The sequence below is a fragment of the Hippoglossus hippoglossus genome, chromosome 13, assembly GCF_009819705.1.
Source record: "Hippoglossus hippoglossus isolate fHipHip1 chromosome 13, fHipHip1.pri, whole genome shotgun sequence".
Taxonomy (NCBI): Eukaryota; Metazoa; Chordata; class Actinopteri; order Pleuronectiformes; family Pleuronectidae; genus Hippoglossus; species Hippoglossus hippoglossus.
This window is the reverse complement of record NC_047163.1, coordinates 312,974-375,281: the sequence shown is the minus strand read 5'-3', so window position 1 is coordinate 375,281 and position 62,308 is coordinate 312,974. Positions and strand designations below refer to the sequence as shown.

General features: G+C 48.8%; 9 protein-coding genes and 2 pseudogenes across 9 annotated transcripts; 7 read left to right on the top strand and 4 right to left on the bottom strand.

Annotated features, from left to right (window-relative positions):
- Positions 1-1,863: 1,863 nt before the first annotated feature.
- Positions 1,864-2,793, top strand: LOC117773051 (olfactory receptor 2A14-like). The gene has a single exon (XM_034604744.1). It carries the CDS (start codon positions 1,864-1,866, stop codon positions 2,791-2,793), a length of 930 nt encoding a protein of 309 aa, XP_034460635.1.
- Positions 2,794-7,671: 4,878 nt separating this feature from the next.
- Positions 7,672-8,601, top strand: LOC117773049 (annotated as a pseudogene).
- Positions 8,602-11,143: 2,542 nt separating this feature from the next.
- LOC117773048 lies at positions 11,144-12,070 on the top strand (annotated as a pseudogene).
- Positions 12,071-14,436: 2,366 nt separating this feature from the next.
- LOC117773047 (olfactory receptor 1509-like) lies at positions 14,437-15,367 on the top strand. Its single transcript, XM_034604743.1, is given in 2 exon segments — positions 14,437-15,117; positions 15,119-15,367. Coding segments are annotated over 2 exon segments (930 nt in total).
- Positions 15,368-17,908: 2,541 nt separating this feature from the next.
- LOC117773046 (olfactory receptor 4D1-like) lies at positions 17,909-18,838 on the top strand. The gene has a single exon (XM_034604742.1). The coding sequence runs from the start codon at positions 17,909-17,911 to the stop codon at positions 18,836-18,838; it is 930 nt and encodes a 309-aa protein (XP_034460633.1).
- Positions 18,839-21,788: 2,950 nt separating this feature from the next.
- On the top strand, positions 21,789-24,554 carry LOC117773045 (olfactory receptor 1509-like). Its single transcript, XM_034604741.1, has 3 exons — positions 21,789-22,689; positions 24,334-24,406; positions 24,548-24,554. The coding sequence occupies exons 1-3, from the start codon at positions 21,789-21,791 to the stop codon at positions 24,552-24,554; spliced, it is 981 nt and encodes a 326-aa protein (XP_034460632.1).
- A 2,886-nt stretch (positions 24,555-27,440) lies between these two features.
- LOC117773044 (olfactory receptor 10A6-like) lies at positions 27,441-28,403 on the bottom strand. Its single transcript, XM_034604740.1, has one exon. It carries the CDS (start codon positions 28,386-28,388, stop codon positions 27,441-27,443), a length of 948 nt encoding a protein of 315 aa, XP_034460631.1. The 5' UTR covers positions 28,389-28,403.
- Positions 28,404-29,488: 1,085 nt separating this feature from the next.
- On the bottom strand, positions 29,489-30,442 carry LOC117773042 (olfactory receptor 142-like). Its single transcript, XM_034604737.1, has one exon. The coding sequence runs from the start codon at positions 30,425-30,427 to the stop codon at positions 29,489-29,491; it is 939 nt and encodes a 312-aa protein (XP_034460628.1). The 5' UTR covers positions 30,428-30,442.
- Positions 30,443-32,358: 1,916 nt separating this feature from the next.
- Positions 32,359-33,288, bottom strand: LOC117772478 (olfactory receptor 11A1-like). The gene has a single exon (XM_034603647.1). The coding sequence runs from the start codon at positions 33,286-33,288 to the stop codon at positions 32,359-32,361; it is 930 nt and encodes a 309-aa protein (XP_034459538.1).
- Positions 33,289-47,139: 13,851 nt separating this feature from the next.
- On the bottom strand, positions 47,140-50,128 carry LOC117772481 (olfactory receptor 10A6-like). The gene is made up of 2 exons (XM_034603649.1): positions 50,118-50,128; positions 47,140-48,076 (listed from the first exon to the last, which is right to left on the bottom strand). Exons 1-2 carry the CDS (start codon positions 50,126-50,128, stop codon positions 47,140-47,142), a joined length of 948 nt encoding a protein of 315 aa, XP_034459540.1.
- A 9,787-nt stretch (positions 50,129-59,915) lies between these two features.
- LOC117773041 (olfactory receptor 1509-like) lies at positions 59,916-60,845 on the top strand. Its single transcript, XM_034604736.1, has one exon. The coding sequence runs from the start codon at positions 59,916-59,918 to the stop codon at positions 60,843-60,845; it is 930 nt and encodes a 309-aa protein (XP_034460627.1).
- Positions 60,846-62,308: the final 1,463 nt, after the last annotated feature.

Here is a 62,308-nt window from a genome sequence, read left to right as displayed (position 1 = left end):
CGACTTCAGTGGCCCCATCAATAACAGAGGGCCCAGACTTCAGTGGCCCCGTCACTAACAGAGGTTCCAGACTTCAGTGGCCCCATCAATAACAGAGGGCCCAGACTTCAGTGGCCCCGTCACTAACAGAGGGGCCCGACTTCAGTGGCCCCGTCACTAACAGAGGGGCCCGACTTCAGTGGCCCCATCACTAACAGAGGGGCCCGACTTCAGGGGCCCCGTCACTAACGGAGGTGCCCGACTTCAGTGGCCCCATCACTAACAGAGGGGCCCAGACTTCAGTGGCCCTGTCACTAACAGAGGGGCCCGACTTAAGTGGCCCCATCACTAACAGAGGAGCCCGACTTCAGTGGCCCCGTCACTAACAGAGGTGCCCGACTTCAGTGGCCCCGTCACTAACAGAGGAGCCCGACTTCAGTGGCCCCGTCACTAACAGAGGGGCCCAGACTTCAGTGGCCCCGTCACTAACAGAGGGGCCCAGACTTCAGTGACCCGTCACTAACAGAGGTTCCAGACTTCAGTGGCCCCGTCACTAACAGAGGTGCCCGACTTCAGTGGCCCCGTCACTAACAGAGGAGCCCGACTTCAGTGGCCCCGTCACTAACAGAGGAGCCCGACTTCAGTGGCCCCGTCACTAACAGAGGGCCCGACTTCAGGGGCCCCGTCACTAACAGAGGGCCCAGACTTCAGTGGCCCCGTCACTAACAGAGGTTCCAGACTTCAGTGGCCCCGTCACTAACAGAGGGCCCAGACTTCAGTGACCCTGTCACTAACAGAGGGGCCCAGATTTCAGTGGCCCCGTCACTAACAGAGGGGCCTGACTTCAGTGGCCCCGTCACTAACAGAGGTTCCAGACTTCAGTGGCCCCGTCACTAACAGAGGGCCCAGACTTCAGTGACCCTGTCACTAACAGAGGGGCCCAGACTTCAGTGGCCCCGTCACTAACAGAGGGGCCCGACTTCAGGGGCCCCATCACTAACGGAGGTGCCCGACTTCAGTGGCCCCGTCACTAACAGAGGGGCCCGACTTCAGGGGCCTCGTCACTAACAGAGGGCCCAGACTTCAGGGGCCTCGTCACTAACAGAGGGCCCAGACTTCAGTGGCCCCGTCACTAACAGAGGGCCCAGACTTCAGGGGCCTCGTCACTAACGGAGGTGCCCGACTTCAGTGGCCCCGTCACTAACAGAGGGGCCCGACTTCAGTGGCCCCATCAATAACAGAGGGGCCCAGACTTCAGGGGCCCCGTCACTAACAGAGGTTCCCGACTTCAGTGGCCCCGTCACTAACAGAGGGGCCCAGACTTCAGTGACCCCGTCACTAACAGAGGTTCCAGACTTCAGGGGCCCCGTCACTTCATTTCCTCGACAGTGTTCATTCATGAAAGGCATCAAAGAGCAAAGAGAAGAATCCATCAGCTCGGACACTGAACCTGAAAGTTCACAGGTTTGAACAGGATCAGATTTAAGAACTGAAGCTGTCACTCAACAGTAAAACGGTTTGATCCGAAAGTCGCTCTTTGAAAAAAAGTCTCGCCACAGGGAGGTGCTGGAGGAGGAGGCGGAGTCTGAGTTCATGTATGTGCCAATCAGCGGTCAATAGTCATGTGGTAATAAAATGGACATAAGTGTTGGACATCTTCAGAGAAGAGACACAGACACACAAGTACTGCAGGCTACTCATGTGATGTCTTCTGCTGCGGGACGAATAAAGGACTTGTTATCTTATATCTTAGGACGACATGTTTCTATCTGAATATTTACAAAAATACAAAAAGTAACTTTATAATGTTTCTGAACAAGTTTTTGTTTTGGACAAAACGATGAGAATGAAAAGTTTCATCATTTCCTCCTGTTTGAATTTTAAATGATGCTGAATTCAACGTCATCAACTTCATCTTACTTTGTTCTTGAGGCTTATTTACATGTGGGAACTTTGAGATACTTGTTGTTCATGTTGACTGCAGTGATTTACATGTTCATCCTGATTTCCAACACGTCTCTGATTGTCGTTATCTGTATGAACAGAAGTCTACATGAACCTATGTACGTGTTTCTGTGCAGCCTGTTTGTAAATGAACTGTATGGTAGCACAGGGTTGTTTCCTTTGCTCCTGCTTCAGATTCTCTCAGACGTTCACACTGTTTCTCGTCCTCTTTGTTTCCTGCAGATCTTCTGTTTGTACACGTATGCGAATGTGGAGTTTTGTAATTTAGCCGTCATGTCGTACGACAGATATCTGGCCATCTGTTGTCCTCTGCAGTACAACACACGTATGACGGTGAACAAAGCAGTTACCTTCATTATTGTGCTCTGGGTGTATTCCTCTGTGAAGTGCTTAGTTACTTTATCGTTAACCATCCGTTTGCCTCTTTGTGGAAACGTCTTAAATAATTTGTATTGTCATAACTTCCTTGTGGTAAAGTTAGCGTGTGCCGACACCACAGTGAACAACATCTACGGACTGTTCGTTGTTTTAATAACCGTCTTAGTTCCTCTGCTTCCGATCCTGTTCTCCTACACGAAGATTCTTCAAGTTTGTTTCTCTGGATCCAAACAGACGAGACAGAAAGCCGTCAGTACCTGCACCCCCCACCTGGTGTCGCTGCTCAACTTCTCCTTCGGCTGTTTGTTTGAAATAATGCAGAGCAGGTTTAACATGACCAATCTTCCCAAAGTGCTCAGACTCATCTTGTCCTTGTATTTCTTGGTGCTGCAGTTTCTGTTGAATCCCGTCATGTTTAGAATGCAAATGTCAAAACTACGGATGTTTAAAGGTCACAGAGTCTCTGTGTAGAAGCTCTCATCCATCACAAGCTACAGCGACAGTTACACTTTGTGTCACCATGTCACACAGTTGTTACCACGGAAACAGCTACACGTTGAAAGGAATTATTTCCAGTGAACCTAAATATCATTTCTGAAGTTTATCTTTTGGAACCTTGTCCTGGGAGTGACCAGCGTCCCTACACGCTGTGGATCAGCTGCCTGTTGTGATCCCACTCAGGGCCTCATGTGTTCTTTTGTTCGCTGACCTCTTAACTTCAGAATAAAGTTCCAAATGTTTCCTTCACTGATGCATTGAATTGATGATTGACACTGACTGAAGAGCCCAGAAATAAAATCAACGCCTTTGTGCCACGGGGGGAATTGAAAGTATCTTCTCATCTGGTCACTGTTTGATCGACCTGTGGTGAAAGATTGTTTGATTTGCTAAAACCACAATACCAATTCTTTAGTCCCTAAATTACAACGTGAAACCAAAACTAACCAGATCAAGTGAAATATGGAACAAACACATGAAGCTTCAGACTCTCAGAGAAAACGTCTCCGATGAAACTAATATTGTGAGTCACACTGAACTTCTCAAAGCAACCAAACATCATTAAAGTGAACTCGGCTGAAGTTGATCCCACAGAGGCTGCGACTGTCCCTCAGGTCAAAGGTCACTGAGGCTCATCAACATGTTTGTCCCTGAGGCGTCTTCACACGAGACACAGAGACCACAGAGACCAATCAGAGTCCTCACAGGACGGATAATGACCTGTGTTCTTCACCAAGCTGTTTACTAACAACTGGAATTATTAGGATCATTCAAATAAAATAAGTTGATTCAACTTCACATCAAAGACAACAAGTGAAACCAACTGTTCAACTTCAAAGACACAAAGTAACGTCAAATGTACGAAAAGTCACTAACAGAGGGGCCAGACTTCAGTGGCCCCGTCACTAACGGAGGGGCCCAGACTTCAGTGGCCCCGTCACTAACAGAGGTTCCAGACTTCAGTGGCCCCGTCACTAACGGAGGGGCCAGACTTCAGTGGCCCCGTCACTAACAGAGGGGCCAGACTTCAGTGGCCCCGTCACTAACGGAGGGGCCCAGACTTCAGTGGCCCCGTCACTAACAGAGGTTCCAGACTTCAGTGGCCCCGTCACTAACGGAGGGGCCCAGACTTCAGTGGCCCCGTCACTAACGGAGGGGCCCGACTTCAGTGGCCCCATCACTAACAGAGGGCCCAGACTTCAGTGGCCCCGTCACTAACAGAGGTTCCAGACTTCAGTGGTCCCGTCACTAACAGAGGGGCCCAGACTTCAGTGGCCCCATCACTAACAGAGGTTCCCGACTTCAGTGGCCCGTCACTAACAGAGGGGCCCAGACTTCAGTGGTCCCGTCACTAACAGAGGTTCCAGACTTCAGTGGCCCCGTCACTAACAGAGGGGCCCAGACTTCAGTGGCCCCGTCACTAACGGAGGGGCCCAGACTTCAGTGGCCCCGTCACTAACAGAGGGGCCCAGACTTCAGTGGCCCCGTCACTAACAGAGGTTCCAGACTTCAGTGGCCCCGTCACTAACAGAGGTTCCAGACTTCAGTGGCCCCGTCACTAACAGAGGTTCCAGACTTCAGTGGCCCCGTCACTAACAGAGGGGCCCAGACTTCAGTGGCCCCGTCACTAACAGAGGTTCCAGACTTCAGTGGCCCCGTCACTAACGGAGGGGCCCGACTTCAGTGGCCCCATCACTAACAGAGGGGCCCAGACTTCAGTGGCCCCGTCACTAACAGAGGTTCCAGACTTCAGTGGTCCCGTCACTAACAGAGGGGCCCAGACTTCAGTGGCCCCATCACTAACAGAGGGGCCCAGACTTCAGTGGCCCCGTCACTAACAGAGGGGCCCAGACTTCAGTGGTCCCGTCACTAACAGAGGGGCCCGACTTCAGTGGCCCCATCACTAACAGAGGGCCCAGACTTCAGTGGCCCCGTCACTAACAGAGGGGCCAGACTTCAGTGGCCCCGTCACTAACAGAGGGGCCCAGACTTCAGTGGCCCCGTCACTAACAGAGGGGCCCAGACTTCAGTGGTCCCGTCACTAACAGAGGGGCCCGACTTCAGTGGCCCCATCACTAACAGAGGGCCCAGACTTCAGTGGCCCCGTCACTAACAGAGGGGCCAGACTTCAGTGGCCCCATCACTAACAGAGGGGCCCAGACTTCAGTGGTCCCGTCACTAACAGAGGGGCCCGACTTCAGTGGCCCCATCACTAACAGAGGGCCCAGACTTCAGTGGCCCCGTCACTAACAGAGGGGCCAGACTTCAGTGGCCCCGTCACTAACAGAGGGGCCCAGACTTCAGTGGCCCCGTCACTAACAGAGGGCCCAGACTTCAGTGGCCCCGTCACTAACAGAGGGGCCCGACTTCAGTGGCCCCGTCACTAACAGAGGGGCCCAGACTTCAGTGGTCCCGTCACTAACAGAGGGCCCGACTTCAGTGGCCCCGTCACTAACAGAGGGCCCGACTTCAGTGGTCCCGTCAGTAACAGAGGGGCCCGACTTCAGTGGCCCCGTCACTAACAGAGGGGCCCGACTTCAGTGGTCCCGTCACTAACAGAGGTTCCAGACTTCAGTGGCCCCGTCACTAACAGAGGGGCCAGACTTCAGTGGCCCCGTCACTAACAGAGGGGCCCAGACTTCAGTGGCCCCGTCACTAACAGAGGTTCCAGACTTCAGTGGCCCCGTCACTAACAGAGGGGCCCAGACTTCAGTGGCCCCGTCACTAACAGAGGGCCCAGACTTCAGTGGCCCCGTCACTAACGGAGGGGCCCAGACTTCAGTGGCCCCGTCACTAACAGAGGGCCCAGACTTCAGTGGCCCCGTCACTAACGGAGGGGCCCAGACTTCAGTGGCCCCGTCACTAACAGAGGGCCCAGACTTCAGTGGCCCCGTCACTAACGGAGGGGCCCAGACTTCAGTGGCCCCGTCACTAACAGAGGTTCCAGACTTCAGTGGCCCCGTCACTAACGGAGGGGCCCAGACTTCAGTGGCCCCGTCACTAACAGAGGGCCCAGACTTCAGTGGCCCCGTCACTAACAGAGGTTCCAGACTTCAGTGGCCCCGTCACTAACAGAGGGCCCAGACTTCAGTGGCCCCGTCACTAACGGAGGGGCCCAGACTTCAGTGGCCCCGTCACTAACAGAGGGCCCAGACTTCAGTGGCCCCGTCACTAACGGAGGGGCCCAGACTTCAGTGGCCCCGTCACTAACAGAGGTTCCAGACTTCAGTGGCCCCGTCACTAACGGAGGGGCCCAGACTTCAGTGGCCCCGTCACTAACAGAGGGCCCAGACTTCAGTGGCCCCGTCACTAACGGAGGGGCCCAGACTTCAGTGGCCCCGTCACTAACAGAGGGCCCAGACTTCAGTGGCCCCGTCACTAACGGAGGGGCCCAGACTTCAGTGGCCCCGTCACTAACAGAGGTTCCAGACTTCAGTGGCCCCGTCACTAACGGAGGGGCCCAGACTTCAGTGGCCCCGTCACTAACAGAGGGCCCAGACTTCAGTGGCCCCGTCACTAACAGAGGGGCCAGACTTCAGTGGCCCCGTCACTAACAGAGGGGCCCAGACTTCAGTGGCCCCGTCACTAACAGAGGTTCCCGACTTCAGTGGCCCCGTCACTAACAGAGGTTCCAGACTTCAGTGGCCCCGTCACTAACAGAGGGCCCAGACTTCAGTGGCCCCGTCACTAACGGAGGGGCCCAGACTTCAGTGGCCCCGTCACTAACAGAGGGGCCCAGACTTCAGTGGCCCCGTCACTAACAGAGGGGCCTGTCTTCAGTGGCCCCGTCACTAACAGAGGGGCCCAGACTTCAGTGGCCCCGTCACTAACAGAGGGGCCCAGACTTCAGTGGCCCTGTCACTAACAGAGGGCCCAGACTTCAGTGGCCCCGTCACTAACAGAGGGGCCTGACTTCAGTGGCCCCGTCACTAACAGAGGGGCCCAGACTTCAGTGGCCCTGTCACTAACAGAGGGCCCAGACTTCAGTGGCCCCGTCACTAACAGAGGGCCCAGACTTCAGTGGCCCTGTCACTAACAGAGGGGCCCGACTTCAGTGGCCCCGTCACTAACGGAGGGGCCAGACTTCAGTGGCCCTGTCACTAACAGAGGGGCCCGACTTCAGTGGCCCCGTCACTAACAGAGGGGCCAGACTTCAGTGGCCCCGTCACTAACAGAGGGGCCCAGACTTCAGTGGCCCTGTCACTAACAGAGGGGCCCGACTTCAGTGGCCCCGTCACTAACGGAGGGGCCAGACTTCAGTGGCCCTGTCACTAACAGAGGGGCCCGACTTCAGTGGCCCCGTCACTAACAGAGGGGCCAGACTTCAGGGGCCCCGTCACTTCATTTCCTCGACAGTGTTCATTCATGAAAGGCATCAAAGAGCAAAGAGAAGAATCCATCAGCTCGGACACTGAACCTGAAAGTTCACAGGTTTGAACAGGATCAGATTTAAGAACTGAAGCTGTCACTCAACAGTAAAACGGTTTGATCCGAAAGTCGCTCTTTGAAAAAAAGTCTCGCCACAGGGAGGTGCTGGAGGAGGAGGCGGAGTCTGAGTTCATGTATGTGCCAATCAGCGGTCAATAGTCATGTGGTAATAAAATGGACATAAGTGTTGGACGTCTTCAGAGAAGAGACACAGACACACAAGTACTGCAGGCTACTCATGTGATGTCTTCTGCTGCGGGACGAATAAAGGACTTGTTATCTTATATCTTAGGACGACATGTTTCTATCTGAATATTTACAAAAATACAAAAAGTAACTTTATAATGTTTCTGAACAAGTTTTTGTTTTGGACAAAACGATGAGAATGAAAAGTTTCATCATTTCCTCCTGTTTGAATTTTAAATGATGCTGAATTCAACGTCATCAACTTCATCTTACTTTGTTCTTGAGGCTTATTTACATGTGGGAACTTTGAGATACTTGTTGTTCATGTTGACTGCAGTGATTTACATGTTCATCCTGATTTCCAACACGTCTCTGATTGTCGTTATCTGTATGAACAGAAGTCTACATGAACCTATGTACGTGTTTCTGTGCAGCCTGTTTGTAAATTAACTGTATGGTAGCACAGGGTTGTTTCCTTTCCTCCTGCTTCAGATTCTCTCAGACGTTCACACTGTTTCTCGTCCTCTTTGTTTCCTGCAGATCTTCTGTGTTTATTCTTACGGAAGTGTAGAATTTACTAATTTAGCCGTCATGTCGTACGACAGATATCTGGCCATCTGTTGTCCTCTGCAGTACAACACACGTATGACGGTGAACAAAGCAGTTACCTTCATTATTGTGCTCTGGGTGTATTCCTCTGTGAAGTTCTTAGTTACTTTATCGTTGAACATCCGTTTGCCTCTTTGTGGAAACGTCTTGGACAGTTTGTATTGTAATAACTACCTGATTGTTAAGTTAGCGTGTTCCGACACCACAGTGAACAACATCTACGGACTGTTCGGTGTTTTTATAACCGTCTTAGTTCCTCTGCTTCCGATCCTGTTCTCCTACACGAAGATTCTTCAAGTTTGTTTCTCTGGTTCCAAACAGATGAGACAGAAAGCCGTCAGTACCTGCACCCCCCACCTGGTGTCGCTGCTCAACTTCTCTTTCGGCTGTTTGTTTGAAATAATGCAGAGCAGGTTTAACATGACCAATCTTCCCAAAGTGCTCAGACTCATCTTGTCCTTGTATTTCTCGGTGCTGCAGTTTCTGTTGAATCCCGTCATGTTTAGAATGCAAATGTCAAAACTACGGATGTTTAAAGGTCACAGAGTCTCTGTGTAGAAGCTCTCATCCATCACAAGCTACAGCGACAGTTACACTTTGTGTCACCATGTCACACAGTTGTTACCACGGAAACAGCTACACGTTGAGAGGAATTATTTCCAGTGAACCTAAATATCATTTCTGAAGTTAATCTTTTGGAACCTTGTCCTGGGAGTGACCAGCGTCCCTACACGCTGTGGATCAGCTGCCTGTTGTGATCCCACTCAGGGCCTCATGTGTCCTTTTGTTCGCTGACCTCTTAACTTCAGAATAAAGTTCCAAATGTTTCCTTCACTGATGCATTGAATTGATAATTGACACTGACTGAAGAGCCCAGAAATAAAATCAACGCCTTTGTGCCACGGGGGGAATTGAAAGTATCTTCTCATCTGGTCACTGTTTGATCGACCTGTGGTGAAAGATTGTTTGATTTGCTAAAACCACAATACCAATTCTTTAGTCCCTAAATTACAACGTGAAACCAAAACTAACCAGATCAAGTGAAATATGGAACAAACACATGAAGCTTCAGACTCTCAGAGAAAACGTCTCCAATGAAACTAATATTGTGAGTCACACTGAACTTCTCAAAGCAACCAAACATCATTAAAGTGAACTCGGCTGAAGTTGATCCCACAGAGGCTGCGACTGTCCCTCAGGTCAAAGGTCACTGAGGCTCATCAACATGTTTGTCCCTGAGGCGTCTTCACACGAGACACAGAGACCACAGAGACCAATCAGAGTCCTCACAGGACGGATAATGACCTGTGTTCTTCACCAAGCTGTTTACTAACAACTGGAATTATTAGGATCATTCAAATAAAATAAGTTGATTCAACTTCACATCAAAGACAACAAGTGAAACCAACTGTTCAACTTCAAAGACACAAAGTAACGTCAAATGTACGAAAAGTCACTAATGGAGGGCCCAGACTTCAGTGGCCCCGTCACTAACAGAGGTTCCCGACTTCAGTGGCCCCGTCACTAACAGAGGGGCCCGACTTCAGTGGCCCCGTCACTAACAGAGGTTCCCGACTTCAGTGGCCCCGTCACTAACAGAGGGGCCCGACTTCAGTGGCCCCATCACTAACAGAGGGCCCAGACTTCAGTGGCCCCATCACTAACAGAGGGCCCAGACTTCAGTGGCCCCATCACTAACAGAGGGGCCAGACTTCAGTGGCCCCGTCACTAACAGAGGGGCCCGATTTCAGGGGCCCCGTCACTAACAGAGGGCCCAGACTTCAGTGGCCCCATCACTAACAGAGGGGCCCAGACTTCAGTGGCCCCGTCACTAACAGAGGGGCCCGACTTCAGTGGCCCCATCACTAACAGAGGGGCCAGACTTCAGGGGCCCCGTCACTAACAGAGGGCCCAGACTTCAGTGGCCCCGTCACTAACAGAGGGGCCCGATTTCAGGGGCCCCGTCACTAACAGAGGGCCCAGACTTCAGTGGCCCCATCACTAACAGAGGGGCCCAGACTTCAGTGGCCCCGTCACTAACAGAGGGCCCAGACTTCAGTGGCCCCGTCACTAACAGAGGGCCCAGACTTCAGTGGCCCCGTCACTAACAGAGGGGCCAGACTTCAGTGGCCCCGTCACTAACAGAGGGCCCGACATCAGTGGCCCTGTCACTAACAGAGGGCCCAGACTTCAGTGGCCCTGTCACTAACAGAGGGGCCCAGACTTCAGGGGCCCCGTCACTAACAGAGGGGCCTGACTTCAGTGGTCCCATCACTAACAGAGGGGCCTGACTTCAGTGGCCCCATCACTAACAGAGGGGCCTGACTTCAGTGGCCCCGTCACTAACAGAGGGGCCCAGACTTCAGTGGCCCTGTCACTAACAGAGGGGCCCAGACTTCAGTGGCCCTGTCACTAACAGAGGGGCCCAGACTTCAGTGGCCCCGCCACTAACAGAGGGGCCTGACTTCAGTGGCCCCGTCACTAACAGAGGGGCCCAGACTTCAGTGGCCCCGTCACTAACAGAGGGGCCCAGACTTCAGGGGCCCCGTCACTAACAGAGGTTCCAGACTTCAGGGGCCCCGTCACTTCATTTCCTCGACAGTGTTCATTCATGAAAGGCATCAAAGAGCAAAGAGAAGAATCCATCAGCTCGGACACTGAACCTGAAAGTTCACAGGTTTGAACAGGATCAGATTTAAGAACTGAAGCTGTCACTCAACAGTAAAACGGTTTGATCCGAAAGTCGCTCTTTGAAAAAAAGTCTCGCCACAGGGAGGTGCTGGAGGAGGAGGCGGAGTCTGAGTTCATGTATGTGCCAATCAGCGGTCAATAGTCATGTGGTAATAAAATGGACATAAGTGTTGGACGTCTTCAGAGAAGAGACACAGACACACAAGTACTGCAGGCTACTCATGTGATGTCTTCTGCTGCGGGACGAATAAAGGACTTGTTATCTTATATCTTAGGACGACATGTTTCTATCTGAATATTTACAAAAATACAAAAAGTAACTTTATAATGTTTCTGAACAAGTTTTTGTTTTGGACAAAACGATGAGAATGAAAAGTTTCATCATTTCCTCCTGTTTGAATTTTAAATGATGCTGAATTCAACGTCATCAACTTCATCTTACTTTGTTCTTGAGGCTTATTTACATGTGGGAACTTTGAGATACTTGTTGTTCATGTTGACTGCAGTGATTTACATGTTCATCCTGATTTCCAACACGTCTCTGATTGTCGTTATCTGTATGAACAGAAGTCTACATGAACCTATGTACGTGTTTCTGTGCAGCCTGTTTGTAAATGAACTGTATGGTAGCACAGGGTTGTTTCCTTTGCTCCTGCTTCAGATTCTCTCAGACGTTCACACTGTTTCTCGTCCTCTTTGTTTCCTGCAGATCTTCTGTGTTTATTCTTACGGAAGTGTAGAATTTACTAATTTAGCCGTCATGTCGTACGACAGATATCTGGCCATCTGTTGTCCTCTGCAGTACAACACACGTATGACGGTGAACAAAGCAGTTACCTTCATTATTGTGCTCTGGGTGTATTCCTCTGTGAAGTTCTTAGTTACTTTATCGTTGAACATCCGTTTGCCTCTTTGTGGAAACGTCTTGGACAGTTTGTATTGTAATAACTACCTGATTGTTAAGTTAGCGTGTTCCGACACCACAGTGAACAACATCTACGGACTGTTCGGTGTTTTATAACCGTCTTAGTTCCTCTGCTTCCGATCCTGTTCTCCTACACGAAGATTCTTCAAGTTTGTTTCTCTGGATTCCAAACAGATGAGACAGAAAGCCGTCAGTACCTGCACCCCCCACCTGGTGTCGCTGCTCAACTTCTCTTTCGGCTGTTTGTTTGAAATAATGCAGAGCAGGTTTAACATGACCAATCTTCCCAAAGTGCTCAGACTCATCTTGTCCTTGTATTTCTCGGTGCTGCAGTTTCTGTTGAATCCCGTCATGTTTAGAATGCAAATGTCAAAACTACGGATGTTTAAAGGTCACAGAGTCTCTGTGTAGAAGCTCTCATCCATCACAAGCTACAGCGACAGTTACACTTTGTGTCACCATGTCACACAGTTGTTACCACGGAAACAGCTACACGTTGAGAGGAATTATTTCCAGTGAACCTAAATATCATTTCTGAAGTTAATCTTTTGGAACCTTGTCCTGGGAGTGACCAGCGTCCCTACACGCTGTGGATCAGCTGCCTGTTGTGATCCCACTCAGGGCCTCATGTGTCCTTTTGTTCGCTGACCTCTTAACTTCAGAATAAAGTTCCAAATGTTTCCTTCACTGATGCATTGAATTGATAATTGACACTGACTGAAGAGCCCAGAAATAAAATCAACGCCTTTGTGCCACGGGGGGAATTGAAAGTATCTTCTCATCTGGTCACTGTTTGATCGACCTGTGGTGAAAGATTGTTTGATTTGCTAAAACCACAATACCAATTCTTTAGTCCCTAAATTACAACGTGAAACCAAAACTAACCAGATCAAGTGAAATATGGAACAAACACATGAAGCTTCAGACTCTCAGAGAAAACGTCTCCGATGAAACTAATATTGTGAGTCACACTGAACTTCTCAAAGCAACCAAACATCATTAAAGTGAACTCGGCTGAAGTTGATCCCACAGAGGCTGCGACTGTCCCTCAGGTCAAAGGTCACTGAGGCTCATCAACATGTTTGTCCCTGAGGCGTCTTCACACGAGACACAGAGACCACAGAGACCAATCAGAGTCCTCACAGGACGGATAATGACCTGTGTTCTTCACCAAGCTGTTTACTAACAACTGGAATTATTAGGATCATTCAAATAAAATAAGTTGATTCAACTTCACATCAAAGACAACAAGTGAAACCAACTGTTCAACTTCAAAGACACAAAGTAACGTCAATGTACGAAAAGTCACTAATGGAGGGCCCAGATTTCAGTGGCCCCGTCACTAACAGAGGTTCCCGACTTCAGTGGCCCCGTCACTAACAGAGGGGCCCGACTTCAGTGGCCCCGTCACTAACAGAGGTTCCCGACTTCAGTGGCCCCGTCACTAACAGAGGGGCCCGACTTCAGTGGCCCCATCACTAACAGAGGGCCCAGACTTCAGTGGCCCCATCACTAACAGAGGGCCCAGACTTCAGTGGCCCCATCACTAACAGAGGGCCCAGACTTCAGTGGCCCCGTCACTAACAGAGGGGCCCGATTTCAGGGGCCCCGTCACTAACAGAGGGCCCAGACTTCAGTGGCCCACTCACTAACAGAGGGGCCCAGACTTCAGGCCGTCACTAACAGAGGGGCCCGACTTCAGTGGCCCATCACTAACAGAGGGGCCCAGACTTCAGTGGCCCGTCACTAACAGAGGGGCCGACTTCAGTGGCCCCGTCACTAACAGAGGGGCCCAGACTTCAGTGGCCCGTCACTAACAGAGGGCCCAGACTTCAGTGGCCCCGTCACTAACAGAGGGGCCAGACTTCAGTGGCCCCGTCACTAACAGAGGTTCCAGACTTCAGTGGCCCCGTCACTAACAGAGGGGCCCAGACTTCAGTGGCCCCGTCACTAACAGAGGGGCCCAGACTTCAGTGGCCCCGTCACTAACAGAGGGGCCAGACTTCAGTGGCCCCGTCATAACAGAGGGGCCCAGACTTCAGTGGCCCCGTCACTAACAGAGGGCCCAGACTTCAGTGGCCCCGTCACTAACAGAGGGGCCAGACTTCAGTGGCCCTCGTCACTAACAGAGGGGCCCAGACTTCAGTGGCCCTGTCACTAACAGAGGGGCCCAGACTTCAGTGGCCCCGTCACTAACAGAGGGGCCCAGACTTCAGTGGCCCTGTCACTAACAGAGGGGCCCAGACTTCAGGGGCCCCGTCACTTAATTTCCTCGACAGTGTTCATTCATGAAAGGCATCAAAGAGCAAAGAGAAGAATCCATCAGCTCGGACACTGAACCTGAAAGTTCACAGGTTTGAACAGGATCAGATTTAAGAACTGAAGCTGTCACTCAACAGTAAAACGGTTTGATCCGAAAGTCGCTCTTTGAAAAAAAGTCTCGCCACAGGGAGGTGCTGGAGGAGGAGGCGGAGTCTGAGTTCATGTATGTGCCAATCAGCGGTCAATAGTCATGTGGTAATAAAATGGACATAAGTGTTGGACGTCTTCAGAGAAGAGACACAGACACACAAGTACTGCAGGCTACTCATGTGATGTCTTCTGCTGCGGGACGAATAAAGGACTTGTTATCTTATATCTTAGGACGACATGTTTCTATCTGAATATTTACAAAAATACAAAAAGTAACTTTATAATGTTTCTGAACAAGTTTTTGTTTTGGACAAAACGATGAGAATGAAAAGTTTCATCATTTCCTCCTGTTTGAATTTTAAATGATGCTGAATTCAACGTCATCAACTTCATCTTACTTTGTTCTTGAGGCTTATTTACATGTGGGAACTTTGAGATACTTGTTGTTCATGTTGACTGCAGTGATTTACATGTTCATCCTGATTTCCAACACGTCTCTGATTGTCGTTATCTGTATGAACAGAAGTCTACATGAACCTATGTACGTGTTTCTGTGCAGCCTGTTTGTAAATGAACTGTATGGTAGCACAGGGTTGTTTCCTTTGCTCCTGCTTCAGATTCTCTCAGACGTTCACACTGTTTCTCGTCCTCTTTGTTTCCTGCAGATCTTCTGTTTGTATCACGTATGCGAATGTGTAGAATTTAGTAATTTAGCCGTCATGTCGTACGACAGATATCTGGCCATCTGTTGTCCTCTGCAGTACAACACACGTATGACGGTGAACAAAGCAGTTACCTTCATTATTGTGCTCTGGGTGTATTCCTCTGTGAAGTTCTTAGTTACTTTATCGTTAACCATCCGTTTGCCTCTTTGTGGAAACGTCTTGGACAGTTTGTATTGTAATAACTACCTGATTGTGAAGTTAGCGTGTTCCGACACCACAGTGAACAACATCTACGGACTGTTCGGTGTTTTTATAACCGTCTTAGTTCCTCTGCTTCCGATCCTGTTCTCCTACACGAAGATTCTTCAAGTTTGTTTCTCTGGATTCCAAACAGATGAGACAGAAAGCCGTCAGTACCTGCACCCCCCACCTGGTGTCGCTGCTCAACTTCTCTTTCGGCTGTTTGTTTGAAATAATGCAGAGCAGGTTTAACATGACCAATCTTCCCAAAGTGCTCAGACTCATCTTGTCCTTGTATTTCTCGGTGCTGCAGTTTCTGTTGAATCCCGTCATGTTTAGAATGCAAATGTCAAAACTACGGATGTTTAAAGGTCACAGAGTCTCTGTGTAGAAGCTCTCATCCATCACAAGCTACAGCGACAGTTACACTTTGTGTCACCATGTCACACAGTTGTTACCACGGAAACAGCTACACGTTGAGAGGAATTATTTCCAGTGAACCTAAATATCATTTCTGAAGTTAATCTTTTGGAACCTTGTCCTGGGAGTGACCAGCGTCCCTACACGCTGTGGATCAGCTGCCTGTTGTGATCCCACTCAGGGCCTCATGTGTCCTTTTGTTCGCTGACCTCTTAACTTCAGAATAAAGTTCCAAATGTTTCCTTCACTGATGCATTGAATTGATGATTGACACTGACTGAAGAGCCCAGAAATAAAATCAACGCCTTTGTGCCACGGGGGGAATTGAAAGTATCTTCTCATCTGGTCACTGTTTGATCGACCTGTGGTGAAAGATTGTTTGATTTGCTAAAACCACAATACCAATTCTTTAGTCCCTAAATTACAACGTGAAACCAAAACTAACCAGATCAAGTGAAATATGGAACAAACACATGAAGCTTCAGACTCTCAGAGAAAACGTCTCCGATGAAACTAATATTGTGAGTCACACTGAACTTCTCAAAGCAACCAAACATCATTAAAGTGAACTCGGCTGAAGTTGATCCCACAGAGGCTGCGACTGTCCCTCAGGTCAAAGGTCACTGAGGCTCATCAACATGTTTGTCCCTGAGGCGTCTTCACACGAGACACAGAGACCACAGAGACCAATCAGAGTCCTCACAGGACGGATAATGACCTGTGTTCTTCACCAAGCTGTTTACTAACAACTGGAATTATTAGGATCATTCAAATAAAATAAGTTGATTCAACTTCACATCAAAGACAACAAGTGAAACCAACTGTTCAACTTCAAAGACACAAAGTAACGTCAAATGTACGAAAAGTCACTAATGGAGGGCCCAGACTTCAGTGGCCCCGTCACTAACAGAGGTTCCCGACTTCAGTGGCCCCGTCACTAACAGAGGGGCCCGACTTCAGTGGCCCCGTCACTAACAGAGGTTCCCGACTTCAGTGGCCCCGTCACTAACAGAGGGGCCCGACTTCAGTGGCCCCATCACTAACAGAGGGCCCAGACTTCAGTGGCCCCATCACTAACAGAGGGCCCAGACTTCAGTGGCCCCATCACTAACAGAGGGCCCAGACTTCAGTGGCCCCGTCACTAACAGAGGGGCCCGATTTCAGGGGCCCCGTCACTAACAGAGGGCCCAGACTTCAGTGGCCCCATCACTAACAGAGGGGCCCAGACTTCAGTGGCCCCGTCACTAACAGAGGGGCCCGACTTCAGTGGCCCCATCACTAACAGAGGGGCCAGACTTCAGGGGCCCCGTCCACTAACAGAGGGCCCAGACTTCAGTGGCCCCGTCACTAACAGAGGGGCCCGATTTCAGGGGCCCCGTCACTAACAGAGGGCCCAGACTTCAGTGGCCCCGTCACTAACAGAGGGGCCCAGACTTCAGTGGCCCCGTCACTAACAGAGGGCCCAGACTTCAGTGGCCCCGTCACTAACAGAGGGCCCAGACTTCAGTGGCCCCGTCACTAACAGAGGGGCCAGACTTCAGTGGCCCCGTCACTAACAGAGGGCCCGACATCAGTGGCCCTGTCACTAACAGAGGGCCCAGACTTCAGTGGCCCTGTCACTAACAGAGGGGCCCAGACTTCAGGGGCCCCGTCACTAACAGAGGGGCCTGACTTCAGTGGTCCCATCACTAACAGAGGGGCCTGACTTCAGTGGCCCCATCACTAACAGAGGGGCCAGACTTCAGTGGCCCCGTCACTAACAGAGGGGCCCAGACTTCAGTGGCCCCTGTCACTAACAGAGGGGCCCAGACTTCAGTGGCCCTGTCACTAACAGAGGGGCCCAGACTTCAGTGGCCCCGCCACTAACAGAGGGGCCTGACTTCAGTGGCCCCGTCACTAACAGAGGGGCCCAGACTTCAGTGGCCCCGTCACTAACAGAGGGGCCCAGACTTCAGGGGCCCCGTCACTAACAGAGGTTCCAGACTTCAGGGGCCCCGTCACTTCATTTCCTCGACAGTGTTCATTCATGAAAGGCATCAAAGAGCAAAGAGAAGAATCCATCAGCTCGGACACTGAACCTGAAAGTTCACAGGTTTGAACAGGATCAGATTTAAGAACTGAAGCTGTCACTCAACAGTAAAACGGTTTGATCCGAAAGTCGCTCTTTGAAAAAAAGTCTCGCCACAGGGAGGTGCTGGAGGAGGAGGCGGAGTCTGAGTTCATGTATGTGCCAATCAGCGGTCAATAGTCATGTGGTAATAAAATGGACATAAGTGTTGGACGTCTTCAGAGAAGAGACACAGACACACAAGTACTGCAGGCTACTCATGTGATGTCTTCTGCTGCGGGACGAATAAAGGACTTGTTATCTTATATCTTAGGACGACATGTTTCTATCTGAATATTTACAAAAATACAAAAAGTAACTTTATAATGTTTCTGAACAAGTTTTTGTTTTGGACAAAACGATGAGAATGAAAAGTTTCATCATTTCCTCCTGTTTGAATTTTAAATGATGCTGAATTCAACGTCATCAACTTCATCTTACTTTGTTCTTGAGGCTTATTTACATGTGGGAACTTTGAGATACTTGTTGTTCATGTTGACTGCAGTGATTTACATGTTCATCCTGATTTCCAACACGTCTCTGATTGTCGTTATCTGTATGAACAGAAGTCTACATGAACCTATGTACGTGTTTCTGTGCAGCCTGTTTGTAAATGAACTGTATGGTAGCACAGGGTTGTTTCCTTTCCTCCTGCTTCAGATTCTCTCAGACGTTCACACTGTTTCTCGTCCTCTTTGTTTCCTGCAGATCTTCTGTGTTTATTCTTACGGAAGTGTAGAATTTACTAATTTAGCCGTCATGTCGTACGACAGATATCTGGCCATCTGTTGTCCTCTGCAGTACAACACACGTATGACGGTGAACAAAGCAGTTACCTTCATTATTGTGCTCTGGGTGTATTCCTCTGTGAAGTTCTTAGTTACTTTATCGTTGAACATCCGTTTGCCTCTTTGTGGAAACGTCTTGGACAGTTTGTATTGTAATAACTACCTGATTGTTAAGTTAGCGTGTTCCGACACCACAGTGAACAACATCTACGGACTGTTCGGTGTTTTTATAACCGTCTTAGTTCCTCTGCTTCCGATCCTGTTCTCCTACACGAAGATTCTTCAAGTTTGTTTCTCTGGTTCCAAACAGATGAGACAGAAAGCCGTCAGTACCTGCACCCCCCACCTGGTGTCGCTGCTCAACTTCTCTTTCGGCTGTTTGTTTGAAATAATGCAGAGCAGGTTTAACATGACCAATCTTCCCAAAGTGCTCAGACTCATCTTGTCCTTGTATTTCTCGGTGCTGCAGTTTCTGTTGAATCCCGTCATGTTTAGAATGCAAATGTCAAAACTACGGATGTTTAAAGGTCACAGAGTCTCTGTGTAGAAGCTCTCATCCATCACAAGCTACAGCGACAGTTACACTTTGTGTCACCATGTCACACAGTTGTTACCACGGAAACAGCTACACGTTGAGAGGAATTATTTCCAGTGAACCTAAATATCATTTCTGAAGTTAATCTTTTGGAACCTTGTCCTGGGAGTGACCAGCGTCCCTACACGCTGTGGATCAGCTGCCTGTTGTGATCCCACTCAGGGCCTCATGTGTCCTTTTGTTCGCTGACCTCTTAACTTCAGAATAAAGTTCCAAATGTTTCCTTCACTGATGCATTGAATTGATAATTGACACTGACTGAAGAGCCCAGAAATAAAATCAACGCCTTTGTGCCACGGGGGGAATTGAAAGTATCTTCTCATCTGGTCACTGTTTGATCGACCTGTGGTGAAAGATTGTTTGATTTGCTAAAACCACAATACCAATTCTTTAGTCCCTAAATTACAACGTGAAACCAAAACTAACCAGATCAAGTGAAATATGGAACAAACACATGAAGCTTCAGACTCTCAGAGAAAACGTCTCCGATGAAACTAATATTGTGAGTCACACTGAACTTCTCAAAGCAACCAAACATCATTAAAGTGAACTTGGCTGAAGTTGATCCCACAGAGGCTGCGACTGTCCCTCAGGTCAAAGGTCACTGAGGCTCATCAACATGTTTGTCCCTGAGGCGTCTTCACACGAGACACAGAGACCACAGAGACCAATCAGAGTCCTCACAGGACGGATAATGACCTGTGTTCTTCACCAAGCTGTTTACTAACAACTGGAATTATTAGGATCATTCAAATAAAATAAGTTGATTCAACTTCACATCAAAGACAACAAGTGAAACCAACTGTTCAACTTCAAAGACACAAAGTAACGTCAAATGTACGAAAAGTCACTAATGGAGGGCCCAGATTTCAGTGGCCCCGTCACTAACAGAGGTTCCCGACTTCAGTGGCCCCGTCACTAACAGAGGGGCCCGACTTCAGTGGCCCCGTCACTAACAGAGGTTCCCGACTTCAGTGGCCCCGTCACTAACAGAGGGGCCCGACTTCAGTGGCCCCATCACTAACAGAGGGCCCAGACTTCAGTGGCCCCATCACTAACAGAGGGCCCAGACTTCAGTGGCCCCATCACTAACAGAGGGCCCAGACTTCAGTGGCCCCGTCACTAACAGAGGGGCCCGATTTCAGGGGCCCCGTCACTAACAGAGGGCCCAGACTTCAGTGGCCCCATCACTAACAGAGGGGCCCAGACTTCAGTGGCCCCGTCACTAACAGAGGGGCCCGACTTCAGTGGCCCCATCACTAACAGAGGGGCCAGACTTCAGGGGCCCCGTCACTAACAGAGGGCCCAGACTTCAGTGGCCCCGTCACTAACAGAGGGGCCCGATTTCAGGGGCCCCGTCACTAACAGAGGGCCCAGACTTCAGTGGCCCCATCACTAACAGAGGGGCCCAGACTTCAGTGGCCCCGTCACTAACAGAGGGCCCAGACTTCAGTGGCCCCGTCACTAACAGAGGGCCCAGACTTCAGTGGCCCCGTCACTAACAGAGGGGCCAGACTTCAGTGGCCCCGTCACTAACAGAGGGCCCGACATCAGTGGCCCTGTCACTAACAGAGGGCCCAGACTTCAGTGGCCCTGTCACTAACAGAGGGGCCCAGACTTCAGGGGCCCCGTCACTAACAGAGGGGCCTGACTTCAGTGGTCCCATCACTAACAGAGGGGCCTGACTTCAGTGGCCCCATCACTAACAGAGGGGCCTGACTTCAGTGGCCCTGTCACTAACAGAGGGGCCCAGACTTCAGTGGTCCCATCACTAACAGAGGGGCCTGACTTCAGTGGCCCCGTCACTAACAGAGGGGCCCAGACTTCAGTGGCCCTGTCACTAACAGAGGGGCCCAGACTTCAGTGGCCCCGCCACTAACAGAGGGGCCTGACTTCAGTGGCCCCGTCACTAACAGAGGGGCCCAGACTTCAGTGGCCCTGTCACTAACAGAGGGCCCAGACTTCAGTGGCCCCGTCACTAACAGAGGGGCCAGACTTCAGTGGCCCCGTCAATAACAGAGGTTCCAGACTTCAGTGGCCCTGTCACTAACAGAGGGGCCCAGACTTCAGTGGCCCCGTCACTAACAGAGGGGCCTGACTTCAGTGGCCCCGCCACTAACAGAGGGGCCTGACTTCAGTGGCCCCGTCACTAACAGAGGGGCCTGACTTCAGTGGCCCCGTCACTAACAGAGGGGCCAGACTTCAGTGGCCCCGCCACTAACAGAGGGGCCTGACTTCAGTGGCCCCGTCACTAACAGAGGGCCCAGACTTCAGTGGCCCTGTCACTAACAGAGGGGCCCAGACTTCAGTGGCCCCGTCACTAACAGAGGGGCCCAGACTTCAGTGGCCCTGTCACTAACAGAGGGGCCCAGACTTCAGGGGCCCCGTCACTTAATTTCCTCGACAGTGTTCATTCATGAAAGGCATCAAAGAGCAAAGAGAAGAATCCATCAGCTCGGACACTGAACCTGAAAGTTCACAGGTTTGAACAGGATCAGATTTAAGAACTGAAGCTGTCACTCAACAGTAAAACGGTTTGATCCGAAAGTCGCTCTTTGAAAAAAAGTCTCGCCACAGGGAGGTGCTGGAGGAGGAGGCGGAGTCTGAGTTCATGTATGTGCCAATCAGCGGTCAATAGTCATGTGGTAATAAAATGGACATAAGTGTTGGACGTCTTCAGAGAAGAGACACAGACACACAAGTACTGCAGGCTACTCATGTGATGTCTTCTGCTGCGGGACGAATAAAGGACTTGTTATCTTATATCTTAGGACGACATGTTTCTATCTGAATATTTACAAAAATACAAAAAGTAACTTTATAATGTTTCTGAACAAGTTTTTGTTTTGGACAAAACGATGAGAATGAAAAGTTTCATCATTTCCTCCTGTTTGAATTTTAAATGATGCTGAATTCAACGTCATCAACTTCATCTTACTTTGTTCTTGAGGCTTATTTACATGTGGGAACTTTGAGATACTTGTTGTTCATGTTGACTGCAGTGATTTACATGTTCATCCTGATTTCCAACACGTCTCTGATTGTCGTTATCTGTATGAACAGAAGTCTACATGAACCTATGTACGTGTTTCTGTGCAGCCTGTTTGTAAATGAACTGTATGGTAGCACAGGGTTGTTTCCTTTGCTCCTGCTTCAGATTCTCTCAGACGTTCACACTGTTTCTCGTCCTCTTTGTTTCCTGCAGATCTTCTGTTTGTACACGTATGCGAATGTGGAGTTTTGTAATTTAGCCGTCATGTCGTACGACAGATATCTGGCCATCTGTTGTCCTCTGCAGTACAACACACGTATGACGGTGAACAAAGCAGTTACCTTCATTATTGTGCTCTGGGTGTATTCCTCTGTGAAGTGCTTAGTTACTTTATCGTTGAACATCCGTTTGCCTCTTTGTGGAAATGTCTTGGACAGTTTGTATTGTAATAACTACCTGATTGTTAAGTTAGCGTGTTCCGACACCACAGTGAACAACATCTACGGACTGTTCGGTGTTTTAATAACCGTCTTAGTTCCTCTGCTTCCGATCCTGTTCTCCTACACGAAGATTCTTCAAGTTTGTTTCTCTGGATCCAAACAGACGAGACAGAAAGCCGTCAGTACCTGCACCCCCCACCTGGTGTCGCTGCTCAACTTCTCTTTCGGCTGTTTGTTTGAAATAATGCAGAGCAGGTTTGACATGAGCAATCTTCCCAAAGTGCTCAGACTCATCTTGTCCTTGTATTTCTCGGTGCTGCAGTTTCTGTTGAATCCCGTCATGTTTAGAATGCAAATGTCAAAACTACGGATGTTTAAAGGTCACAGAGTCTCTGTGTAGAAGCTCTCATCCATCACAAGCTACAGCGACAGTTACACTTTGTGTCACCATGTCACACAGTTGTTACCACGGAAACAGCTACACGTTGAGAGGAATTATTTCCAGTGAACCTAAATATCATTTCTGAAGTTAATCTTTTGGAACCTTGTCCTGGGAGTGACCAGCGTCCCTACACGCTGTGGATCAGCTGCCTGTTGTGATCCCACTCAGGGCCTCATGTGTTCTTTTGTTCGCTGACCTCTTAACTTCAGAATAAAGTTCCAAATGTTTCCTTCACTGATGCATTGAATTGATGATTGACACTGACTGAAGAGCCCAGAAATAAAATCAACGCCTTTGTGCCACGGGGGGAATTGAAAGTATCTTCTCATCTGGTCACTGTTTGATCGACCTGTGGTGAAAGATTGTTTGATTTGCTAAAACCACAATACCAATTCTTTAGTCCCTAAATTACAACGTGAAACCAAAACTAACCAGATCAAGTGAAATATGGAACAAACACATGAAGCTTCAGACTCTCAGAGAAAACGTCTCCGATGAAACTAATATTGTGAGTCACACTGAACTTCTCAAAGCAACCAAACATCATTAAAGTGAACTCGGCTGAAGTTGATCCCACAGAGGCTGCGACTGTCCCTCAGGTCAAAGGTCACTGAGGCTCATCAACATGTTTGTCCCTGAGGCGTCTTCACACGAGACACAGTTTGGTTCCCTCAGAAAGTCCAGAGCTGTTTATCACAGAGACCAATCAGCTCATGACTCCACAGAGAACTGATTACATTGTCTGTTAAACAATAAACACTATGTTTGAACATAAGAGGATTCGTGTACTTCACCACCTGGTAGAATAATCAAAATGAACTTTATTAATACAGCACCTTCCATACAAGAAATGCATTATGTACAATAGAGATAAGAAATAAAAACAAGTTAAAACGTAATTCAAATGAGAAGAGAACAGATATTAAGAAACATAGGAACATGTAAAATTACATTTAAAGGAAAAATTCAATTTGATTTTAAAAAATGCGTAAAAACAGAAAAGAAAGAAAATGATATCAATATAAAAGCACAGGAGTGTAAGTGTAAGATCTAGTTAAAGTCTGAAGTAAAGATAAATGTTTTAAAGACGTTTACTGAACCAGCTTCTCTGATATCGAGTCTGATCCACAGCTTGCATCTCAGATTTTCTTTGGGCTGGAACCTCTGATAGATTTGCTGCAGATGTTCTCAGTGTTCTAGAGGGAACATCGTTCACTAGAGAGGCAGCTGTGTAACTGGGTCCATCCAGAGCCTTGTGTGTGAGGAGGAGAACCTTGAGGTCAATCCTGTGTGGTTTGGTCCTCTTTGGTTAACGGGCTGCAGAGTTCTGAATGAGTCTCTATTGTTTTCTATGGGACGCCTGTGAAAAGTGCATTAATCCAGTCCGATAGAAATAAAGGCATAAATATGCTTTATGTTGACAGATGTTGGTGTAAACGGTCTCAGCTCCATCCAAAGGGAAAAAGATCATTTAAATCCTGTTGGTAATGAGCAGAGGTTTTCTCTACTTCTTAAAAATGTGATCTCTCAGGAAGAATCCAAGTGGATCTGCAGATCTTCTGTCTTTATTCTTACGCTTGTGTGGAATTGTTTAATGTAGCCGTGATGTCTTATGACCGATACCTGGCCGTCTGTTGTCCTCTGCAGTACAACACACAAATGACAACTACAAAAGTTACGATGCTAATTGCTGTAACGTGGTTACCCCAAAAAACTCTTCTCCATCTTTTCCAACCTCACTATACAAGTGGATGCTACTGAATGTTCTAATGTCACTGACTGTGTAGTTGTTAAATATGCGACAGATTTTAGTAATAAAATATCACTAATAATAATAAGCAGATCATTACAGATCATCTAATGTCTCTGGGTAAAGTATCTGAGTAAAGTCTCAGAGTAAAGTCTCTGAGTAAAGTCTCTGAGTAAAGTCTCTGAGTAAAGTATCTTAGTAAAGTATCTGAGTAAAGTATCTTAGTAAAGTATCTGAGTAAAGTCTCAGAGTAAAGTCTCTGAGTAAAGTATCTTAGTAAAGTATCTTAGTAAAGTCTCTCAGTAAAGTATCTTAGTAAAGTCTCTGAGTAAAGTATCTTAGTAAAGTCTCTGAGTAAAGTCTCTGAGTAAAGTATCTTAGTAAAGTCTCAGAGTAAAGTCTCTGAGTAAAGTCTCTGAGTAAAGTCTCTGAGTAAAGTATCTTAGTAAAGTCTCTGAGTAAAGTATCTGAGTAAAGTCTCTGAGTAAAGTCTCTGAGTAAAGTATCTGAGTAAAGTCTCTGAGTAAAGTATCTTAGTAAAGTATCTTAGTAAAGTCTCAGAGTAAAGTCTCTGAGTAAAGTCTCTGAGTAAAGTCTCTGAGTAAAGTATCTTAGTAAAGTCTCTGAGTAAAGTATCTGAGTAAAGTATCTTAGTAAAGTCTCTGAGTAAAGTATCTGAGTAAAGTCTCTGAGTAAAGTATCTTAGTAAAGTATCTTAGTAAAGTCTCTGAGTAAAGTATCTGAGTAAAGTCTCTGAGTAAAGTATCTTAGTAAAGTCTCTGAGTAAAGTATCTGAGTAAAGTCTCTGAGTAAAGTCTCTGAGTAAAGTATCTTAGTAAAGTCTCTCAGTAAAGTATCTGAGTAAAGTATCTGAGTAAAGTCTCTCAGTAAAGTATCTTAGTAAAGTCTCTGAGTAAAGTATCTGAGTAAAGTCTCTGAGTAAAGTCTCTGAGTAAAGTATCTGAGTAAAGTCTCTGAGTAAAGTCTCTTAGTAAAGTCTCTCAGTAAAGTATCTGAGTAAAGTCTCTGAGTAAAGTCTCTCAGTAAAGTCTCTGAGTAAAGTATCTGAGTAAAGTATCTGAGTAAAGTCTCTGAGTAAAGTCTCTGAGTAAAGTCTCTGAGTAAAGTATCTTAGTAAAGTCTCTGAGTAAAGTCTCTGAGTAAAGTCTCTCAGTAAAGTATCTGAGTAAAGTCTCTGAGTAAAGTCTCTGAGTAAAGTCTCTGAGTAAAGTATCTTAGTAAAGTCTCTGAGTAAAGTATCTTAGTAAAGTATCTTAGTAAAGTCTCTGAGTAAAGTCTCTGAGTAAAGTCTCTGAGTAAAGTATCTTAGTAAAGTCTCTGAGTAAAGTCTCTGAGTAAAGTATCTGAGTAAAGTCTCTGAGTAAAGTATCTGAGTAAAGTCTCTGAGTAAAGTCTCTGAGTAAAGTCTCTGAGTAAAGTATCTTAGTAAAGTCTCTGAGTAAAGTCTCTGAGTAAAGTATCTTAGTAAAGTATCTGAGTAAAGTCTCTGAGTAAAGTCTCTCAGTAAAGTATCTGAGTAAAGTCTCTGAGTAAAGTCTCTGAGTAAAGTCTCTGAGTAAAGTATCTTAGTAAAGTCTCTGAGTAAAGTATCTTAGTAAAGTCTCTGAGTAAAGTCTCTGAGTAAAGTATCTTAGTAAAGTCTCTCAGTAAAGTATCTTAGTAAAGTATCTTAGTAAAGTCTCTGAGTAAAGTCTCTGAGTAAAGTCTCTGAGTAAAGTATCTTAGTAAAGTCTCTGAGTAAAGTATCTGAGTAAAGTCTCTGAGTAAAGTCTCTTAGTAAAGTCTCAGAGTAAAGTCTCTCAGTAAAGTATCTTAGTAAAGTATCTTAGTAAAGTCTCTGAGTAAAGTCTCTGAGTAAAGTCTCTGAGTAAAGTATCTTAGTAAAGTCTCTGAGTAAAGTATCTGAGTAAAGTCTCTGAGTAAAGTATCTTAGTAAAGTATCTTAGTAAAGTCTCTGAGTAAAGTATCTGAGTAAAGTCTCTCAGTAAAGTATCTTAGTAAAGTATCTTAGTAAAGTCTCTGAGTAAAGTCTCTGAGTAAAGTCTCTGAGTAAAGTCTCTCAGTAAAGTATCTTAGTAAAGTATCTTAGTAAAGTCTCTGAGTAAAGTCTCTGAGTAAAGTCTCTGAGTAAAGTCTCTGAGTAAAGTATCTTAGTAAAGTCTCTGAGTAAAGTATCTGAGTAAAGTCTCTTAGTAAAGTCTCAGAGTAAAGTCTCTCAGTAAAGTATCTTAGTAAAGTATCTTAGTAAAGTCTCTGAGTAAAGTCTCTGAGTAAAGTCTCTGAGTAAAGTCTCTGAGTAAAGTATCTTAGTAAAGTCTCTGAGTAAAGTATCTGAGTAAAGTATCTGAGTAAAGTCTCTGAGTAAAGTATCTTAGTAAAGTATCTTAGTAAAGTCTCTGAGTAAAGTATCTGAGTAAAGTCTCTGAGTAAAGTCTCTTAGTAAAGTCTCTGAGTAAAGTATCTTAGTAAAGTATCTTAGTAAAGTATCTGAGTAAAGTCTCTGAGTAAAGTATCTTAGTAAAGTCTCTTAGTAAAGTCTCTGAGTAAAGTATCTTAGTAAAGTATCTTAGTAAAGTATCTTAGTAAAGTCTCTGAGTAAAGTATCTGAGTAAAGTCTCTGAGTAAAGTATCTTAGTAAAGTATCTTAGTAAAGTCTCTGAGTAAAGTCTCTGAGTAAAGTATCTTAGTAAAGTCTCTGAGTAAAGTCTCAAAGTCTCTACAAATGTTTTCAAATGAAAAAGAAACAAAACAAAGAAAAATAAATGTTTTTTCACTGAAAACAAATAAAACAGCGTCTTCGTTGTTTGTCAACGATCAAACACATCGAAACTTCATTTCCTACATTTGAATACAACATCAACTCAAATAATATTACTGACACACGTGAAGTGACATTTATTGTCTTTTATTCAAACACATTTGCTGTAGGGACTTAAGAGCAGACTCTTACACAGCAGGCGTATTTTGGACATATTCAGACCGTACATGATGGAGTTAAAGAGCGGCTGACATGTGAGAAAATACAGAGATAAAAATATTCTCAACACATGAGGTAAAGTGCTCATATTGAACCTGCTCTGTAATACTTCAAAACAAACCCCGAAGGAGAAGTTGAGCAGCGAGGCCAGGTGGGGGGTGCAGGTGCTGACGGCTTTTTGTCTCGTCTGTTTGCAACCAGAGAAACAAACCTTTAGAATCCTCACGTAGAAATAAAGACTCGCAGACACAGGAACACAGACTGTGGGGAAAACAGCAACAAGTTCATAGATGTTATTGACTCTGGTGTCATAACAGGCCAGTTTAATGATGGAGTAGTTATCACAGTACACTTTGTTAATGATGTTTCCACACAGCTGTAAAGACCAAGTCAGAGAAGTCGTGACAAAAACAGCAGCACAAGGAGGTAACCACACAACTGCAATGAGAAAGGCAACTTTATGAGACGTCATATGTGCGTTGTACTGCAGAGGACAACAGATGGCCAGATATCGGTCATAAGACATGACGGCTAAATTAGTAAATTCCACACTTCCGTAAGAATAAACACAGAAGATCTGCAGGAAACAAAGAGGACGAGAAACAGTGTGAACGTCTGAGAGAATCTGAACCAGGAGCAAAGGAAACAACCCTGTGCTACCATACAGTTCATTTACAAACAGGCTGCACAGAAACACGTACATAGGTTCATGTAGACTTCTGTTCATACAGATAACGACAATCAGCAGCACGTTGGCACAAAGGATCAACAAGTACAACGACAGGACCAGCATGAAGAACAAGTATCTCAACAGTCCAGAGTTGAAGAAAGCACCGAGGATGAAATATGAAAACTGGGTGGAGTTTGTCATGATTTTCATCTTGGTACAGATCACAGGAAGAATTCAGTGTCATACTCACATCCCAGATCAGTGTGAGCGTGACACAGCGTTCAGTCTGAGAACGAGTCAAACTCAACACGTCCAACATCACGATGTCTGCTTCTTTTAAACCCACCAGTGGACGCAGAGCTGTGGACGACCACAAGGGACAAATCCAAAATCAATAAGGAAATAAATCTACTGTTGCAATTATTCCCCTCATGAATTATTTTCAGTTTTTAAAGTTATTCTTTAATTTTAACACAAATTTGTTCTTATTCATTTTTATTAAATCATTCATTCATTCATTTGTATTTCTGCTGCATTAAGCCAATGAGGAGGCTTTGATTCAAAGTGTGAGGGGGGGTCGACTTTCTGTTGCTTTCACAGGTCAAAGTTCACAAGAAATTAATGAAAGAGAAAACAAATACTTAAAAAAACGAATTAATTAATTAATTAAAAAATGTATATCAATAAATAAGGAGAATAATAAATATAAAAGCAAAAACATGACATGTTATAATTTAATTAAGACCATTATTTATTATGTCATTTTTCATTCATATTCATGTATCTATTTCTTTTTAATGTTTAGGTTGTGCTCCTTCGTGCATTGATGTCATAAAGGAAACGAGAGGTCAAAGGTCAAAGGTCAAGGTCACAGTGACCTTACATGAATCTGGAAAAAGTTTGCAGAAATATATACACAGAAACTGCACAGTGCAGTAATTGTATAGATTCAACCTTTAAGCTCTGGCCTGATATCTATTGGCTCAGAAAACAACTGGCCTATGACGTCACCTTTGACCCCTTCACTTAGGGTTAGGGTCAAATAACTGCCAACAGCAACTAGCCAGTATCAACCTGGATCACATGAAGGACTGGAAGCCACACACACACACACACACACACACACACACACACACACACACACATAAAACCACAAGAACCACGAGATAAATATATTCATTATCCTTTTATATTTAATAATGTGCAAATATCTCAAGTCCTTATATCTTTTCATACAGTTAACAATAAACATCAGTGTTGTTTGAAGTGCAGGAGGAGGTGCACTACACAGCTGCTGCATGTCCTGGATGTCAAGGTGTCTGTCGTGAGACCCGATGGACGTATAGGTTACGGATTTTAGACATTTTCAGTCCGTACATCACAGGGTTGAACAGCGGCTGACATGTTAGAAAATATATAGATAAAAATATTCTCAACATAATAGGAACACTGCTCATATTGAACCTGCTCTGTAATACTTCAAAACAAACCCCGAAGGAGAAGTTGAGCAGCGAGGCCAGGTGGGGGGTGCAGGTGCTGACGGCTTTTTGTCTCGTCTGTTTGGAACCAGAGAAACAAACCTTTAGAATCCTCATGTACGTGTAGAGGATTAAAAGCAGAGGAAGGATGATGGAGAGAAATGTGTAGATGAGTCCGTAGACGTTGTTGACTGTGGTGTCAGAACACGACAGTTTGACCACAGAATAATTGTCACAGTAAACTTTGTGAATGATGTTTCCACACAGCTGTAAAGGGGAAGTCAATGATATCAAAACAACAATCGCAAGAAAAGGGAACAACCACGTTACAGCAATTAGCATCGTAACTTTTTTAGTTGTCATACGTGTGTTGTACTGCAGAGGACAACAGATGGCCAGGTATCGGTCATAAGACATCACGGTTAAGTTTAAATATCCAATACAAACATAAGAGTGAACACAAAAGATCTGCAGGAAACAAAGAGGACGAGAAACAGTGTGAACGTCTGAGAGAATCTGAAGCAGGAGCAAAGGAAACAACCCTGTGCTACCATACAGTTCATTTACAAACAGGCTGCACAGAAACACGTACATAGGTTCATGTAGACTTCTGTTCATACAGATAACGACAATCAGCAGCACGTTGGCACAAAGGATCAACAAGTACAACGACAGGACCAGCATGAAGAACAAGTATCTCAACAGTCCAGAGTCCAGATAAGCAGCCAGAGTGAAATAAGAAACTCGGGAGGAGTTTATATTCCTCCACATTTCAGTTTGTAAAACAACAACACTGTTCAGAAAATGATAAAACCATCAAACTCACAATCAGCAGATTTATATGATGTAAAAGAAGATCATGCTAAAGAAGTGAAGAACCTTCAGTGCACGAGAGTCTGAATAATACAGAGTGTGAACGGAGATGAGGCAGTGACCTGAACTCTTTAAGTCAGTGACGCCCACAGCAGCAGAGTGACGTCGTTGTGAGAGGACTGACCGAGAGAGCGTTCCTGTTTTTCATTCTATCTCTCATATGTATATGTGTGAGTGTACAAACCAGAGTCTGGCACTGGTCCGTTTCTGTAAACCTGCACCAGCAGAGCTTTAACTGGAGCTGAGCCGTTATCCACACTTATCTCCAAGTCTCATCCAGAGCAGCACAGAGCCAGTAATCTGTGGCCTGTGACCCGTCAGCCATGATGGGTTCTGGCCTCTTCTTCCTCCACATGTTCCTGCAGCTGTTTCCTCAGCATCCACGTGCTTAGCTTGCAGCTATGCTCACACTTTGTCCACACCTTTTACAAACAGCCGCTGGAAACATTATCGTCCACAACTTGGCTTCCAGTCCTTCATGTGATCCAGGTTGATACTGGCTAGTTGCTGTTGGCAGTTATTCGACCCTAACCCTAAGTGAAGGGGTCAAAGGTGACGTCATAGGCCAGTTGTTTTCTGAGCCAATAGATATCAGGCCAGAGCTTAAAGGTTGAATCTATGAATTCATTTTAAACTACAAGTTTAAACATTAGATCACCATGGATCCTGATGGTGTCAGCTGACCATGATCAGGATCCACCATCAGGATCCACGATGTGGCTGCAGCTGTGATCCTGGAGCTACAAACGATGAAGCAGCAGGACTCTGGTGAAGAAGTCACGTCAGTAACGTGTTGAGACATTTATCATGAAGGAAGGTTTGAATCTTCAACGTACAGAGGGAGTCTGCCTCCACAACTGAAGCTGAGATGATTCCACAGGAGAGGAGCTTGATGCTGAAGCTCTGGCTCCTCCTCTGCTTTAGAGACTTTAGGGACAACAGCCTGAATTCTGGGAGCTCAGGGCTCTAGTGGTGATAAGGTACTATCAGCTCTTTAAGGTTTGATGCTGCCATATAATTCTAAACAGGAAGCCAGTGTAGTGAAGCTAACACAGGAGACATGTGGTCTCTGGTCCTGGTTCTCTTCAGGACACGTGCTGCAGCATTTAGGACAAACTGCAGAGTCTTTAACGACTTCCTGCTGGAGCCTGAGAATAAGGAATTACAATAATCACGTCTGGATGGAACAAAGGCCTGGACTCGTTCTTCTGCGTGTTTTTGAGACATGTCTGATGTTTGAGATGTTACAGAAAGAAGGCGGTCCTAGAAATGTGTTTTAAATAACACACAGAAAACAAATCAAAAGTCGATTAAAAGATTAGAAGGTGATGATTTGTTTTATTCTGATTTATAATGTTATCTTATTAAATAACATTCCTTTTCTGGACTATTGGACAAAATAAGACATTTTAAAAATGTGCAAAAAAGTTTAAATGTTTACTGTTGCAATAAACTTCTGATTCTGAAACTGAACGTCTTTTGAATTTTCACTATTTTTATTCATTATGATAAATTATGATAAAATGTTTATTGACATATAATTATTCATGTATTTTTTAAATAATTAGCAGAGGATTTATTAATAAGTAAACGTGTCCCCGACTACAAGGTGGATTTTGCTTCTTGTTTTTCACGTGGTTCCAATCAAACGTTCTGTCGTTGACTTTAGACACAAACATCAAGTGAAGAAGAAAAAACTTTTTATGAAACAAAATATTTGTACATGACACCTTTTTGTAGTATTAATACATTTTACCACACAGACATTAAACTGCAACATTAATGATGACGTGAGAAAAGAACTTCATGTATTGTTTTTTCACACTGACCTACATGTTTCCACACAACATACGTTTACACATGATCCAGATCTTAGACATTTTCAGTCCGTACAGTACGGGAGTAAAGAGCGGCTGACACGTTAGAAAGTATAAAGATAATACAATACCCAACATGTGTGGGACACTGCTCATATTGAACCTGCTCTGTAATATTTGAAAACAAACCCCGAAGGAGAAGTTGAGCAGCGAGGCCAGGTGGGGGGTGCAGGTGCTGACGGCTTTTTGTCTCGTCTGTTTGGAACCAGAGAAACAAACCTTTAGAATCCTCATGTACGTGTAGAGGATTAAAAGCAGAGGAAGGATGATGGAGAGAAATGTGTAGATGAGTCCGTAGACGTTGTTGACTGTGGTGTCAGAACACGACAGTTTGACGATAGCGTAGTTTCCACAGTAAACTTTGTGAATGATGTTTCCACACAGCTGTAAAGGGGAAGTCAATGATATCAAAACAACAATCGCAAGAAAAGGGAACAACCACGTTACAGCAATTAGCATCGTAACTTTTTTAGTTGTCATACGTGTGTTGTACTGCAGAGGACAACAGATGGCCAGATATCGGTCATAAGACATCACGGCTAAATTAAAAAATTCCACACAAGCATAAGAATAAAGACAGAAGATCTGCAGGAAACAAAGAGGACGAGAAACAGTGTGAACGTCTGAGAGAATCTGAACCAGGAGCAAAGGAAACAACCCTGTGCTACCATACAGTTCATTTACAAACAGGCTGCACAGAAACACGTACATAGGTTCATGTAGACTTCTGTTCATACAGATAACGACAATCAGCAGCACGTTGGCACAAAGGATCAACAAGTACAACGACAGGACCAGCATGAAGAACAAGTATCTCAACAGTCCAGAGTCCACATAAGCAGCCAGAGTGAAATAAGAAACTAGTGAGGAGTTCATCATCATCTTTCAGACGAATAAATGAAAACAACACTTTTGTTCTCAGGCTTCAAGTGAAAAACCTCAGCATTGTGTCGTTAAAGCATCCAACACATTTACAGAGTAAAGACATTTTGAAACATTCAGTTATAATCAGTGAAATGATCATCGACTGAAACTCTAATTTACCTCCTGCAGTTATTCCATCATTCCATCAGTGTTGAATAATTCCCTTAATAGCAGAGTCACACTCTGGTGTTTCTGACATATTCAGAAGTGCCTCCGCTGCTGAAGGGAAACAAGCTGCCTCTTATATTTCTTTGACCAATCACATGAAGTGGAGCAGGTGAGTGTTAGTGCGAGTCCGACCAACCAGAGCTCAGTGATTCAGTTTCATTCACTGACATAAAGTTGTATATCAATCATGGTGGTTTGTTCATCTCTCATTTCAAAGTGCAGCAGATTCTGTTGATTGCAGGAAAAAGACTTTGATCAGCAGCTGAAAACCTTTTAGAAAAATGCTTTTCATAGAAACGCTGCAAAACATCATCCTGCACTAAACACACACACACACACACACACACACACACACACACACACACACACACACACACACACACACACACACACACACACACACGCACACACATGCAGGATTTTCACTACACAACTTTACAAGCCTGAATATTCAACTGTTATTTCCATTGAGTCATAGTTCTGCTTAATATTATCATTAAGTGACCTGGTTACGACGAGAGGAGAAAGAAAAGTAAAGAATGAGACGATTAAAGCAAAATGTTGTCTCTTGTACTTTTTATTCTAAAGTAAATATTAATATTACAATATAAAAATCTGTGATATTCACTGTTAAATATATAAACCTTTATTTCATTTGTTTACTTTTTTCTTTAAAAATAACAAAAAGAGCTACAGCTATAAGAATCAATAAGATGAATAACATATATATTTGTATTTGTACTAATAAATATCAGGCCCCTAAATATTTATGTGTATTTATTACGTTTGGCCGCTGTCCCCGTCTCTGAGACACGGAGTGAGGCTGGTACCGCAGCAGGACAGCCCGGTGGAGCAGGTGGGACACGGGAACATCTCCTACGCCGTGTTTCTGAGGTGTCCCCGCTGGCGGTGCCTTCCACCCGGGTCACTGTGTCCGGGGTCCCCCCCGTTTATCTCCAACCAGGCGCTGGAGCAAGAGCTGAAGCGCTTTAAAAACTGAGACATGTTCAATCTCTGCGGAGACAGGTGTTCATGTTCCTGAACTCAAACATGAGGACGGGTTCTATATGGTCTATGCTAGTGTAGCAGGTATTAAAACTAATATTGCATTCCACCAAAAATCCCTCAGCTTTTGTTAATTATTGCTGTTTATTGTATTGGGTGTTTTACGTGGGTCTGGCGCCCTCTATTGGTCGCTTTGCGGACATTGTGTTTATTTTCCCGGCTCTCGTCAGAATGCACTGGAGCTGGCCGAGAGCGGTACGTATTTTGTACAGCGCGACACTAATGTGTCCATTTCTTAGCTGAAGGTATATGTAAGTGTTTAGAATGATTCATTTGCATTGTAATATTATATCAGTCGAGCCGTTTCATTTATTTTCTGGTTCATTTTCACAGTTAGTTCAGAGTGTTTTAGCGAGCTAGCAAACATGTGTTATGGTTCTGTGCATGTGCGTTGGCATTCGCCATTTTGTGTCCTGAACTACGTGTGACGAGCCCATGACTGACCGACTTGGACCAATGGGAAGAGACAACACGTATGGAGAGCGTGAGGGGGGCGGGACTTCCGGCAGAGCAAAGTTGCAAAGAGAAGATGGCAGCGCAGTGTAGTAGCCTGTGAGAAGTTTTTGAAACGAACTGTAAAGCTGTAAGTCAGGAAGAACCGGAGGACGGCTGGCGAGTCTTAGCGAGAAGACGGCGTCGGAGTCCACGGTGAACGGTGATTCGCACGGCAGGTTCAAGTGTTTGGCTCTCGCCACGCTCTCCCTCCCCCTCCCCTCGGGTCTCCTCCCGTGAGTATTCTGCCACTGGACATTCTCCACGGTAGCACCGGGCTTGGCGTTAGCTACTGCTACTGCTACAGCGACTGCTACAGCTACTGCTACGGCGAAACATCTCCCCTACCGGGTGTACGATAAGTGAAATGGACACTATTGACTGACTTTACAGAACGAAGTGAGCGGCACAAACTTTATGGACAGTATCATTGCGGTATATGGACTTAATGCCTACCGTGGTGCAGTGCACTTAAATGACGTGTTGAGGTAATATTTGGTTAGCCGCTGTTTGGTGATACTAAATTCGAATGTATACTGAAGTTCTATTTTGTTGTTTGAACTGAATTGTGTCAAAGAGAAGGTTTACTGTGAGAATATACGTTCCATAATCCGAATGGTAATTGTACTTGAAGACTCACTCCAAACGAATGTTATTATTATTATACTGTCTGGGAAAATAAGTTCTGTGTCTAGATCAAATAAATGTGTTTATTTTTCCAGTTAAGGAAACCTGGTCTGTGAGGTTACGGGAAGGGATGGGGCTGTTAGAGTGAACACATAAGAAGAAATGAGTGAGTTGCGTAAGCAATTTGAAGAGCTTCAGACAAAGTTTGCTGAACAATCTGCTCATATGAGCAGGCAAACAATACTTATGGAACAGGCCAGGAGTGACCAAAGAACTGGCTATGGCAAAAGTGGTTATTGAGCAGAAAAACCAACCCACCGTCTACATACAAAGAGACACAGAAAGTGCACAGATTTTAGTGGTAGCAAGTGTAATGAAGATCCATGCATAGAAGAGTGGGTAGCTTCAATGAAGGCATACTTTAAAGTTTGCAAGATTCCACAAGAAGACCAAGTTGAACTGGTGAAACAACATCTGAAGGGGGAAGCTAAACTTACTGTAAGGCTTAGGTTAGAGGATAACACTACAGACATCAAGTCTGTTTTCGAAATTCTTGAGGAAGTTTATGGTGATAAAGCCCCTGTAAGCACAAGACTAAGGGAATTATATGACTGCAAACAGGTGGCAGGGGACAAAATTAGGGCATTTGCCTATGACCTCCAGGAAAAGCTTCGCAGGTTGAAGCGACGCGACCCAGACCGCCTTGCTAATTCAGATACAGTGCTTACTGAACAGTTTGTGTTTGGGTTGTATGACGACTCTCTGCGCAGAGAGATGAAGCGGCAAGCCAAGGGATTGCCTACTCCAACGTTCAGCGCGCTAACGCAAGCTGCGATTGACTGGTCAGAAGAGGAAGAAGCCCCCTCAGCTGTCCCAGCCGAGAACCCCAACCGGGGCACAGTCAGCGCAGCAACTGCAGAAAGTGTTCCTCCTGCCTTATCACTACAGTCGCTGCACGAGTCCATTCAGAAACTCGCAACAAGACAGAATGAACTCTTTACAGCGTTACAAAGGACAGAGCTGCGTGTTTTGCCACAGGGGGAAGTTAGAAGGCCACCTCTGCGAGACCAAGAGGGTAGACTAGTTTGTTATACCTGTGGACGGCCTGGGCATACGAGCCGAACATGTGAGCAGAGCCAAGGAAGACCATGGCAAGCTAAGACCACCGCGGCAGGGCCAGAGCAAGCCAGCGGGCAGACCCAGGCAAACATTAGAACGGTGTCTGTCAGACCTGCTACACTGCCTCTTGGCCAGCTGGAAATGGAGCAGGTGGTGAACCCACCGAGTGTCTTCGGCAACTGCTTTACTATAGACGTGCTCATCGATGGAGTGAATACCCGCTGCCTTTTGGATACTGGCTCTGAAGTGACTACAATGTCTGAGACGCACTTCAAAAAGCTGTTTAAGGGCAAAGCACTGTCGCCTGCAAAGTGCGTTAAATTAACAGCTGCAAATGGACTGGATATCCCCATAATCGGGTGTCTATATGCTGACATTGAATGCTTTGGCAAGAAGCTTCAAGGTAAATGCGTCTTTGTGCTGCGAGATGATATGGCTGATGGTAAAGATGGGGCAGCTGGGATATTAGGAATGAATGTGCTCGGTGAACTACGCAACCTCTTTGTTGGCTTAGAGGGGGTCCAGAGAATGGACAGGCATGGGCAGCGGGTTGAGAGCGCAAGCCTGCGGCGCATTCTTGTAAAAATGGGGAAAGAGGAGCAAATTGGGGGCCGTGATGGGAAGATAGGCTTCGTTAAAGTAGCTGGTAGACGGGCTGTTGTCATTCCCCCCTGTAGGGAAATAGTCATTGAAGGGCGTTGCCGCATCCCTCCGAAAATGAAATGCCAGGTCTTAGTGGAGGCCTCCCCTAGTGCCAACACACCCTCTGGACTGCTTGTAGCCAATGTTCTAGCGCACACGGTGGGTGGTAAGGTCCCAGTGCGCCTGATGAACCCAAGTCAGAAGCCAGTCATCTTGCCACCAAGAGCAAGAGTTGCTGAGTTGTCTAAACCTCAGAAAGTGCTGCCGAAAGAAGTGGTGGCCTTTGAAGAGGTGGCGGGTGAACTTAGGGTCAGAGCACTGGCAGGCGAGAAGGGAGCTGTGTCTAAGCAGGAAGAACCAGGGCCGTTATCTGTTCCTGTACAGGCCAATCTCCAGGGGCTTACCTCAGACCAAGTACATCAGCTTAACCAGCTGTTGGAGAAGCATCGTGCTGCATTTTCACAAAATGACCGAGACTATGGACATACTACCACGGTCACATACTGTATTCCAACAGGTGAGGCATACCCCGTCAAGCAAAGGCATCGCAGGATTCCGCCTCATATCTTTCAAGAAGTCAAGCAGCACGTACAAGACCTGGTCGCACAGGGTGTGCTGAAGGAGAGCTGCAGTCCATGGGCTTCACCTGCAGTTGTGGTAATGAAAAAAGATGGGTCTGTGCGTTTTTGTTGTGATTACAGGAAGCTCAACAATGTAACGCACCGAGACGCCTACCCACTCCCTAGGGTTGAAGAGTCGCTGGACGCCCTAGGTCATGCACAAGTCTTCTCCTCCTTGGATTTGACTGCGGGGTACTTCCAAGTGGCTGTAGCTGAGCAAGACCAGGAGAAAACCGCTGTAACCACGCCTTTCGGGTTGTACCAATGGACACGCATGCCCTTCGGGCTCTGCAATGCCCCAGCGACATTTCAGCGCCTAATGGGGTCGGTCCTGGGTGACTTGGCTTTCGAGGTGCTGTTGGTCTACCTAGACGATGTCCTGGTATTTTCAAGGGACTTTGAAAGTCACTTGGTGAAGTTAGACCTTGTATTTGGGCGCTTGCGTGAACATGGGTTGAAACTCAAGCCCCAAAAGTGCTTCCTACTCAGGAGTGAAGTCAAATTTCTCGGGCATGTTGTGTCAGCTGAGCGGGTGCGCGTAGATATGGAGAAGGTGAAGGCCCTGGAGGATTGGCCTGTCACCCGCTCTGTAAAAGAAGTCAGACAGGTCGTGGGCTTCATGTCTTATTACAGGTGATTTGTCCCTGGTTTCGCACAATTGGCGAAGCCGTTACATGCACTGATGGGGAAGGAAAAAAAGGGTGCTGATAAGGCTCCATTAGCACAATTTGTCTGGAGCGAAGAGTGCCAGGCGGCGTTTGATAGTCTGAGTGTTGACGGCACCTCCCATACTTGCGTATCCTGACCTTAGCTTACCCTTCATTGTAATTACAGATGGGAGTGGTTTAGGTCTTGGGGCGGTTCTGAGTCAAAAACAAGAAGGGGTGGAGCGGGTGATAGCCTTCGCCAGCAGGGGTTCGCGGGGGTCTGAAAGAAATGACAGAAATTATATTGCCTTTAAACTCGAGCTCCTTGCCCTAAAGTGGGCAGTCACTGAAAAATTCCATGACTTGTTGCTGTATGCTAAGTTCTCTGTCATTACAGACCACAACCCCCTGAGGTAAACCTCGGTGCAGTAGAACAAAGATGGGTGGCCCAGTTGGCCGAGTTAAATTTTGAGGTGCACTATAAGCCGGGCAGGATGAACCAAAACGCTGACGTGTTGTCTCGCATTCCAGTGGCTGCAGAGCCTGAAGTTGAGGATGTAGAGAAGGATTTCCTAGTTATAAAAGAAGAGGAAGTGCGTGCCTGCTTGTGGCCCACTGGCGAAGTTAGGCAGTCGGAGTCAGTGGCACATTCAGCAACTCAGTCCAGGGTGCGAAGCCAGATCTGCGGGCACAGCTGGGAGGAGCTACGGGAATTACAGGTACAGGACCCTGACATAAGCATATGCACGAGAGCTCTGCGCTGATCCAACATAACCAAAGATTCTGCCGTCTGAGGGAAGGGTCACGTTTTCCTGTCATTACTTTGCTCAGAGTTAGATTTGAGCCCATGACTGACCGACTTGGACCAATGGGAAGAGACAACATGTATGGAGAGCGTGAGGGGGGCGGGACTTCCGGCAGAGCAAAGTTGCAAAGTGAAGACGGCAGCGCAGTGTAGTAGCCTGTGAGAAGTTTTTGAAACGAACTGTAAAGCTGTAAGTCAGGAAGAACCGGAGGACGGCTGGCGAGTCTTAGCGAGAAGACGGCGTCGGAGTCCACGGTGAACGGTGATTCGCACGGCAGGTTCAAGTGTTTGGCTCTCGCCACGCTCTCCCTCCCCCTCCCCTCGGGTCTCCTCCCATGAGTATTCTGCCACTGGACATTCTCTTGAAGACTCACTCCAAACGAATGTTGTTATTATTATTATACTGTCTGGGAAAATAAGTTCTGTGTCTAGATAAAATAAATGTGTTTATTTTTCCAGTTAAGGAAACCTGGTCTGTGAGGTTACGGGAAGGGATGGGGCTGTTAGAGTGAACACATATTTCTTTAGATTTACACATCACTGACCTGAACTCATAGTCCTTTAAGATATTTGAGGGGGATTTCTCACCCGTTGCATACGCCTGTTGAACCGTATATTTTTTTATGTTGGGCATGTACTGAAGACGAATGACCAACGCTGTTTCTTTTCTTCTGCTGAAACTCTGAACAGGTAAGTTTTGTTGCATAGGACTCTTGTTGTTGTAAATTGAAAATGTGAATCTTTTCATGATGTGTGACTGTGGTATGAGTGAATGTGATACATTCAAAGACAATTGTAAATCATAGTTTTGTTATTTATTTTTATAAATCCTTAAGTATTTTTGCATTTATTATTTCTTATATAGGCCTTTTTGTTTCTATTAGGCAAGATTTGTAAATGTACTGTGAATGCATTGGAGCTGGCCGAGAGCGGCATGTACTGAAGACGAATGACCAACGCTGTTTTTTTTCTTCTGCTAAAACACTGAACAGAGCACATTCAGCAGCAATAAAAGTCCTGTGCCGGTCTTCTACTTCACAAACTGACACACAACGCAGAGTAACCGGCACAAAGGATAGACCGGTTACACTAGCTCAGGGAACATCAAGTGTTTTGAGCCCCACAGATCGGCCCGGTGGCCGGTGGCTCTGTGGTTGGGGATGCGGGTGTTAGGTGGCCGGTGGCTCTGTGGTTGGGGATGCGGGTGTTAGCGGCCCGGTGGCCGGTGGCTCTGTTGTTGGGGATGCGGGTGTTAGCGGCCCGGTGGCCGGTGGCTCTGTGGTTGGGGATGCGGGTGTTAGCGGCCCGGTGGCCGGTGGCTCTGTTGTTGGGGATGCGGGTGTTAGGTGGCCGGTGGCTCTGTGGTTGGGGATGCGGGTGTTAGCGGCCCGGTGGCCAGTGGCTCTGTGGTCGGGGATGCGGGTGTTAGCGGCCCGGTGCCCCGTGGCTCTGTGGTCGGGGATGCGGGTGTTAGCGGCCCGGTGCCCCGTGGCTCTGTGGTCGGGGATGCTGGTGTTAGCGGCCCTGTGGCCGGTGGCTCTGTGGTTGGGGATGCGGGTGTTAGCGGCCCGGTGGCCGGTGGCTCTGTTGTCGGGGATGTGGGTGTTAGCGGCCCGGTGCCCGGTGGCTCTGTGGTCGGGGATGCGGGTGTTAGCGGCCCGGTGCCCGGTGGCTCTGTGGTCGGGGATGCGGGTGTTAGCGGCCCGGTGCCCGGTGGCTCTGTGGTCGGGGATGCTGGTGTTAGCGGCCCGGTGGCCGGTGGCTCTGTGGTTGGGGATGCGGGTGTTAGCGGCCCGGTGGCCGGTGGCTCTGTTGTCAGGGATGTGGGTGTTAGAGGCCCGGTGCCCGGTGGCTCTGTTGTCGGGGATGCGGGTGTTAGAGGCCCGGTGCCCGGTGGCTCTGTGGTTGTGGATGCGGGTGTTAGCGGCCCGGTGCCCGGTGGCTCTGTTGTCGGGGATGCGGGTGTTAGCGGCCCGGTGCCCGGTGGCTCTGTTGTCGAGGATGTGGGTGTTAGAGGCCCGGTGCCCGGTGGCTCTGTTGTCGGGGATGCGGGTGTTAGCGGCCCGGTGCCCGGTGCCTCTGTGGTCGGGGATGCTGGTGTTAGCGGCCCGGTGGCCGGTGGCTCTGTGGTTGGGGATGCGGGTGTTAGAGGCCCGGTGGCCGGTGGCTCTGTGGTTGGGGATGCGGGTGTTAGCGGCCCGGTGGCCGGTGGCTCTGTTGTCGGGGATGCGGGTGTTAGAGGCCCGGTGCCCGGTGGCTCTGTTGTCGGGGATGCGGGTGTTAGAGGCCCGGTGCCCGGTGGCTCTGTGGTTGGGGATGCGGGTGTTAGCGGCCCGGTGCCCAGTGGCTCTGTGGTGGGGATGCTGGTGTTAGCGGCCCGGTGGCCGGTGGCTCTGTGGTTGGGGATGCGGGTGTTAGAGGCCCGGTGGCCGGTGGCTCTGTGGTTGGGGATGCGGGTGTTAGCGGCCCGGTGGCCGGTGGCTCTGTTGTTGGGGATGCGGGTGTTAGCGGCCCGGTGGCCGGTGGCTCTGTTGTCGGGGATGCGGGTGTTAGAGGCCCGGTGCCCGGTGGCTCTGTTGTTGGGGATGTGGGTGTTAGCGGCCCGGTGCCCGGTGGCTCTGTGGTCGGGGATGCGGGTGTTAGCGGCCCGGTGCCCGGTGGCTCTGTGGTCGGGGATGCTGGTGTTAGCGGCCCGGTGGCCGGTGGCTCTGTGGTTGGGGATGCGGGTGTTAGCGGCCCGGTGGCCGGTGGCTCTGTGGTCGGGGATGTGGGTGTTAGCGGCCCGGTGCCTGGTGGCTCTGTGGTCGGGGATGCGGGTGTTAGAGGCCCGGTGCCCGGTGGCTCTGTTGTTGGGGATGTGGGTGTTAGCGGCCTGGTGCCCGGTGGCTCTGTGGTCGGGGATGTGGGTGTTAGCGGCCCGGTGCCTGGTGGCTCTGTGGTCGGGGATGCGGGTGTTAGTGGCCCGGTGCCCGGTGGCTCTGTGGTCAGGGATGCGGGTGTTAGCGGCCCGGTGCCCGGTAGCTCTGTGGTCAGGGATGCGGGTGTTAGCGGCCCGGTGCCCGGTGGCTCTGTGGTCGGGGATGTGGGTGTTAGCGGCCCGGTGGCCGGTGGCTCTGTGGTCGGGGATGCGGGTGTTAGAGGCCCGGTGCCCGGTGGCTCTGTTGTTGGGGATGTGGGTGTTAGCGGCTTGGTGCCCGGTGGCTCTGTGGTCGGGGATGCAGGTGTTAGCGGCCCGGTGCCCGGTGCCTCTGTGGTCGGGGATGCGGGTGTTAGCGGCCCGGTGCCCGGTGGCTCTGTGGTCAGGACTGGGCAGAATAAAGATGCTGAGGACTGCCCTGCTGAACAGAGGCCTGCTGGTTGTCATGGTGAAGATGAGGATGCTGACATGGACGTGGACTCTGACTCTGAAACTGGGTCAGTTGTAGGAAGCGCTTCTCAGAGCATTGATTTGTATTCTCTGGAGGAGATTAACATTTTCCTGGATGAAACATTTGGGAAAACAGTGAATGTGAGAGATTTTTTTCAAGACATTGGAAAGTTCATTCAGTCAGTTACATGATATGGACGCTCCAACCACCTTCTTCTTTAACTTAGAGAAGTCGGTGGCTCGGAGGAAACAGATGGTGTCTCTGCGGCTCCCAGACGGAGAAGTGACCACAGAACCGGCTGGGATGAGGAAGCATGCAGTAGAGTTCTACTCAGAGCTGTTCAGAGCGGTTCACTGTGATGTGGACTCTGCTGCAAAGCTGCTAGAAGGACTTCCTCAGCTGAGTCCTGAAGAACAGGATACATTAAACTCTGACATCACCTTAGAGGAGCTGACCTGTGTCGCAGATGGCGTCCGGAAAGGCCCCTGGAGTGGATGGATTACCTTCAGATTTTTAAAAACATTTCTGGGGTGTTTTGGGACGAGACATTTTAGACATTTTTAAAGAGTGTTTTAAAAAAGGGACACTTCCTACTTCCTGTAGACGCGCAGTTCTCTCTCTGCTGCCTAAGAAGGGAGATCTTAGCCTTTTAAAGAACTGGAGACCCATTTATGCACAGACTATAAGATCCTCTCCAAGGTTTTATCCAACAGACTGAAGACCTGCATCGAACAGCTGATCAACCCAGATCAATGTTACTGTGTGCCTGACAGATCCATGCTGGACAATCTGTTTTTAATAAGAGATGTGTGTGATGTGTGTAAATTATATAATGTAAATGTGGGTATTATTTCAATTGATCAAGAAAAAGCCTTTGACCGTGTGGATCACGATTTTTTATTTTCAACCTTGCAGGCTTTTGGTGTTCGGGGGGGGTTCCTGTCCTGGGTCAAGCTGCTGTATAGTGGGGCTAGCTGTGTGGTGAAGGTGGGGGGAGGGCTGAGCTGTCCTGTGCCCGTCACGAGAGGCATCAGGCAGGGCTGCCCCATCTCAGGACAACTGTACAGCATCGCCATCGAGCCTCTTCTGTGCAGGTTGAGGAGCAGGCTGAGGGGTCTCTCTCTGCCGGGGCTGGCTCACAACCCTCCTGTGGTCGTCTCAGCTTATGCTGATGATGTTAATGTTTTTATCCATGACCAGCATGATGTCCAGCCACTTCAGGAAAGTCTGGGAGAGCCTCTTCAGCCAGAGTCAACTGGCTGAAGAGTGAGGGGTTTTTAATGGGTCAGTGGAGCCCGGGGACTGAGCCTGGTCTTCCTGGAAGTCTCCGGTGGGGAAGGGATGGATTAAAAGTTCTAGGAGTCCATCTAGGAAGTGTAGTGGAAAAATAACTAAGTGTGGTTGAAAACTATTTTGTAGTTGAAAAGTAAGTTTTTGCAGACCTGTCTAAAGACTTTTATGACCTGAAACCTTTATGACCTTTTTATCACTTATTTACTCTCCAAAGAACTGAATGTATGTCTGCTCTATCTCCAAAGGAAACATATGTAAATCAGATTTCTGTGTTTTGATTCTTTTCTCAAACTGCGCCTACAGAACCAGTCTGAACTGGCTCAGAGAGACAGCCTTAGTTCTCCTATATAAGATCCTTGCATTTGACTGTTCTCCATCTTCACTCCGAGATCCCTGTGACTCTCTGTGTTGATCCTTTCTGCAGAAAGCCCCTATTAAAATACACAAAGACAAATTTGGTGTTCCAGCCTGTGAGGGCTTTCAAAGGCAGAACTGGGAGGGGGTGCTGGAAAAGGTGGAAGCGAAGTTGTCTAAATGGAAATGGTTGCTACCTTATCTGTCCTACAGGGGAAGAGTTCTGATAGTGAATAACTTGGTCGCCTCGTCTCTTTGGCACAGACTTATTGTTTTGGTGCCACCTCCAGGTCTGGTTGAAGATGTGCAGCGTCGCCTGGTGAAGTTCTTCTGGTCTGGTCAGCACTGGCTGAGGGCAGCGGCCCTGTATCTCCCTGTGGCAGAGGGAGGTCAGGGTCTCATTGACATTGTGTCCAGAAGTTGCTGTACGGCTGTGGTCTCTGCTGGTTGGCTCCTGCTCGTCTGCTGCTCAGACAAGCTGGCCGGCTGGGGCTGGACAAACAGTTATTTCTAATCTCATCAACTGAAGCTGACCTGACTGGACTGACACCGTTCTACAGCTCGGTGGTGAACGCCTGGCAGACGCTGGAGGTCAAGTGGACTCCTGACCCCAGACCGGGGATATGGCTGTTTGAGGAGCCGCTCTTCCACAATGACTTCCTGAGAACCGACACCTTTTCCTCTACAACGTTAAGGAATACGTTTATTGAGGCTGGCATCATCAAACTGGGCCACCTCACAAAGACATCCTGGGAAACACTCTGTGACGTCACCAACATCAGGTCCTCCAGAGTTCTGAAGAGGATCGTGGAGGAAGTGTTGCAGTCCCTGTCTGTGCCACTGAGAGCGTTTGCTGAAAATCGTACTCTAGCTGACCAATGGGATGATGACTGTGAGTACCTGTTTCCCTCTCTGATCGTCAGCCCTGCTGCTGACGGGTGGCGAGAGGAGAGTGGACTGCTTCTTTCCTTCAAAACACCGGTGCTGGGTAGTTTCAGCTCTTGTGGGAAGAAGCAGCTTTATGTCAGCTGTGTGAAGGTGCTGAACCTTCGCTCTCTGGCTGGAGTCAAGGAGACGAGGTGGACTGAGGATTTTGCTGCAGGCTGCCCCCCCGAAGGCAGGTGGAGGGTCCTGTATAAACCTCCTGTTGAGAAACGGGTGGGTGACCTCCAGTGGAGGATTATACATGGAGCTTTAGCTACAAACAGACACAGAGCTCACCTGGACCCGAGCACTGGGGAGGGATGTGGTTTCTGTGGTGATAGGGAGACGGTAGAGCACCTGGTGGTGACTTGTCCTGGACTAGAGGTTTTATTTAGATTACTGCAGCAGTGGGTGGAGGCTCTGGGGGAGAACTTTTCTCTCTCGTTGTTTGTTTTTGGGCCTAAATACCACAAAGGAAACAGAGCAACACTCGTCCTGGTCAACTTCCTGCTTGGCTAAACTGGCCACCTGGAAGAGCAGGAAGAACCAGATGTTGGTTGAAGGCTGGACAGATGTGGAGAAGTGCTTCGAAGGTTTGGTAGCAGCTCACCTGAGAGTGGAACACGCCTTCTACAGCCGGACCAGTAACCTGGAAGCTTTCAAGTGTCAGTGGGGGATCAGACAGGTTCTATGTTCAGTAGAGGAGGACGGTTCACTGGTCCTTCATTTTTAAACTCCGTGTGTGTGTGAGACATGTAGCTCTCTCTCTCTCTCTCGCTCTCTCTCTCTCTCTCTCTCTGTCTCTCTCTCTCTCTCTCTCTCTCTCTCTCTCTCTCTCTCTCTGTCTCTCTCTCTCTCTCTCTCTCTCTCTCTCTCTCTCTCTCTCTCTCTCTGTCTCTCTCTCTCTCTCCCTCTCCCTCTCTCCCTCTCTCTCTCTCTCTCTCTCTCTCTGTCTCTCTCTCTCTCTCTCTCTGTCTCTCTCTCTCTCTCTCTCTCTCTCTCCAGACACTAATCAGAGGCTTCAAGCAGTGATTCTCATGTTTATGAATCATCACGTCTCACAGAAAGTATTTTAAAGTTTTTTTTAAACAACAAAAATACAGAACACTAAAGTATTTTGATTCAAAATATGAATCCTCCTCCACAGGGGTTTGCCCTCGGGCTGAAATTACAGGATCGGTTTGATCCCGAGTGTTAACAGTTTTTTTTCTGAAAAAAAAGTACTTTCTTGAAAATGTGTTTTGCATAATTGTCTGTGGTATTTTCCATTTCCTGTCACTTTCTGAAATGTGTTTCTATTGTGGAGGCTGATGATGTTGTTTCTGTGTTTCTGTCTCTTTGCTGCATAACAAATTTCCTCTTGTGGGACAATAAAGATAATATAACTTAAACCGAATCAATGTTTATCAAATATGTCAAATACGTATTTTAAATACATGTATGACAGATACTGAGCAGAGTATGTGTAACAGCAGCAGCAGAAGGTTTAGGACGAGCAGGAAACTGCAGCCCAGTCCAAGACAGCAAAAGGTTTATTGTTTTTTGTTTGTTTGTTTCATTATATTTCAAACCCTGTTTCTAAGAAAACAACATTAATTCACTCTTATTAATCATTAACTACGGAATCAGCTCAGAAACGTTTTGACCTGAATCAACCACACACGTGTTTTCAGTCACTGTTGAAATCACATTTCAGCAAAAACCAGACTTTTACATATGATGCGCATTTTGGACAGAGTCAGTCCGTAGACTAACGGGTTGAGCAGCGGCTGACATGTGAGCCAATACAAGGATAAAAATATCCTCAAAACATTGGGTAACGTTTTCATGTTAAATCTGCTCTGCATGATTTCAAAACAAGCTCCACATGAGAAGTTGATCAGAGAGGCCAGGTGAGGAGCACACGTGCTGACGGCTTTCTGTCTCGTCCCTTTGGAGCCAGAGAGACAGATCTTCAGAATCTTGATGTAGGAGTAGAAAATGAGAATTAGAGGACAAAATATAGAGAATGAACTAACAAACAGTCCATAGATGTTGTTGACTGTGGTGTCAGAACAGGCCAGTTTGACTATGGAGAAGTTGTCACAGTAAACTTTCTCAATTATGGTTCCACACAGCTGTAAAGAGTTGCTCAAAGACGTCATAACAAGACACAGAAGTAAAGGACAAAACCACGTCACACTGATTAGTATTGCAATCCTGTTAACTGTCATTTGTGTGTTGTACTGCAGAGGGCAACATATAGCGAGGTATCGATCATAAGACATGACGGCTAGGTTTAAATACTCTGCACCTCCATACGAGTACAACAGGAAGTTCTGCAGGAAACAAAAGACGTCGGGAACAGTGTGAACGTCTGAGAGAATCTGAACCAGGAGCAAAGGAAACAACCCTGTGCTACCATACAGTTCATTTACAAACAGGCTGCACAGAAACACGTACATAGGTTCATGTAGACTTCTGTTCATACAGATAACGACAATCAGCAGCACGTTGGCACAAAGGATCAACAAGTACAACGACAGGACCAGCATGAAGAACAAGTATCTCAACAGTCCAGAGTCCACATAAGCAGCCAGAGTGAAATAAGAAACTCGGGAGGAGTTCATCACGATTCTTTTGCTTCATGAAGAAGTGAAAACAAAAGAAAACGCACGCTCGTGTGCAGAATCAAACACATTCAGGATATTCCGGCTCGGCTCAGTAAAGAAAAACATTATCTAGAAAACAGAGGATCTGATTTCAAATCACAGACGTGAAGTGAATCGTGACGTTCACCTGCTGCTCGTCCAAACTGAGCTGAAGCTCTGAAACATCTTCTTTTAACAGTTCTGGCTGAGGGGCCGTCCACAGAGTGACCTCATTAACAAAAGAATATAGGCCCTAATGTATTTTTAACATTTGTAGAAACACAAGCTGATGGGTTGACAACATATTTAACTTTAGAAACATATTATACATGTTCACTCTGAGCTGATCTTTTAATAAACATATTTCTATTATTCTCTTATAATATTTGTGTATTTGAATTATACTTTTACTGGAAATAAGGTTCATGAGATTTTTGCCTCCAGTTACAAAGAGAGGACTCGTTCATACTTTGGTTCTTGGTCCAACACTCAGACCAGAAGAGGTGTTCTGGGTCTGGATCAAACTGAACCTGGTTCTGTTGGTTTGCAGTGAAAACACTTTGTTGGATAGTTTGGACTTTTGGACCAATCACAGGAAGTAGAGACACAATTAAACAGTAGAAGAAGAAGAAGAAGAAGAAGAAGAAGAAGAAACTGCAGTCTTCACCGCCGATGATATAATGTTTGAACCACGAGGACGTTCATTTGGTGCATTTGAACTAGTGGAGTACTGTAGTACTGTGGAGTACTGTAATATTGTGAAGTACTGGAAACTAGTACTGTGGATTACTGTAGTACTGTAGAGTACTGAAGTATTGTAGTGCTGTAGTACTGTGGAGTACTGTAGTACTGGAAACTGTACTACTGTGGAGTACTGCGCCTGAAGGTGCTGATGCTGCTAGTGATACCATCATGATGTCACCATGGCAACCAAATGAAGCAAATCCTCTATAAATAGATTACTATTGTATCTGCTGTCTTAGGTGAACTAGATTACTAGTTTGTACTGTTTGGTCTTACCTTGAATTGGATGAGGACTTTGTTTCACTCAAGTGATTGAGAGTTAAAGAGAACCCGTTCGAGTTAAAGTGCTTGACTTTTATTCCAATTCTGTTCAGGACTAAGTTCTATTTACTTTCTACCTTTGAGGTAAATAGACTTTGTCCAGAATCAGTTTTTGGTAAATTAGGAGATTTTGTGAAACTCACTGATTAAGTTTCTCTTGTGTTGAACTCTGCTGAGTTTCTGTTGCTGGGCCTTTACCACCTGGTGCCTGATTGACTCATGAGCAGGGGGTGTGGTCAGCACAGCTGTAGCCAATCATCGTCGACTCTGGTGTAAAACCAGGAATTGTTTGAAGCATCTTATGAAGACTCGGAGGACGAAGACAAAGGAGGACGAAGACAAAGGAGTCTTTCGTTGGAGTCTTCGGGGGAGGGGTTTATAACGCTGCTCTGTTTCCTTTTATTTGAATATGTGTTTACTTTCCGTCCCTGTTCCCAGATCTACTCGTAGACACTATAGGCCTCGCACTCGTTCACACCATTACCGTAACCTTTCCTCTCCTATCTACCCCCCCCCCGTTCCACACATACCCAACACCTTGCCACAGGGGGCCTCTGGAACTGCCAGTCAGCTTCCTGCAAGACAGACTTCATCTCTGGCTTTGCTACCCAGCATCGCTTGACTTCCTCGCTCTCACCGAGAGTTTGATCACACCGGACAACACATCCCCCCCCCCCCCCCCCAGCTGCTCTCACCCACACACCCAGACCCACTGGTAGGGCTGGTGGTTCAGGTTTACTCATCTCCCGCAAATGGAGTTTTTCTCTCTACCCGCTGCCACTCTTTACCCCACTGTCTTTTGAATTTCATGCTGTGACAGTTACTCATCTGGTACAATTAACCATTGTGGTTCTCTCCCGTCCACCAGGTCCTTTGGGAGTTTTCTTGGAGGAATTAGACGTCCTCCTCTCAAACTTCTCAGAAAATGGGCCTCCACTTATCCTTCTGGGTGACTTCAACATCCAGACAGAGAAGTCATCTGACCTCTTACTTTTACTTTCTTCCTTTGCTCTCTCGCTCAGTCTTTCCAGAAACTGCTCTACCTCTAACCTCACTGTCATCCTACTTCATGTCTCTGACCACTTCTTTATCTCTGACTCTCTCAAGCTGACAACCCGACCACATCAACAGACTCTGTACCTGCTCCTTCTCTCCCTCCTCCTCTCTCCCTCCTCTCTGACCTCCTCTCTCCCTCTCTCCCTCCTCCTCTCTCCCTCTCTCCCTCCTCCTCTCTCCCTCCTCTCTGACCTCCTCTCTGTCCTCCTCTCTGACCTCCTCTCTCCCTCTCTCCCTCCTCTCTGACCTCCTCTCTCCCTCCTCCTCTCTCCCTCCTCTCTCCCTCTCTCCCTCCTCTCTGACCTCCTCTCTCCTTCTCTCCCTCCTCCTCTGGTTTATCTCCCTTCCACTGACTCCTTCTCACTCATGCATCCTAACTCTGCCACAGACTGTCTCCTTTCTACTCTGTCCTCCTCTCTTGATTCTCTCTGTCCTCTTACTTCAGGCCGGAGCCCAAGTCCTCCCCAGCGGCGACAGAGCAGAGAGCATGATGGGAACAGAGCAGAGAGCATGATGGGAACAGAGCAGAGAGCATAATGGGAACAGAGCAGAGAGCATGATGGGAACTCGGCAGAGAGCATGATGGGAACTCGGCAGAGAGCATGATGGGAACTCGGCAGAGAGCATAATGGGAACTCGGCAGAGAGCATAATGGGAACAGAGCAGAGAGCATGATGGGAACTCGGCAGAGAGCATAATGGGAACTCAACAGAGAGCATGATGGGAACTCGGCAGAGAGCATGATGGGAACTCGGCAGAGAGCATAATGGGAACAGAGCAGAGAGCATGATGGGAACTCGGCAGAGAGCATAATGGGAACTCAACAGAGAGCATGATGGGAACTCGGCAGAGAGCATGATGGGAACTCGGCAGAGAGCATGATGGGAACAGAGCAGAGAGCATGATGGGAACTCAACAGAGAGCATGATGGGAACTCAGCAGAGAGCATGATGGGAACTCAGCAGAGAGCATGATGGGAACAGAGCAGAGAGCATGATGGGAACTCAGCAGAGAGCATGATGGGAACAGAGCAGAGAGCATGATGGGAACTCAGCAGAGAGCATGAAGGGAACACAGCAGAGAGCATGATGGGAACAGAGCAGAGAGCATGATGGGAACAGAGCAGAGAGCATGATGGGAACTCAGCAGAGAGCATAATGGGAACTCAGCAGAGAGCATGATGGGAACAGAGCAGAGAGCATGATGGGAACTCAGTAGAGAGCATAATGGGAACTCAGCAGAGAGCATGATGGGAACTCAGCAGAGAGCATGATGGGAACAGAGCAGAGAGCATGATGGGAACTCAGTAGAGAGCATAATGGGAACAGAGCAGAGAGCATGATGGGAACAGAGCAGAGAGCATGATGGGAACTCAGCAGAGAGCATGATGGGAACAGAGCAGAGAGCATGATGGGAACAGAGCAGAGAGCATGATGGGAACTCAGCAGAGAGCATGATGGGAACAGAGCAGAGAGCATGATGGGAACTCAGCAGAGAGCATGATGGGAACAGAGCAGAGAGCATGATGGGAACTCAGCAGAGAGCATGAAGGGAACACAGCAGAGAGCATGATGGGAACAGAGCAGAGAGCATGATGGGAACAGAGCAGAGAGCATGATGGGAACTCAGCAGAGAGCATGATGGGAACAGAGCAGAGAGCATGATGGGAACAGAGCAGAGAGCATGATGGGAACTCAGCAGAGAGCATGATGGGAACAGAGCAGAGAGAATGGAACCTTCATTCAGTTTAAATCAGATATCAGACAATAATAATAATAATGATGATGATGATGATAATATGATTATTATTATTCATAATAATATCAATAATAATAATGAAGAACTGCTTGTGTGGACTGAGTCATGGATCTGGACTCTGGACTCAAGAATGTTTTCTTAGTTCATGTCCTGTTGTTATAATTACATTACATTACATTTAGCTGACGCTTTTATTGTTATGTATAAGTTTGAAGTCGTATGTATAAGTATCATATGTCACCAGGAATATAAATGGAATTTACTGTTAGCAACTCATGTAAACATCATAATTGGAGTAAAGTCTTATTGTGAATGAGGTCGACAGTCGGTATCTCCTTCTTCTTCTTCTTCTTCTTCTTCTTCATCAGCTGATGAAAACTTGTGTTCACGGAGCTTGTTGATTATTGTTATTAAAGTGAACTCGGCTGAAGTTGATCCCACAGAGGCTGCGACTGTCCCTCAGGTCAAAGGTCACTGAGGCTCATCAACATGTTTGTCCCTGAGGCGTCTTCACACGAGACACAGAGACCACAGAGACCAATCAGAGTCCTCACAGGACGGATAATGACCTGTGTTCTTCACCAAGCTGTTTACTAACAACTGGAATTATTAGGATCATTCAAATAAAATAAGTTGATTCAACTTCACATCAAAGACAACAAGTGAAACCAACTGTTCAACTTCAAAGACACAAAGTAACGTCAAATATACGAAAAGTCACTAATGGAGGGGCCAGACCTCAGGGGCCCCGTCACTAACAGAGGGGCCCAGACTTCAGTGGCCCCGTCACTAACAGAGGGGCCCAGACTTCAGTGGCCCCGTCACTAACAGAGGGGCCCAGACTTCAGTGGCCCCGTCACTAACAGAGGGGCCCGACTTCAGAGGCCCCATCACTAACAGAGGGGCCCAGACTTCAGTGGCCCCATCACTAACAGAGGGGCCCAGACTTCAGTGGCCCCGTCACTAACGGAGGGGCCCGACTTCAGTGGCCCCGTCACTAACAGAGGGGCCCAGACTTCAGTGACCCCGTCACTAACAGAGGGGCCCAGACTTCAGTGACCCGTCACTAACAGAGGGGCCCAGACTTCAGTGGCCCCGTCACTAACAGAGGGGCCCAGACTTCAGTGGCCCCGTCACTAACGGAGGGGCCCGACTTCAGTGGCCCCGTCACTAACAGAGGGGCCCAGACTTCAGTGGCCCCGTCACTAACGGAGGGGCCCGACTTCAGTGGCCCCGTCACTAACAGAGGGGCCCAGACTTCAGTGGCCCCGTCACTAACAGAGGGGCCCAGACTTCAGTGGCCCCGTCACTAACAGAGGGGCCCGACTTCAGAGGCCCCATCACTAACAGAGGGGCCCAGACTTCAGTGGCCCCATCACTAACAGAGGGGCCCAGACTTCAGTGGCCCCGTCACTAACGGAGGGGCCCGACTTCAGTGGCCCCGTCACTAACAGAGGGGCCCAGACTTCAGTGGCCCCGTCACTAACAGAGGGGCCCAGACTTCAGTGACCCGTCACTAACAGAGGGGCCCAGACTTCAGTGGCCCCGTCACTAACAGAGGGGCCCAGACTTCAGGGGCCCCGTCACTAACAGAGGTTCCAGACTTCAGTGACCCGTCACTAACAGAGGGGCCCAGACTTCAGTGACCCGTCACTAACAGAGGGGCCCAGACTTCAGTGGCCCCGTCACTAACAGAGGGGCCCAGACTTCAGTGGCCCCGTCACTAACAGAGGTTCCAGACTTCAGTGACCCGTCACTAACAGAGGGGCCCAGACTTCAGTGGCCCCGTCACTAACGGAGGGGCCCGACTTCAGTGGCCCCGTCACTAACAGAGGGGCCCAGACTTCAGTGACCCCGTCACTAACAGAGGGGCCCAGACTTCAGTGACCCGTCACTAACAGAGGGGCCCAGACTTCAGTGGCCCCGTCACTAACAGAGGGGCCCAGACTTCAGTGGCCCCGTCACTAACGGAGGGGCCCGACTTCAGTGGCCCCGTCACTAACAGAGGGGCCCAGACTTCAGTGGCCCCGTCACTAACGGAGGGGCCAGACTTCAGTGGCCCCGTCACTAACAGAGGGGCCCAGACTTCAGTGGCCCCGTCACTAACAGAGGGGCCCGACTTCAGTGGCCCCGTCACTAACAGAGGGGCCCAGACTTCAGTGACCCCGTCACTAACAGAGGGGCCCGACTTCAGTGACCCGTCACTAACAGAGGGCCCAGACTTCAGTGGCCCCGTCACTAACAGAGGGGCCCAGACTTCAGTGGCCCCGTCACTAACGGAGGTGCCCGACTTCAGTGGCCCCGTCACTAACAGAGGGGCCCGAATTCAGTGGCCCCGTCACTAACGGAGGGGCCAGACTTCAGTGGCCCCGTCACTAACAGAGGGGCCCGACTTCAGTGGCCCCGTCACTAACAGAGGGGCCCAGACTTCAGTGGCCCCGTCACTAACAGAGGGGCCCAGACTTCAGTGGCCCCGTCACTAACAGAGGGGCCCGACTTCAGTGGCCCCGTCACTAACAGAGGGGCCCAGACTTCAGTGACCCCGTCACTAACAGAGGGGCCCAGACTTCAGTGGCCCCGTCACTAACAGAGGGGCCCAGACTTCAGTGGCCCCGTCACTAACGGAGGTGCCCGACTTCAGTGGCCCCGTCACTAACAGAGGGGCCCGAATTCAGTGGCCCCGTCACTAACGGAGGGGCCCGACTTCAGTGACCCTTTCACTAACAGAGGGGCCCAGACTTCAGTGGCCCCGTCACTAACGGAGGGGCCCGACTTCAGTGACCCTTTCACTAACAGAGGGGTCCAGACTTCAGTGGCCCCGTCACTAACAGAGGGGCCCGACATCAGTGACCCTTTCACTAACAGAGGGGCCCAGACTTCAGTGGCCCCGTCACTAACAGAGGGGCCCGACTTCAGTGACCCGTCACTAACAGAGGGGCCCAGACTTCAGGGGCCCCGTCACTAACAGAGGGGCCCGACTTCAGTGACCCGTCACTAACAGAGGGGCCCAGACTTCAGTGGCCCCGTCACTAACAGAGGGGCCCGACTTCAGGGGCCCGACTTCAGTGGCCCCGTCACTAACGGAGGGGCCCAGACTTCAGTGGCCCCGTCACTAACGGAGGGGCCCGACTTCAGTGACCCCGTCACTATCAGAGGTTCCAGACTTCAGTTGCCCCGTCACTAACGGAGGGCCCAGTCTTCAGTGGCCCCATCACTAACAGAGGGGCCCAGACTTCAGTGGCCCCTTCACTAACGGAGGGGCCCAGACTTCAGTGGCCCCGTCACTAACAGAGGGGCCCAGACTTCAGTGGCCCCGTCACTAACAGAGGGGCCCAGACTTCAGTGGCCCCGTCACTAACAGAGGGGCCCAGACTTCAGTGACCCTTTCACTAACGGAGGGGCCCAGACTTCAGGGGCCCCGTCACTAACGGAGGGGCCCGACTTCAGTGGCCCCGTCACTAACAGAGGGGCCCAGACTTCAGTGGCCCCGTCACTAACAGAGGGCCCAGACTTCAGTGGCCCCGTCACTAACAGAGGGGCCCAGACTTCAGTGGCCCCGTCACTAACAGAGGGGCCCGACTTCAGTGGCCCCATCACTAACAGAGGGCCCAGACTTCAGTGGCCCTGTCACTAACGGAGGGGCCCGACTTCAGTGGCCCCGTCACTAACAGAGGGGCCCAGACTTCAGTGACCCCGTCACTAACAGAGGGGCCCGACTTCAGTGGCCCCATCACTAACAGAGGGCCCAGACTTCAGTGGCCCCGTCACTAACAGAGGGGCCCAGACTTCAGTGGCCCCGTCACTAACGGAGGGGCCCGACTTCAGTGGCCCCGTCACTAACAGAGGGGCCCAGACTTCAGTGGCCCCGTCACTAACAGAGGGGCCCGACTTCAGTGGCCCCGTCACTAACAGAGGGGCCCAGACTTCAGTGACCCGTCACTAACAGAGGGGCCCGACTTCAGTGGCCCCGTCACTAACAGAGGGCCCAGACTTCAGTGGCCCCGTCACTAACAGAGGGGCCCAGACTTCAGTGGCCCCGTCACTAACAGAGGGGCCCGACTTCAGTGACCCGTCACTAACAGAGGGCCCAGACTTCAGTGGCCCCGTCACTAACAGAGGGGCCCAGACTTCAGTGGCCCCGTCACTAACGGAGGTGCCCGACTTCAGTGGCCCCGTCACTAACAGAAGGGCCCGACTTCAGTGGCCCCGTCACTAACGGAGGTGCCCGACTTCAGTGGCCCCGTCACTAACAGAGGGGCCAGACTTCAGTGGCCCCGTCACTAACGGAGGTGCCCGACTTCAGTGGCCCCGTCACTAACAGAGGGGCCCGACTTCAGTGACCCGTCACTAACAGAGGGGCCCAGACTTCAGGGGCCCCGTCACTAACAGAGGGGCCCGACTTCAGTGACCCGTCACTAACAGAGGGGCCCAGACTTCAGTGGCCCCGTCACTAACAGAGGGGCCCGACTTCAGGGGCCCGACTTCAGTGGCCCCGTCACTAACGGAGGGGCCCAGACTTCAGTTGCCCCGTCACTAACAGAGGGGCCCGACTTCAGTGGCCCCGTCACTAACGGAGGGGCCCGACTTCAGTGACCCCGTCACTAACAGAGGGGCCCAGACTTCAGTGGCCCCGTCACTAACGGAGGGGCCCGACTTCAGTGACCCCGTCACTATCAGAGGTTCCAGACTTCAGTGGCCCTGTCACTAACAGAGGGGCCCAGACTTCAGTGGCCCCGTCACTAACAGAGGGGCCTGACTTCAGTGGCCCCGTCACTAACAGAGGGGCCCAGACTTCAGTGACCCCGTCACTAACCAAGGTTCCCGACTTCCGTGGCCCCGTCACTAACAGAGGGGCCTGACTTCAGTGGCCCCGTCACTAACAGAGGGGCCCAGACTTTAGTGACCCCGTCACTAACAGAGGTTCCCGACTTCCGTGGCCCCGTCACTAACAGAGGGGCCTGACTTCCGTGGCCCCGTCACTAACAGAGGGGCCTGACTTCAGTGACCCCGTCACTATCAGAGGTTCCAGACCTCAGTGGCCCCGTCACTAACAGAGGGGCCCATACTTCAGTGGCCCCGTCACTAACAGAGGGCCCAGACTTCAGTGACCCCGTCACTAACAGAGGTTCCCGTCTTCCGTGGCCCCGTCACTAACAGAGGGGCCTGACTTCAGTGGCCCCGTCACTAACAGAGGGGCCCAGACTTCAGTGGCCCCGTCACTAACAGAGGGGCCCGACTTCAGTGGCCCCGTCACTAACAGAGGGGCCCAGACTTCAGTGGCCCCGTCACTAACAGAGGGGCCCAGACTTCAGTGGCCCCGTCACTAACAGAGGGCCCAGACTTCAGTGGCCCCGTCAGTCTCTGGAGCCTCAGTCTTTCTGAGTTCCTTCCTGAGTTCTGAGTCCTGAGGCAGCGCCGACGCTGCCTTTTAAGCATGAGGACCAATCAGCTAACAGCTCTCACCTGTGCTGATTGATCCTCTATAGCAGGTGAGGGTGCTCTCTCAGCCCCCTCACCTCCACATACCTCCATCGCAAATTTCAGGCCAGGGATTTATCCCGGCCTGACCTACTCCCCCCCCCCCAACGGACCAGGAGAGGAAGCCCATCCACCGCGGCTCTCCGGAGGTCGAGCCGGTGGGCGACGACGTACGCAGCGTCTCTCCGGAGGCCGGCCAGGTGGGCGACGCCGCCCGGGCGCCCCGGCAAACGGTACCGGGCCTGCCGGTGTCGGCCTCTCCGCCGACAGGGGACCTGGGACAGGGGCTGCAGGCGTCGGTCTCTCCGCCGACGCAGGAACTGCAGGGGACGCTGGCTGTACCGCCAGCCTGGGTGCGGGGACAGGGGACGCTGGCTTCACCGCCAGCCTAGGTGCGGGGACAGGGGACGCTGGCTTCACCGCCAGCCTGGGTCCGGGGCCCGGGGACGCTGGCTTCACCGCCAGTCTGGGTCCGGGGCCCGGGGACGCTGGCTTCACCGCCAGTCTGGGTGCCGGAACAGGGGACGCTGGCTTCACCACCAGCCTAGGTGCAGGGACAGGGGACGCTGGCTTCACCGCCAGCCTGGGTGCAGGGACAGGGGACGCTGGCTTCACCGCCAGCCTGGGTGCAGGGACAGGGGACGCTGGCTTCACCGCCAGCCTAGGTGCAGGGACAGGGGACGCTGGCTTCACCGCCAGCCTGGGTCCGGGGCCCGGGGACGCTGGCTTCACCGCCAGTCTGGGTGCCTGAACAGGGCACGCTGGCTTCACCGCCAGCCTGGGTGCAGGGACCGGGGACGCTGGCTTCACCGCCAGCTTAGGTGCAGGGACAGGGGACGCTGGCGTCACCGCCAGCCTTGGTGCAGGGACAGGGGACGCTGGCTTCACCGGAGCTGTGCGGGGACGCGGAATCGGTGGCACGCCGGTCGCCGCCTGCGGCCGCGAAATTGGGGCCGTGCTCACCGCCTCCTTCGGCGCGGAGTGGCAGGCTGGAGCGGGTCCCAACCAGGCCGGCTGCCGCCCCGTCCGTATCGCCTCCCTCTCCACCTGCCTCAGGAGTGCCTCCATCCCCCGTCTGGTCCTGTCTCTCTCCTCCCAGTACGCCGTCACCAGGTCCTCCATCCTCGGTACCAGTTCCCATACCGCCTGCTGGTCCACGTCTGTGGCTGTGTGGAGCCCCACGTTGGGCGCCAGTGTGGCAATCGACCTTGCCACGGGGCTCTCCCACACACAGCCAGAGACGGAATTGTTGCTCTTTAACATTCTTTATTCAAATAAACATAAATTCACACTACAAACTTTAAGCGGACTGGCTTTGCAGCCCAGTCCTCCACTCAGTGTCTGGGAGTCTCTGGAGCCTCAGTCTTTCTGAGTTCCTTCCTGAGTTCTGAGTCCTGAGGCAGCGCCGACGCTGCCTTTTAAGCATGAGGACCAATCAGCTAACAGCTCTCACCTGTGCTGATTGATCCTCTATAGCAGGTGAGGGTGCTCTCCCAGCCCCCTCACCTCCACACCCCGTCACTAACAGAGGGGCCTGACTTCAGTGGCCCCGTCACTAACAGAGGGCCCAGACTTCAGTGGCCCTGTCACTAACAGAGGGCCCAGACTTCAGTGGCCCCGTCACTAACAGAGGTTCCAGACTTCAGGGGCCCCGTCACTAACAGAGGGGCCAGACTTCAGGGGCCCCGTCACTAACAGAGGTTCCAGACTTCAGGGGCCCCGTCACTAACAGAGGGGCCAGACTTCAGGGGCCCCGTCACTAACAGAGGGGCCAGACTTCAGTGGCCCCGTCACTAACAGAGGTTCCAGACTTCAGTGGCCCCGTCACTAACAGAGGGGCCAGACTTCAGTGGCCCCGTCACTAACAGAGGTTCCAGACTTCAGTGGCCCCGTCACTAACAGAGGGGCCAGACTTCAGTGGCCCCGTCAATAACAGAGGTTCCAGACTTCAGGGGCCCCGTCACTTCATTTCCTCGACAGTGTTCATTCATGAAAGGCATCAAAGAGCAAAGAGAAGAATCCATCAGCTCGGACACTGAACCTGAAAGTTCACAGGTTTGAACAGGATCAGATTTAAGAACTGAAGCTGTCACTCAACAGTAAAACGGTTTGATCCGAAAGTCGCTCTTTGAAAAAAAGTCTCGCCACAGGGAGGTGCTGGAGGAGGAGGCGGAGTCTGAGTTCATGTATGTGCCAATCAGCGGTCAATAGTCATGTGGTAATAAATGGACATAAGTGTTGGACGTCTTCAGAGAAGAGACACAGACACACAAGTACTGCAGGCTACTCATGTGATGTCTTCTGCTGCGGGACGAATAAAGGACTTGTTATCTTATATCTTAGGACGACATGTTTCTATCTGAATATTTACAAAAATACAAAAAGTAACTTTATAATGTTTCTGAACAAGTTTTTGTTTTGGACAAAACGATGAGAATGAAAAGTTTCATCATTTCCTCCTGTTTGAATTTTAAATGATGCTGAATTCAACGTCATCAACTTCATCTTACTTTGTTCTTGAGGCTTATTTACATGTGGGAACTTTGAGATACTTGTTGTTCATGTTGACTGCAGTGATTTACATGTTCATCCTGATTTCCAACACGTCTCTGATTGTCGTTATCTGTATGAACAGAAGTCTACATGAACCTATGTACGTGTTTCTGTGCAGCCTGTTTGTAAATGAACTGTATGGTAGCACAGGGTTGTTTCCTTTCCTCCTGCTTCAGATTCTCTCAGACGTTCACACTGTTTCTCGTCCTCTTTGTTTCCTGCAGATCTTCTGTTTGTACACGTATGCGAATGTGGAGTTTTGTAATTTAGCCGTCATGTCGTACGACAGATATCTGGCCATCTGTTGTCCTCTGCAGTACAACACACGTATGACGGTGAACAAAGCAGTTACCTTCATTATTGTGCTCTGGGTGTATTCCTCTGTGAAGTGCTTAGTTACTTTATCGTTGAACATCCGTTTGCCTCTTTGTGGAAACGTCTTGGACAGTTTGTATTGTAATAACTACCTGATTGTTAAGTTAGCGTGTTCCGACACCACAGTGAACAACATCTACGGACTGTTCGTTGTTTTTATAACCGTCTTAGTTCCTCTGCTTCCGATCCTGTTCTCCTACACGAAGATTCTTCAAGTTTGTTTCTCTGGATCCAAACAGACGAGACACAAAGCCGTCAGTACCTGCACCCCCCACCTGGTGTCACTGCTCAACTTCTCTTTCGGCTGTTTGTTTGAAATAATGCAGAGCAGGTTTAACATGACCAATCTTCCCAAAGTGCTCAGACTCATCTTGTTCTTGTATTTCTCGGTGCTGCAGTTTCTGTTGAATCCCGTCATGTTTAGAATGCAAATGTCAAAACTACGGATGTTTAAAGGTCACAGAGTCTCTGTGTAGAAGCTCTCATCCATCACAAGCTACAGCGACAGTTACACTTTGTGTCACCATGTCACACAGTTGTTACCACGGAAACAGCTACACGTTGAGAGGAATTATTTCCAGTGAACCTAAATATCATTTCTGAAGTTTATCTTTTGGAACCTTGTCCTGGGAGTGACCAGCGTCCCTACACGCTGTGGATCAGCTGCCTGTTGTGATCCCACTCAGGGCCTCATGTGTTCTTTTGTTCGCTGACCTCTTAACTTCAGAATAAAGTTCCAAATGTTTCCTTCACTGATGCATTGAATTGATGATTGACACTGACTGAAGAGCCCAGAAATAAAATCAACGCCTTTGTGCCACGGGGGGAATTGAAAGTATCTTCTCATCTGGTCACTGTTTGATCGACCTGTGGTGAAAGATTGTTTGATTTGCTAAAACCACAATACCAATTCTTTAGTCCCTAAATTACAACGTGAAACCAAAACTAACCAGATCAAGTGAAATATGGAACAAACACATGAAGCTTCAGACTCTCAGAGAAAACGTCTCCGATGAAACTAATATTGTGAGTCACACTGAACTTCTCAAAGCAACCAAACATCATTAAAGTGAACTCGGCTGAAGTTGATCCCACAGAGGCTGCGACTGTCCCTCAGGTCAAAGGTCACTGAGGCTCATCAACATGTTTGTCCCTGAGGCGTCTTCACACGAGACACAGAGACCACAGAGACCAATCAGAGTCCTCACAGGACGGATAATGACCTGTGTTCTTCACCAAGCTGTTTACTAACAACTGGAATTATTAGGATCATTCAAATAAAATAAGTTGATTCAACTTCACATCAAAGACAACAAGTGAAACCAACTGTTCAACTTCAAAGACACAAAGTAACGTCAAATGTACGAAAAGTCACTAACAGAGGGGCCAGACTTCAGTGGCCCCGTCACTAACAGAGGGGCCCAGACTTCAGTGGCCCCGTCACTAACAGAGGTTCCAGACTTCAGTGGCCCCGTCACTAACAGAGGTTCCAGACTTCAGTGGCCCCGTCACTAACAGAGGGGCCCAGACTTCAGTGGTCCCGTCACTAACAGAGGGCCCAGACTTCAGTGGCCCCGTCACTAACAGAGGGGCCCGACTTCAGTGGCCCCGTCACTAACAGAGGTTCCAGACTTCAGTGACCCTGTCACTAACGGAGGGGCCCGACTTCAGTGACCCCGTCACTAACAGAGGGTCCCAGACTTCAGTGGCCCCGTCACTAACAGAGGTTCCAGACTTCAGGGGCCCCGTCACTAACAGAGGTTCCCGACTTCCGTGGCCCCGTCACTAACAGAGGGGCCCAGACTTCAGTGGCCCGTCACTAACAGAGGTTCCCGACTTCAGTGGCCCTGTCACTAACGGAGGGGCCCAGACTTCAGTGGCCCCGTCACTAACAGAGGGGCCCGACTTCAGTGGCCTCGTCACTAACAGAGGGCCCAGA

Coding starts and splice junctions, on each gene's coding strand:
- LOC117773051 (XM_034604744.1), top strand. CDS start 1,864: ATGATGCTGAATTCAACGTCATCAACTTCATCTTACTTTGTTCTTGAG.
- LOC117772478 (XM_034603647.1), bottom strand. CDS start 33,288: ATGATGATGAACTCCTCACTAGTTTCTTATTTCACTCTGGCTGCTTAT.
- LOC117773044 (XM_034604740.1), bottom strand. CDS start 28,388: ATGAAAATCATGACAAACTCCACCCAGTTTTCATATTTCATCCTCGGT.
- LOC117773041 (XM_034604736.1), top strand. CDS start 59,916: ATGATGCTGAATTCAACGTCATCAACTTCATCTTACTTTGTTCTTGAG.
- LOC117773045 (XM_034604741.1), top strand. CDS start 21,789: ATGATGCTGAATTCAACGTCATCAACTTCATCTTACTTTGTTCTTGAG. Junction 22,690..24,333: donor GCAAATGTCAAAACTACGGA/TGTTTAAAGGTC, acceptor GTCTTTATTCTT/ACGCTTGTGTGGAATTGTTT.
- LOC117773046 (XM_034604742.1), top strand. CDS start 17,909: ATGATGCTGAATTCAACGTCATCAACTTCATCTTACTTTGTTCTTGAG.
- LOC117773042 (XM_034604737.1), bottom strand. CDS start 30,427: ATGTGGAGGAATATAAACTCCTCCCGAGTTTCTTATTTCACTCTGGCT.